At 38.8% G+C, this 60948-nt stretch overlaps 2 protein-coding genes across 2 annotated transcripts in view; one reads left to right on the plus strand and one right to left on the minus strand.

Moving 5' to 3' along the window:
* The window catches only part of ITGA11 (integrin subunit alpha 11), a 183423-nt gene extending 160535 nt beyond the window's left edge, over nt 1-22888 (plus strand). The window contains 11 exon segments of the mRNA XM_074294708.1: nt 610-817; nt 4986-5084; nt 7272-7348; nt 10723-10812; nt 11213-11303; nt 13385-13498; nt 13736-13822; nt 15010-15120; nt 17243-17338; nt 19333-19446; nt 21210-22888. Of these exon segments, the coding sequence (XP_074150809.1) occupies nt 610-817; nt 4986-5084; nt 7272-7348; nt 10723-10812; nt 11213-11303; nt 13385-13498; nt 13736-13822; nt 15010-15120; nt 17243-17338; nt 19333-19446; nt 21210-21281 (1159 nt within the window). The 3' untranslated portion in view covers nt 21282-22888.
* Nucleotides 22889-30422: 7534 nt separating this feature from the next.
* FEM1B (fem-1 homolog B) lies at nt 30423-40446 on the minus strand. Its single transcript, XM_074294709.1, has 2 exons — nt 40184-40446; nt 30423-34742 (listed from the first exon to the last, which is right to left on the minus strand). The coding sequence occupies exons 1-2, from the start codon at nt 40429-40431 to the stop codon at nt 33107-33109; spliced, it is 1884 nt and encodes a 627-aa protein (XP_074150810.1). The 5' UTR covers nt 40432-40446; the 3' UTR covers nt 30423-33106.
* Nucleotides 40447-60948: the final 20502 nt, after the last annotated feature.

Below are 60948 nucleotides of genomic sequence, written 5' to 3' on the forward strand. Positions count from 1 at the left end.
TGAGCAGTGTAGTTTCCTAGCTGGAAGGAGAGACAGAAGACTTGTCCATCTGGGAACTTGTAAGAGAGCCATGGGAACCTTGTGGTTCTCACAATCCTTCAGTTTCTCCTTCCATGTGGGAAAACTGCACTTCCCAGGAGCCCCTCCTGCCAGTATGGGGTGGCAGGTAAATAACAGTGCAAGGTGGTATCTGTGTCCAGCCCATGGTATGGACACTAAATGCCATAGGAACTCAGAAAAGGCTGAGGTTTTATAAAGCTTGAAACTATACTTTGAAGAATGAACTCTATCTCTCCTTTTTCCTCTGCTTCTTCGTTTTCTCTCTCTTCTCTTTAACACTCAAGGAATGACACTCTCCCCGTGGCTCATGGCAGGGCACAGAGCTGTGCTTTCCTCCCACAGGGATGACTAAGAGGGAGGAACCACATATTACCCTTCCATTAGGCACACTTACTGAGTCCAAGTCACCAAGGGAGACTCCCCCTCAGCCCACCACCACCACTGCTCATCCCTTCAGCCTCCCTTCTGTCATTCCTTGGGCTAGAATGATCCCCACCCACCCACACTTGCTCCTGTACCCAGCACTTTGATGCTCTGGTTTTCTTGCAGGGAGTATTGCAAGAGAGTCCTGAAAAAGACCCAGCCGGAGTGTTCTTCCTACACCCTCTCTTTTGATACCTCCATTTTCATCATAGAGAGCAGCCAGCGGCGTGTAGCAGTGGAGGCTACCCTGGAGAACAGGGGAGAGAACGCTTATAACACAGTTCTAAACATTTCATACTCAAGAAACCTGCAGTTTGCAAGCTTGATTCAGAAGGTAAGACTTTGATCTTCCTGGGGGAACTGCAGAGGGCAAGAGTCAAGTGCCCATCCTGGAGCAAGATTAGGACCTACAGGGCCCCACCCTCACCCATAGGTATATAAGAATGTAAATAATAAGTAATAGCAATAATATAATCATATACTAAATACTAATAAATAAAATACAATGTTTATAGACTGCTTAAGTACTGAAAAGTACTTTATATGTCATCTCATTTTGTGATATGTATTATCATATGTATATCTCATTAAGAGACAGCATGGAAGAAAGAGCCAGGAGCCTAAATACCCCTAGAAACCCGCTAGACAGTGTTAAACAGTGTGCCTCACTAACAGTCTTTTCATTCCCCGGGGAAAGGGCCCATAATGGATTAAGGTCTCCCTGCTAACCCTTCAGGCTTATAACTATCACTTTTGGAGAAGAATTGGGGGCTCTCCCCACAAAAAACCCTGTAACTAATGAAGCAGCCATCATTCCCCGGTGTCTCACCAACATGAGGCAGACCGGAGTGCAGGACAGAGCTTGCAGCCCTTCTTTCTGTCCCCTCACCAGACCCCCGTGTGTAGCCCCAGACTTTATGGGATGGGAGCTAGTCTCAGGGGCTGCAGCCAGACTTTCCTCCTGGAGTCCTGGCATTCTAACACATCAGGATTAAGTAAGTCTCTCCCAAGGCAAAGCACGAATCCTGAAATACCACAATGCCAACCTAAGAAGCAGTTGTGATCAGAGAGAAGCACTTAATGACCTGCCCACTGAGGATTCTGGAATTGTTTAAGGCTCTGGTATTAAGAGAGTTTACCTTCCCCTGCCCTCCCCACTCCAGGCTTTCTTGGCTCCTGCTCAAAACAAAGCTTCATGTTTCCCTGAAAGTTTTGTTAGCATAGCACAAAAGACCCTTTAGAACTAAGCAAGGGTAAAGAGAAATGAGAAACATGTTACACCCATCAGCCAGCATACCCAGGCACAGAGCAGCCTGCTTGTAGGGGCTGGGGTTTTCCTTAGCAGCACATTGAAAAGATTACGTCTCGATGTCCGGGCTGGGGCCCAAGGGTGGGAAAGTTGAGGGGACTGAAGTAGGATTTTCCCAGCTGAGTTATTATTCATCCAGGAAAAGGGGACTTCTAGTGAAAAATGAGGCCCTCAGACACAACTTTAATCTTAGTCCATATAACATGTCTTCATACACATGAATATGTATAGCCATCTAAACACAAAATGTACACGGATCCATATATACCTTGCATATAATTGCATATATGTAGGTAAACACACAAATGATATGTAAAATTCTCTGTGTGTGATAAAGCACTGTAGAAATGCAATCTATTATTAGATACAAGCACACACATAGCCTTGGAATACCAAATTATCAGGGCTGCGTATCGGTGAAATATTCTGTTTCTGAACCAGTCTGTGAGTCAGCAGTTTTTTCCCAGATTGTTTCCAAGGCCATTACATTATTCACATCAGTCTTGGGTACCAGGGTAAGGCAGAGAGCGCAGCATCCCCTCCCAGCAGCCAGTCAGTCTCTATCAGAGAGGGGTCCCGAGGCCCAGGAAAAATAACTGGACTTGGAGCCAGTATGGGTTGAACCCCAGAATGTATTCGGGCCAGTTCCTTAGCCTCTCTGGGTCTGTTTTCTAATCTATAAAATGAAGGAGTTGGATTAGATGGCTTTGCAGGTCCCTTCAGTTCAAAGTTCATGGAGCATCCAGGGAAAAGGCACATGGTTGCTGATTTGGCAAGCAAGAACTGAGCATCACAGCAATAAAAGGCATGATGCTGTTGCGTCATGATGCATGTTGGACAAACCCTCAATTTCTGTGACACAACTTGAACATTAGACTGTGCCACAGATGTTTACATACATGTATGTACTTCCACATATGCCAATGAACCTACAGCTTTTTTCTCAAGTCCTCTTTTGATGGCCTGCTGCCAATGATTTTAATCCAATATTTGCATTTCTGGCATTCCTGTTCCAGTTGTCCCTCTGGCTCAGCTGTCTTTTATAACTCCCAGGATGTTGAGGGGAGGGGTTAAATCATAGTTTGCTATTTTTTTTATTTTTCAAGTAACAAGTTTTATTTATTAATTTGTCCCTCATGCACATTGAACCCAAAAAAATTTAATCTTAACCTGAAAAATTAATCCCTCGATACCTCCCTCATAGTGAATAAAAAAAATTTTTGATCTGAAAAACAAATTCTTCAAAACTTATCTACATAATCTGGCAAGATAAGTTATCACATTAAGCTACATTCAAAATTGTATGTCTCTTCTGCATTTTAATGCAAGAGGTGAGAGGCGTGTTTCGCCATCATTCTTTTCAATTCATCTCTGTATGTTGATCAGAAAGCCTTGAAATCTTTTAAAGTTGATTTCTCCATAATGTTATTATCATTGTATAAACTGCTCTAATTTACTCTGCTCCCTTTATTCTGTATCAGATGACTTGTCTTCCTAACTTTATCTAAAATTGTCCATTTCATCATTTCTTCTGGCACAATAATATTCCATCACATTCATTTGCCATAGCTATTCCCTAAAAGGAGGTGATATCCCTTTAATTTCCATTTTTTGGCTAGTGCAAAAAGAGTTGCTTTAAACATTTTTGTACAAAAAGAATAGATTCTTCCCTTTTTATTTGATTTCTTTAGGGTACAGGCCTACTAATGGCATAGCTGACTCAAAAAGTAAGCCTGGTTTGGTAACTTTCTGTTCATAATTCCAAATTGCTTTCCAAAATGGCTGAACATTCACACCCCACCAATAGTGTACTACTAACTGCTTTCCCACAGCTCCTCCATCATTTACCATTTCTGTTATTCAGACAGGTTTGGGGTATTACCTCAAAACTACAACAGCGCCTGCTTTTAACCCTACCTCAATGCTTTATCTTTGCCTCTTCTACTGATATTCCACTTCCTTCCCTTGTACTGTAAACAGCTAGTAAGCACCACCTGACCGAATTTGGACATTACTAAAACAATGACAGCAAAACCCCAGATCTGGCTGCTACTGGCCTTTTGTGACTGACTTCCTGACCAGTGGTGGTGGTGGGAATTCAAGGATCATGAGAGCTCATAGCCTCCTGGGGGATAAAGTCTCTGACCCCAGGAACTTCCAGTCTGGTAGTGTCAAGTCCTTCCCTAAAAAGTGGGAGGACAGAAAGAAATTGGACAGCTGCAGAAACCATAGCCTCCAGGTATATATGCAGAATGGGGGGAAATGTAAAGATAAATTGTATGAAAGTTGTTGGCATCTGGTATCTAAAGTTATAGAAGGAGGGAAGCCTGACACCAGAGAGAATTCTATAGAAGAATCAGGATGGTGGCCAGGAGTTGTCCAGGAGTCCATGGGGTTCGGGGAGGATCTGTGCTGGTAAATATTTAGTAATTGGCTCTCAAAAAGAAAACCTACAAATAATACACTTTTAAAGTTTAACCTGGATTATTATTTTTTCCCATCCCTTGCTTAAGTCTAGACAATCAACATACAATAAAACCCTGATTTGTAGCATTTAGTGACTTCTAAGGAATAAACATTCATGCTGAAATTTTAACAATTTAACAAATGGCTGGTTTGATGGTTCCAGCACACCCCTGATTTAGGATTATAACCAGGTTATAATCATGCTTAACTCAACCATGGCTTCTTTTAGACAGCAGGTTGGGGTGCACTAATCACACACCCCATCCTCTCTCTATCTGGGCCTCCCACATCTGGAGACCCCATCAGAAGGTATATTCTTCCATCCCCTAGAAGCTTCTGGTCTCATGGGAAGATACAGTCCCCAACCTTCAGTTTGCTGAGTAGACCAAGCCTGGCCCACATACAGAAATCTCTGGTTTAATGGGGTAAGGCAGAATATATATCACATGAAAATGATCTAAAAATTAAATTATGCACCAAGAAATACAAATAAATTCCCAAATGCTCAAACATTGTCACAGGTTGAAAGCCCACTTGGGACCAAAAGGACATGACTGCCTTTTTATTGAAGGTATTTGGGCAAAATTCTTCCATTTTCATCTTTAAAGTAATTGCTAAGGAGAAGCCTGAAAATAAGCTGAGATGCTCAACCCACCAGGAGATGACCAAGATCAGGGTTTGATTTTTTTTTCCTCCCCATATTACTCCCTGTCCCATTACACCACAGGATGATTCAGATGGCAGCATTGAATGCATAAATGAAGAGAGAAGGATCAACAAAAAAATCTGCAATGTCAGCTACCCATTTTTCAAAGCAAAAGCCAAGGTAAAAAGCTGGGGGGGGAGGGCATGGAGAGGGGGATGGAAAGGAATAAGGAGGTAGGGGAAAGGTAGACAAAGATAGAAGTGAAGAAGGAATACTTTTAGGTGTTAGAATATTTTCCTATCATTAGATTCACATAAGGACATTTCAAATGGCCAAATTACCAGGCTGCGGTAGGTACCTTCCTTAAAGCCAGTCGGCCAATCAGTCCAAAACACCTACTGGCCCGGTATGCGCCAGGTATTTTAGTCTATGTGAAAGCGGAGATTCTTTGCCTCAGTTGTACCTACCCTTAATCACTGAATGGATGCGCCTCAGTCAAACCCACACCTGTTGAAGTCATTAGCTTAAAAAGGCTATGGTCTCCCACTGCATCCAGGGCTGTCTCCAGCTATATCTGACCATTGGACCCAGGTGGGCTCTGGGGGGTGGGAGTGAGCTTGCATAGCCCTCCCTCACTTAAATCTAACTCACTTGCCTGTCCCCTGCCATCCCCTCCCTGATGACATGGTCCTCTTCCAGAATGAAGGACAAACAACAACAATGGAAATTAAAAAAAAAAAAAAAAGCAGAACAGCCCCTGCCTTTAAGAAGTTCACACTGTAATGGAGGAAGTGGGGAGATAATATAAAAATAACTACATACAAACAAGATATTATATACTAGATAAATTGGATGTGATCAACAGAGAGAAGACTAATCCCATCCTTGGGAAGGCCAGGACATGGATCAAAGGATCTTGTGCTCAGACCACTGCTATTCTGTCCTTTCCACAACAGAACAATTCCCCCCTTAGACACAAGTCTCCTCCTCCAGTGGAAACCCCCATTCCATCCCCAACTTCAATTCCCCCAATAAACTCCATCCTCTTTGTCCAGAGGAAATAAATTCACTTTTTAATCTCTGCTCTTGTTGACATTGTTCTATGAAGGCAGTAAGACTTGGGAACAAATCAGCCAAATTCCCAAAGGCCAATTAATAACCTACATAGTATGAAATCTGTTGTTCTTAAATCATCCACTATGTCTCTCAATCCCCTCCCCAACTGTATGCTTGCTCATGAAAGACCCTTGGGGTGATTCATTAACATTTTCAGGCCTTCATGGGCACCTCCTGGAAAGGCAGCAGGATGGCCCAAGGGTAGAACAGAATATTTCATTAAACCAAATGAAAGAGCTGTGCATGGAGTAAGGAGAGGGAAGAAGGCAGAAAGCAACAGCTTGGACTCATACCACTGCTTAATAAAACAGAGCCAGGAGGGAAATAAATCACAGCTGTCTGAGCTGTGTGCATCTGAGGGTGGAGAAGAGGGATGAAGGAGGTGGCAAGTTCAGAGGGAGAGAAGCCAGAAGAGGCAAGGGCATTTGTCACCCAGATAGGGATGGGAGCCTACAGAGTTTTCAGTGGAACTATTTGGGGAAATGGAGCTGGGAGTCAGGGTCACAGTATCTAAAACGGCTATGGGAGAGGATTAAAAGAAAGATTCTGAAGGTTGCAGCAGCTAGATGGTATAAGAGGTCCAAGGACTGGGTTGGGAGTCAGGAAAATCTGAATTCAAATTCAGCCTCAGACCCTGAATGTGACCTGAGTAAGTCAAGCCTGAAGTTTTCTCCTCTCCAAAATGGAAAGGACTGGACTACGTTATCTCCAAGTCCATTCCACGTCTACATCCTATAATCTGCAGATGACTTCCCTGGAAGGACTTCAGTTTCTTCCTCTATAAAATGAGGAGAGGCACAGTGGATAATCTCTCATGTTTTTCTAGCTCTGAATTCCTAAGATTCTCTGACCATTATCCAATCCCAAACCTCATGAAGGCCACTTCATTCTAAAGCCAACTTTTCTCCCTGTTCTCCTTTGCTCTTAAAAGAAGGAAAAAAAGGGAGAGGAAGTAGTCAAGAGAGCCCCCCTCTCCGTAGGTGTTTTCTTTGGCTCCTTCTTTGTCCATACTGGCAGCCTCTCAAACGCCTATTGACATTTCAGCCCGTTATCTCTCCTTGTCCAGCACATTCCCAGCCGGCTAGGATGCGCAACTTGACAGCACGCCAAGGGTCAGTGCTAGCCCCTCTCTGAGGGAAAGCTGGAGATCCCGGAGGGAGCATGGTAGCCCTGAATGCTAAGCCAAGTGCCTTAGGAATCTCTCTTTTCCAACTGGCTTGCTCAGATTGGTATTTTTCCTCTTTCTCCAAGGGAGCTTTCCGCCTGGATTTCGAGTTCAGCAAGTCAGTTTTTCTTCAGAATATGGAGATCCTCCTGACAGTCGGCAGGTCAGTGGCCATGCTCTGCTTGCCCTAATTTTTTCTGCTAACTCCAGGTCTTTAATACTTCCTGTATTTGCTGCTCTCACTCCATATTCCATGTAGTAGGCAAGAGGTACACTCGTAATACATCAATGCATTGCTCCCAGAGTGTTTGCTTGACTCAAAGAAACTCTTTAGGGGAAGTATGCCATTGTCCTCATTTTCCAGATGAGGATGCTGAGGGTCATAGAAGTCCAGTGATTTTAGATGGCCAAGCAATTAGTAAGTGAAAGAGCTGAAACTTGAACCCAGATCTCTCTTTCTACTCCCCCACACTGCACAGAACAGCCATGTTTTCAGCCGGCCCACAGAGACCTGACCATTGGCTAGGGGAGACGAGATGGACAACAATGTAATCCCCCAAAAATGTAACATGACAATTACAAATTGGGATGCAGCATTCTGGGAAGTGTTTAATAACCGGCTCTCGGTGGATACACTTTAATCTACAGATTAGGTAATCCACAAAATAATAAGTGAAAATCTGATCCGTAGATTTGCTGATTTCCAAGGTATAAATAATCACAATGAAAATTCAATGGTCTATTAAGGACACCCCTACAAAAAGAATATTGAATAACAGATATTATGGGATTGTCCTAAACTAAGCCCAAGAAAAGACTACCTGGACAAGCTGAGTTTTGAACCACAAGGCCTCATGTTCTCCATCAATTAAATCCAAAAAATCCAACAATCAATATAACTGAAGGAAGGAGCTTTTCTGCTGTGTATCATGTCAGTATTTTCTTATTATTACAGCAGGAGCTTGGTAAAAAGCTGATTGATGTCAGTGGGTAAGACAGATGTGTGGGGATGTGTGTGTGTGTTGGGCTAACAGTACTTTACCCAGCTTTTCCCGAGTATAGATCATCTAACCGGAATATATCCACAATGCTAATAGGCTTTAATACAAGTTGGGGGAGGTGGCAAGGGCTGTGCCTATATGCAGCCATACTCATACCCACACACAGGGCTGAGCCAAGGCAAAATCGTGAAACAAAGTTCAGGTGGCCCCTTCTGCCCCCCCTTGCTTCAGTGGCCCCTCTCCATTTTCCCCATCTCTCCCCTCTTTACGATCCCAGAATCATGTTCCTCTCTCTTCCCGTCCTTGTAACAAAACTTGCATTGGAATGGAATTATTTACTTCTAGGTGTCAATGAGTTCCAATAGCTGTGTTCTTTCCTCCAAGGGCATTCTCCCTTGATTCCTGATGTCTCATATCAATTCCTTAGAGTCATCAAATAGGTGGAGGAGCAGTTACTGAGCAGGAGTACCCTGAAATTACACCATGTGAGGGATTACCTATTTCACTTACAGATTAGGTCATTAAGGGAGAGGGAATATGTGGAGGTTACCTAATGACCCTTCCATTCCCTAACAATGAGAATACATGTATATACATATGTGAGTAGGCTTATAGGAACTCTGTGTGTGTGTGTGTGTGTGCGTGCACGCACGCGCTTGTTTTTCTGCCTGACCTTTCCCAGAATAGCTAACTAGTTGCAGAGACCATGAATCTCTCTTAAGTAATAAACTGGCTTTTATTGTAAAAATATTAGCTGATATTTATATAGTGTTCTAAGATTTACCAAGTGCTTTATACATATTATCTCAAATAGCATATCCCTCTTAAGGGAGGAGAGAACTCCCTCTGTGATTAAAAAATAATTAAGAAGTTGTTGTGATCTTCCTAGAGACTTTCCCACCAATCTGTAATTTAATTTGCAAAATAAAAACAAAACACTCCATACAGATTTGGTGTCAAAGGTTGAAGAGCTACATAACAGCATGTTGAGTTCATGTCTGCAGTTAAGACAAATTAATTATTACATGGAATTTCTACTTGAGCCTGAGGCCAAGTTATGACTGATTTATGGAAGATTTAAAGCATTCCTGATCATTGGTGGAGACAAAGGAAGCAAAATAGTTAAGTTTCTCAATGAAGAGAACTGCAATCCTAAAGCAAATTTTGCCTCTGTGTATATGTCTGAGTTATGGACCAAATACAGATGAAAGCCCACAATAAAGAAGAAAATTGGCCAATTCATAATTAAATTAAATGACTGATTCTTCACTTAATTCCCAAGAGAAATTAAACTAAGTTTGAATTCTCACAAATATTTTTAATTTTCCAATTAAAGTTTAGCTAAGTTCTCAGGTACTGACTCCTGAAAGGAAGCTAACAAGTGAGTTACTCTCAAGATAGAAACAAAACAATAATGCTGATTCAAGGAGTTCCTAGTTGTTCCTGCTGTTTGTTCTAAAGCTATGGGATGACTCATCACTGTAATCCTTTTTGGATGCTTCTTCTTGGCACGGAAGTAACCCTGGGTTCTCCAAGCACGGGCCAGTAGAAGGCCAGTGCTGATAAGGCCTATTTGGCTGAAATCGCTTTGAGTACGGATCCACTAATGGAAGAGTTTACCAAAGTTTGGAGACTTGTCACTGGAAAGTTAGCCCTCCAAGCCATAAGGGTTTTGTTTTTGTTTTGGTTTGTTTTGGTTTTTTTTGGGGGGGGTTGTTTTTTTAACTGCAGGAACTCATCTAACTATCTACTGAGATGTGGAAGAGTTTTGAAGAAAGCTCCCATAAAGATACATTATGGATCTTTTGAAGAACTTATGTCTATATGATGATAACAACCCACATTTATATAGTAATTGATGTATTTTTAAGTACTTTTATCTACATATGTTATCTTATTTGATTCCCCAGCACTTAGTAAATACAGTGTTTGACACATAGTAAGTGCTCAGCAAATACGTTTTTCATTCATTCATTCACTGCTACGGCAATTCTTTGAGGTAGACAAAGCAGTAAGTACTTTACCAATGAAATCAAAGAAGTAAAGGAACTTGCCTGAAGTCACAGAGCAAGTTAGTGGCAGGTCTTGGAGCCAGAGCCTTCATTCCTCACCCAGTGATTTTTTTTCATTACACTATGCTGCCTCCATTTGTGTGATAGCACATGTTAAGATGTGGTTGAGGGAGGGGATCTGGGCTTGGAGAAGTGACTTGCAGAACAATTAGAGGAGCAATGACAGACATCTCCACCAAAAGGGTGTCCCCTCAAGTCTGTGGGTATGTATAGCCTGAAAAGTTTGAGAGATTTCGACCCAGATTGTTCCCCTTCTTCCCACTAAGGAAGAGATTACTTAACCTCCCTAATAATCATTCTAAATATTTAGCAGCTCTGGATACCAAGGAATCCTTGTTTTTGTTTGACCTGAATCCCTTCCACTGAAGTGATACCATCCTAGGTGAGCTCAGTGCTCAGACTGGCTCTCCATGTGTGGAGAGAATGGGAATTCTTGACTCTTATTTCCTATCTTCTGATTTCAGTGACAGTGAAGAGCAGGAAAGCACTAAAAACGATAATTCAGCTCTCCTGAATTTCCATCTTAAATATGAAGCTGACATCCTTTTCACCAGGTATGAAATAATCCTCCCTGAGACTCCCTTGGATCCAAAAGGGGAGCATCATGCCAGCAAGCTCACAGTCATGTCACAGCCTAAGAGCCCCAGTTACTCCTAATGGGATAACGGAGTAGAAAAGAATCAAGTTGAAGGACATAGGGAATCTAAAGGAAAGCAGAAGTTTATTGGGAGGGTCAGAAGTTAGAAACCCCAAGGCCATGTATTAAGCAGAGTACCAGAGCAGATTTCTCTATCCATCTCTTTTTCTCTTTATATCTCTATCTCTCTGTCTCTCTCTGTTTCTTTCTGCCTCTCTCATTCTCTGTCTCTCTCTGTCTCCCTCTCCGTGCTCCTTCTCATGGGATGGCCTTCCCTGAACTCTTACAACTAACAATTCTGTCCAACTTCCCTACAGAAGTTCCAGCCTGAGCCGCTATGAAGTCAAGTCCAACAGCTCCTTGGAGGGTTACAACAGCATTGGCCCTCCTTTCCAATGCACATTTACGGTAAGACTACACAGGAACAGGGAGCAAATGAAGGGTGCGTGCTGGGTCCCTATCTCTGCAAGGAATGTCTGGAGTCTGAGCTAATGCTGTCCTGGTATTGTGGTATGACCACTAGCCTGGGATTCATATATCAATGTTCTGGTTTTGTCTCTGCAAATGTGTGACTCTGAGCAGGTTCACATGACATTTCCAACTCCAAAGCCTCAAATCTTCAGGTTATTTAATCTAATTGGAGGAAGAAAAAAACTTCAATGTACACAAAACAATTAAGGCATTGATAAAATTTGTATGACTCTAAATGCAATTGAAGTTCATAAGATCATAGATTGGGACCTTAAAGATTATCTGATCTGGGGGCAGCTAGGTGGCGCAGTGGATAGAGCACCAGCCTTGAATTCAGGAGGACCCGAGTTCAAATTCAATCTAAGACACTTAGCACTTCCTAGCTGTGTGACCCTGGGCAAGTCACTTAACACCAGCCTCAGGGGAAAAAAAAAAGAAAGAAAGAAATAAAAAAGTTATCTGATCTAACAACTCTCATTTTACAGAGAAAGAAATTGACTTATCCAAGGTCACACAGAGACAGAGGCTCAGCTCTGGGCCTAAAAGCTGTGCAATTTCTCCCAGAATTCTAAGAAAAGAAAGGTTAGTGTGAGTTGTCAAAGAGAACTTCTTAGAGGAGGAGAAAATTATATGGGCCTTTAAAATGGGCAGGATTTGGAGGCCAGGCAGGCCTCAGCAAGAGTAAAGAATGATTTGTTAAAATCCAACATCCATTCCTATTAAAAACACTAGAGAGTATAAGAATAATTTTTTCCTTAAAATAGTCTGTAGCATCTATTTAAAACCATCATCAAGCATCATATGTAATGGGGATAAACTGCAACTATTCCCAATAAGATCAGGAGTGAAACAAGGTTGCCCAATATCATCATTACTATTCAATATTGTATTAGAAACGCTAGCCTCGGCAATAAGAGAAGAAAAAGAGATTCAGGGAATTAGAGTAGGTAATGAGGAAACCAAATTGTCACTCTTTGCAGATAATATGATGCTATACTTAGAGAACCCTAGAGAATCAACTAAAAAACTATTAGAAATAATCCATAACTTTAGCAAAGTTGCAGGATACAAAATAATCCACATAAATCATCAGCATTTTTATACATCCTAACAAAATCCAACAGTAAGAGATACAAAAAGAAATTCCATTTAAAATAACTGTCAATAATATAAAATATTTGGAAATCTATCTGGCAAGGGAAAGTTTTATGAGCAAAACTACAAAACACTTTCCACACAAATAAAGTCAGATCTAAACAAGTGGAAAAATATTAAGTACTCTTGGATAAGTCAAACGAATATAATAAAAATGACAAGGGAATTAATGAAAAAAAATCAGATGAAGGTAGCCTAGTTGTACCAGATCTAAAACTATATTAAAAAGCAGCAGTCACCAAAATCATTTGGTACTGGCTAAGAAATAGACTAGTTGATCAGTGAATTAGGTTAGGTTCACAGAACAAAATAATGACTATAGTAATCTAGTGTTTGACAAACCCAAAGAGCCCAGATTTTGGGATAAGAGGCAGCATAGCACAGCAGCTAGACTATTCAGAATCAGGAAAAGCTAGGTTTGAGTCTTAGTTCCAATACATACTGGCTGTGTGACCCTAAGGAAGTAATTTAATTTCTTAGTGCCCTGGGAAACTCTTTCAGACTTTAAGTGAAGTAGATCTGAATTAGCAAATAAAGTTTCTTATCAGAACCTCCCTAAAACAATGAAATTATAGAAAATGCACAAATGGGCTACTATAACATAACTATCATATGTTGTCCAATAATATTGTAATTAGCATTTTATTTCCTCAATAGAAAAGGAAACAACACAATAGAAATCAAAGACCACATCTCCTAAATTAAATTAAAGACCAGTATCTAGACATCATGGACCTGTAATGCTTCCTCTCTTGTTCTACTCCCCATCCACCTGTTCTGATTATTACTGTTCCTTTAGGGCTCCCCATAATCCCCTTCCCCAGTGCTTACTAGGCTAACACTTTTTCCCTCTTTCTTCATAGATCCTAAATTTAGGATTTTTCCCAGTAGATGGGATCACAATTAAAATCACAGTCCCCATTGCCACAAGAGGAGGGAACCGCCTACTGATGCTGAGTGACTTCTTTGTGAATCAGGTAATGATCTGCCAGGAGTCTTGTCTGATAGTCTAAGGTGAGCATAAAACCTTTTCCTGAGCAAGCAAGAACCCTGCTCATACAGAAATGTCCCTATTGCTCTTTTTCCCACTGTCTGTAGTGCCATGATGGGTTTCCTCCTAGGTTATTCCTGGATAAAATTCTCCCCTCATGGAGACTGTCTGATGAACTTGGTTGTAAAATTGTATGTGTGTCTGTTTTTATATGTCTGTGTAGGAGAATACAACATGCAACATCTGGGGAAACAACACTGACTACCGACAAGCTCCCACTGAGGAGGACCTGAGTCATTCATCGCAGCTGGTAGACACCCTCCCATGGAAAGAAGGATAGAATGTAGTAGACTTAAGATCTCTGTTTCCTGGGCATAAAAGCTGTTTTTCTTAGTCAATAAGTATCAATTAAATGCCTAATAGGTCTTCATCCTTAAGCTATATCCTATGAGAAGTATACATAATAAATAGAGAAGGAAAATGGTGGAGCAGTGAAATCAGGGAAAGATCTATAAAGGTGGTCAGATTTAGGGTGGTCTCTAATGGAAAGAAACAAAAGAAGAAAAAAAGACAGATATTCTGGTACTCCAGAAAGGGTTAAAAACCGTGTGTGTATGTATGTGTGTCTACATACATATGTAGACACACACATATACATATCCACATGTACAAAGGGACTTCTGATCTTTGTAATATCCATAAGGTAGATAAGGAATATATATTGGTTTATTTTCTAGGTAGGGAAACTGAGGCACAAAAAGAGAATTTAATTCAACACACATGTATCTATTAAATTCCTACTATGTATAGAGGTACTGCAAACTAAGACTATCACTGAAATTATAAAATAGATCTCCCAATACAAATACTTTGTTCTTTCTTTAAGAAAGCAAGGACACATTGGGTAAGGAACCTGTCTTGAATAATGAACCTAGAATTGTTTTCAATTATTTAGCATCTCTGTGCCTTGCTTTCCTTCTCTGTAAAATGAAAATAATAATAGGATCTACCTCAAAACATTTCTGTGAGGATGAAATAATACATGTAAAGTATTTTTCAAACCTTAAAGTGCTCTGTAAATATTATCTATTATTCCAATATGCCAAAAACTACCAGTCTTGTCTATTTGGAATGCAAAAATAGACTTCTCCTCGTCTTTTGGGGCTCATCAAATTTTTACCAAAAAAGCATCAACCTATATGCAGGGCCAGCCTAATTTATGGGAATGAGAGGCCACAAACTCTAGATTAATCTCCACTGACTGACCTACTGATTCAGATCTCAGTCTCAGATAGATGCTTCTAGCTTGACTCTAGAGTTCTCAGATGTAGGAAGAGTCCTTAATTTTAATAACTGAGCTAGTCATTTCTCTTTCTGCTTTTAGGTCCAGCCTAGGTGAAAGTGATTTTACCTAGACCTTGCACAGAGTAGGCTCTTAATAAACATTTGTGGAATTCAATTAAACTCACTCTTCCTTGGGTCTAATTTTTTTTTCAGAACCATAGCAATTCAGATGTGGTTTCAATCAACTGCAATGTGAAGCTGGCCAGCAACCAGGAAATGAGTTTCCACCTATTGGGGAATCTATGGCTAAAATCTCTCAAAGCAGTAAGTAGTCAAATCCCTCCATGACTTACTCCCTATCCTTGTGTTCTCTTAATCCAGCTAAAGAATAGAGAATCCACAAGAGGATTCAAATCCCTCTCCATTTCCCAGAAATAGAGCCTCTTTTTAGGTTCTCCATGGTTATCTAATTTGTAGGTTATTCCTGCTATTTCATCACAAACCAATTCTTCCTTCCTCCCACTCAATGACATTTAATTGAACAATCAATATGTACTCAACACTATATTGTGAGATATGCAAACAACCTAATCTGTGTAATATACCTGACTAAAAAAGCCAAAAAGATATAAATATAATAAAATTAAATATCAGTACAAAAGCCAGCACAAAGTAATGTTAAGTGCCAAGTCAAAGGAAAGTCAAAGGAAGGAAGGCTCATTATAAACTGCATGGTATATAGTATATAAACTAGTACACAAAGCTTCATGAAACAGGTGAGATTGGCGGAATAGAATTAGGCAGCTAGATAGCTATGCTGTCTAGATAATTACAGAATGTCTTCCAAACTAATAGAAATAATTTCTATCTTATCCATTATTTTGGACTATCTACCAAGTAATGAGGATCACTCAAGTCTTGCTGCCCTTACGTATGCTCTCCCCATCCTTGGATCCCAATAATCTTCTCTTCAATCCCTGACCATCTTCATTCAGTGGATAAACTTCTGGCCATTGTAGTCTACCTAATACCACCAAGTTCTCCTAAGCTGAAAAATAAATGCCCAGATGTGTTGAATTCAGAATAACAGCTAGACACCTCAGGATCAAAAAGTTTTAGGCAGGAGCAGGGGAGCTGGAGAGCTCCTACTGAATGATAGGAGGCCAAAGAGAAAGTTGGGAAAATGTGGAATGATAACAAGGACTGTGGATTTAATTATTGGCCTGGAGCATAACATCCTGAGAACATAAATCTTAGAATGTTAAAAGAAGGGAAGATCTTTAGACAACATTTACTATTGGTGGAAAAACTAAGGTATGAAAAAATGCACTCACAGAGTCTCACCAGATCAATCTGTGCCCTGGAAAGAACACTGGACTAGGAGGCACGGCACTTGGATACTTCCCAAGTGAACTTGTACAAATAGTGACTATTATGTCACTCTATCAGGGCCTTAGTTTTTTCATTTGTATGTAATAGTCATTACATAGCAGTATCTATTGAGCAACACGAAAAATAAAAGGTCTGATCTTGAAGGTCCCTTCTCAGGCTCCATCTATGATCACTGATCATAGATGATTCTCTCCCTCAGGGTCACTAAAAAAAATTAAGTTCCTGTTGCTGCTTTACGTTCAGTATTTGGATCAAATCAGCAAATAATAAGCACCCACTCTGTGCCAAACACTGTCCTGAATACTGTAGTAAGCCTCGTGACAGAAAGGTGTTCCTAGGTCACCACTGGGGAAGGCAGCCATGGCTGGGAACCACTGGAGACTCATCAGATGAAAGGGGAGGAAAGGGACAAGAAAAAAACAGAACCCAAAGAACAATAAGCACAATTCCAACAATATAAATTTTTTTTGAATCACTAGGCTCTGAAATCCCACATATATGTCCAGCCAGTTCTCACCACCCCAGTTCAGAAAACATTTTTATGAGGAAGCAGGGAAATGGTCTTTTCAATCATCCTCATGTGTTTAGTGATCTTCTCTCTTTCTCCCAAGAGAATGGGATGTGAGGAGAGAGAGAATAAGGCTTTCTGGATACTTGGTCTTTCACATTAACAACCAAAATTAACCAGGACTTAATCTTCTACTGAACACAACAGGAGATACAAAGATGTATAAAACCAAAACTCAGGTAAAACTAGAAAGCATCAAAGTACACAGCCCTTCTCATCAGTCAACTACCAAAGCAAATACCATGTGTAACTGGTCCCCAGACATTCTAGTATTTTCTAACAACATACCTCATGTGAGGATTTACTGAAAAGTGTCTTGTTTCAAAACATGTATGTTTGTTTTGTAGGCGAGGAACAGGGAAGTAGCCAGTATATTGGCGGGGGGGGAGGGGGGATCCTTATCTGGCCTCCTGGGACTCAGAGGTGGGTCGGGGATGGGAGCCTCTCTGTCCAATGCCAGACAACAACATCCCTGTCTCTGGGCAGCTCAAGTTCAAGTCTTTGAAAATCAAAGTCAATGCAGCACTACAGCGTCATTTCCAGAGCCCCTTCATCTTCCGGGAAGAGGATCCCAGCCGGCAGGTGAGTGGGGAGAGAGAAGGGGAGGGAGGGACTCACTGAGAGGGATCCACAAGATCTAGAAGCTCCAACCTAAGAGGTGACCGTGGTGCACTCCCTCCCCCCTTCCAGAGCCAGGCCAGCCTACATCATTCCAGAAGGCAGGGCACAAGGGCCAAGAGACCAGGAGGTCAGGAGTAGTCTCCTCTTCCCCATCTCCATCCCCGCTCCTCCCTGAAAGGCCAGCAAGGCTATGTCATCTCTTGAAAGCAAACTGAATAACACACTGCAGATTTTGCAAACCTTAAAGCAATCTATAAATGATTTTGCTATTTCTCTTCTTTATTTCTTTGGGTCTGTCTGTAGGATCAGTTTTCTATTAGTTGGTGAAATAAGAAACTCCATTCAGAATGTGCAGTAAAAAATCAGTAAGAGTGGCCTCTTAGCTCATTTCCCTTTCCCGCACCCTATGAAATGAAAAGTTAAATCCATATAAATACATACTACGTGCTCCTAAAAAGTTATCTACGGGCTAATTGTTTGTTATGGAATGTTTTGGGGAAGTTGCTGTTTTAAAGGGATATCTGATGCTCTAAATCATTTGGGGGGGGGGGTTAAATCATTTTGCTTTGTGGGAGGTCTAAAGGTCTGGCCAAGCACTTGTAAAAGGGGTTTTTACTGTGATGATTATGATGATGATGCAGCAAAGGGCTATCCCATCTGCTGACCCCCACCCTCAAGCCTCTGGTACCCAAGCCCTTAAAAAAAGAGACAGAAACCAAGACAACCTGGCCACCTGAGGACCATGCGGTTCTGCTGCCCTCTCCTGGCTATGCTTAGGAATCGAGGCTCTGAAATCCCACATATATGTCCAGCCAGTTCTCACCACCCCAGTTCAGAAAACATTTTTATGAGGAAGCAGGGAAATGGTCTTTTCAATCATCCTCATGTGTTTAGTGATCTTCTCTCTTTCTCCCAAGAGAATGGGATGTGAGGAGAGAGAGAATAAGGCTTTCTGGATACTTGGTCTTTCACATTAGCAACCAAAATTAACCAGGACTTAATCTTCTACTAAACACAACAGGAGATACAAAGATGTATAAAACAAAGTCCCTCCCTCTAATCCCACTCTAGTTGGTATGGCAAATATATGCCCTTTAAGATATAAATATAGAATAATACATGAAAAAAATTAAGTATATGAATGGTATACATAGCACTAAAATGGCATACATAGAACTAGAAGGGATCTCAGGAGGCGTGTAATCTAATTCACTCAATTCATACATGAGGAAACTAAGGGCCTAAGACATAAAATTACTGGCTCAAAGCAATCCTAGCTCTGCTAATAAGCAGCAGACTCCAATCCAGTGTTCTGTCTATTGTACGTCTGTCACAAGGGCCATGAGATCAGAGGTGGTAGATATCAGAGAAATGGTAGTCATCTGCCTCTGAAAATGATGAGGATGACGGCAGATGATTTAATGGAGAAGATAGGATTTAAATGGATTTTGAGGGATAGGTAGAATTCAGAACTCAACAAAAGTGTACAAACCTCCAAATTTGTCCTTTCTGCTCTCTGCCTCCCCTTTTCAGGTCCCATCCTACTTTGGGCCTCAGAGTTTCAAAATCTGAGGATGTGAAAGCTATTTTAGGGGAAAGGCTGCTTTCTCAGTGACCCTTCCCTCATTCACAGATACTTCCCATATGACAAGCCTAGGAAAGAGTCCTGGGGAAAGCCAGAAGTAGATATTGCCAGCCTTCTTTCTGGAAGATACTGATCCATGAAGGCTTGAGGGACATGGTTCCCTATTGCTTGGGCCTGAAATAGAGGAAGAGAATTGGACTCTAGTCATGCTAGTCTTTTCAACATTTTCTGTTAAATAAGGTCCTCTTCTTCCTCCATCTCATCCTCCATCAGACTGAAAGCTCCACAAGAGCAGAAGCCATGTCTCCACCTAAAGCAACTGTTTTGCCAATGTTAAATTAATGGTATTTCTTGGCTGTTGTCCCTTCAGGTCATATTTGAAATCTCTAAGCAAGAGGATTCCCAGATCCCAATCTGGATCATCATCGGAAGCACATTGGGAGGCCTCTTACTCCTTGCCCTGCTGGTCCTAGCACTCTGGAAGGTGAGGGCAACACCTGAAAGTAGCACAGGCTAATGATAAAAGATGGGGAACTGGGAAGCCTGGGCATTTGATCCTCATCAGCTCTCTGGGATCTAAACAAACTCCTGACCTCTTGAGTACTTCCTCCCCAAGGAAGTGAGGGAGACCTTCCATCTTTTCTCTATAAGCCCCCTACCTGCTGCTTTTAGCCCATTATGTAGGATCTTGAGTTAAAGAACATCTCTGCTTCCAAGTATGATAGAACTGTAGAGCATCAGAACTGAAAGAAACCTTAGTGAGATCATCTAGTTCAACCCCTCATTCTCTAGAAGAGAAAACAGATATGTAAAGGGACAGGCCCAAAAAAACTCAAATTGGGAATAAGAGCAGGGAATGTCGTCCACATTTCTTACATTTTAATTGCATATGAATCTTTAACATTCAATTCAACAAATACTAAGAGCATTAAAGTCAACCTTGGGATTCTCTCCTTTAATGAATCTTTCATGAAAATTCTAAGTAGATGAAGCTTTCCTTTAGTGCCCCTTCATTTTCTACTTCACACACACATACAGAGGCACTAAATGCTCTTGACCTGTTCCCAGGATGCACAAGGTGGTCTTAGTCCACTCACAAGCCACTTCCTTCCTGTGGATGTTCTTCCTATCCTTCCCCCGCATCAAAACTTAGCAGATCTCTGTGCCTGAGAGGTGGGACCAAAGTCACTTGGAAAACTAATTCATACCAAATTGCTATTGGCTTAATGTATTTCTCCTTCCCAAGGAAAATCTGAATATTAACTGTTCCTTCAATGCTTTAAACCAGACCAATGTGGGAGAAATGAAATGATGAACATTTTAGGTTTTACAAGGCCAATGAATGAAACAGTGGCTTGGGAGACAGGGGGCCTTTTTTTAGGCCCTGAAATTATACATTGTGGACATCTGCTTTATTCTGTCAGTATTTAGGTTTGGCCTTGCTTCCAACCACTGATCCTTTCCATTCTTCAACACCATACATGGGCACACATATACACAGCCCTCTCTGCCATACCACCACCAGTACTCCAAAGTACTCTTGTTCTCCAAAGTTTACTTGCTTCCTAAATGAAGTTTTTTCATCAATAATAATCCTTATAATTAGATTTTTACAATACCATTGTCAGACTAGATAAGGTATTATAACCTTCATTTTACAGATGAGGAAACTGACTTGGAGAGATTAAGTGACTTGACCAAAGTCACATAATTAGCAAGTGATGGGTCCATGACTAGAAGTCTAGTGCTTTCTCTACTACAAGTGATTACTCAAAATTTCTGAAAGATCCAGAGCTGTGACAGGAGGTGGAGGGAGAGGGAAGAAGAGAGGAGACACTAAAAGTCTAGTGCTTTGTCTACTACTTTTTACAAGTGTTTATTGAGTTTCTGAAGGATCCGGAGCTGTGACTGGAGGTAGGAGGAGAAAGAAGAGAGGAGAGATTGAAATACATAGATATTAATTCTTTTCAAACAGCTTACAAAGTCATTTAAGAGATAGCAAATATAAACCAAGATATAATTAAGCACCAGCTTATGCATTCAATTAAAAGAGAATCTGAGAGGGACTAACATGAGCAGGAGGCTTCTTGGAAGATATTTAAATGGGGCTTTGAAAGATAGCAAAAAAAAAAAAAAAAGTGGGAGGGGGGTTAGAGTGATGAGTAAGCCAGGATATGGAAGGAAAGTAGACCATATCTTGTCTATGGTTAATAAAGGGTGAGTTTTGTTCCTTTTCGATACCCACAGCTTGGATTCTTTAAAAGTTCCAGTCGAGAGAGGAAAACAGAACAGGAACCCAATGCCAAAGTGCTGGAATGAGGCTCCATGAGGGTGTGATTCGATGGGGATGGGACAGGGTGCACTTTGTCTGGCCCACATCATGTCTGCAACCTGTGGAGTGCCCATCTGACCATCTCTGGACCATGAGGAGAAGAGAAGAGGCATCCCTTTTCAAATGATGTCATCTCAAAGCATAAATTCCCAGGATGGTTGCAGTCCTGCTTTCCCCAGAAAGGTACTTCAAACTGGTTTTTAAACAGCGCTGATCTGAGCCCAGGCAGCAGAGTGCACACACACACACATACTTTGCTCCTGCCTGGCTTATCCAAAGACCCAGCTTTGTCTTCTCAGTGTCTCCATCTAGAGATGCTTTGGGGAAGCATACCTTTCCCAAGGTACCAGGATGCAAGCAAGTCATCATCAGATGAAACCTGGGGAAGAAGACTCTAATGGCCCATGGCTCACACTCTATCCCCAACACTAGGCTTTGCGTGAAACCTGAGCAGTGTTGTAGGAGGTATTAAGGTTTGGTGTTTTCATCTCCTATCCACCTGAAATTCTGCTGATGGCTCATCAATCATCCCACCTATCCTGCCAGCTCCTGATTTTCCCCCACATCTCTCCAAGCTGGATTGGACAAAGGCAGGGGAAGACCTCATGAGGTTCCTTCCATCTCTGCCAGATTAACACAGAGCCAAGGGAAAACATACCCCAGGGAGCAATTTATCCCAAGGAATAAGGTATTGCTTTCTACCCCTAGCAGTTATGGGATATGGAGAATCGGACAGATGGATTTATGTTACTAGCCTCAGCAATCAAGGAGGCAGGCTGAACATTCACACACACACACACACACACACACACACACACACACACACACACTCACTTCCCTCCTTCTTACTCCCAGCTACTGTTAAAGTTGCTTTAGTTTCTCAGTACCTCAGAGGGAAGAGTTTGGATGATGCAAAATATGGTGCTATGAAATCCACATTTCTGAATTTCCTACTGACAGCCTACAAGAAGAAATTATTGGAGTTGGTTAACAGGCAGGAAACCCAAACTCTGCTCCATGAACCTGACAGTATTCATTCATCGGCAACGCATCCATTCACTTAGCAGCCATGCTGTAGCTTCCACCAACCCTTCTCTACCAAACCCCTTGAAAGATTCCACTCACGGTCCTGCCAATCCCAAACAAAAACCCAGTGGTCTAAGAGAGAAGAGTTTTAGCAGATATTTTGACTCATCGTCTTCTGAATGCACTGAATAAAATTCTTATCAAATTAAGCACCTTAATGTAGAGAGTTCAGTGTCCAGCTACATATTCAGGAAACATCTACATTTGAGACATTATGAAAAAACCAGTTTGACGCATCTTCTACAAACTGTGTGACTTCATAAGTGTGTGCACAAGGGAAACCGACAGGTGTGTACTGGCTGAGTCTGCCACAACACCACTGAGCCAGAAGCACCAAGGCCAACACGTCCAGGCCTTCTTTGTGCAAAATTATTTATGCCTTTTGAACTTATTTTTGATGGGAACAGGAGGATGTGTAGGAACTATGAGCATCTGTCCTCCTGTTACATAGTACAATCTTTACTGTCTTAAATATTTTTGAGAATTAAAAATATGTTTAAGATACCAATAGTTTTGCTCTAATATCTGTGGTCAGGGTGCTTTCCAACAGGATGATTCTGATTCCATGTGTCATTTTCCCCCATAGGAGGAAAGACATAAAAAGGGCTATCAATTTCCGTATTACCTTTAGCAAAGCCACAGAATCTCAGAACTGGATGGTTGCTCAAAGGTCATCTGTCTAGTCCAGTCCCTCCTTTCACAGATACTATGACAAAATTCAGAGGCATTTCACATATATACAATAGTGCCAGAAATCCTTCTTATGACGGTGCAAATATAAGTATTTGTAGCTCTAAAAACTTGCTCAGTGATCAACATGAATAGCCAGGATATAAGGAGATCACTTCCTAAAACTAAAGAAAATTCCCTTCAAGTTAGTACATAATAGCAAAATAACTTTCAACATAAATAAATAATATAGCTGTTGCCATGGGGGACAAAAAAAAGTAGTCTGACCAATTTTGTAAGTAATTTAAACTAGTTAATCTGGCAGGTCTTTATATAGTTTATGAAAAGAAGAGTTCAGGTGTTTCAAACATAAAAGTCAATTCCTATAACTCCAAGACCAGTTTGAACATTTTTTGTTGGACAACAATCCTATGACCTAAATATTGCTCAGAACAAACAAACTAAGAGCTCAGGCTGGGAAGAACATTTTATTACATAATAGGCTTTTTGTCTGGGGTGGTATTTATCCTAAAGGACTTGACGTGACACTCTTAACTTACTTTAAGGATGCAAAACTATTCCCCCAAGTGAGCTGGTACACCACCTTATGAGTGACTTATGACTAGCCCAGAACTCTCTAAGTGGGCTGTTCTAATTGCTGCTAGATCTCATGAAAAAGGATTCCCTTTGCAGTTATGTAAAACAGAGATGGGGCATCTAGGTGGCGCAGTGGATAGAGCACCAGCCCTGAAGTCAGGAGGACCTTTGTTCAAATTTGGTCTCAGACACTAACACTTCCTAATTGTGTGACCCTGGCCAAGTCACTTAACCCCAATTTTCTCAGGGGGGAAAAAAAAGAGTTAACATGCATAGTATAGATACGCTTGGGATTGGCTCTCTTGTGAAAGTCAAAAAGCAATCAAATATCATTTTTAGATTTAAACCAACTGCAGCATCCAAGTTCTATTACCATTATTGAATTCATCCTCTTTAAGTTTAGCTCTTGTTCTCCCCACCAAAACAGGGCTATCACAATGTTTCCAATCTTCATTTGGTTTCCACCAATTTTAACTTCAATAATTTTGGTCATATTAAAGTTTTTTCTGTGTGGGCCTCATTTTATATAATAGGTGACCTCTTTGAAAGTTGAATATAAATTTAATTCTAGTTTACACAGAGTAACATCTATTCCTTGTGGTATTTTTTTTTGGTAAAGGGAATAATCTGCACACATATTCCCCAATTTCTAAACAATATGAATTATTTTAAATTCATTCTCCTGTGCCACAGAGAAGGTTGTTTGTATGATATCCTGCTCAAGATGTATTCTGAGAACTCCCATGGGCAACTAGAGTTCACCCCCACAAACAAGAATGCTTGATTTGATTCATTATGCAATCTAATCTGTGTTGATTTGTTTGTTAAAAGGAGGGGGGTTTATGTGACTATGCTACTCCAATAGTAATCAACTGTAGTCACACTGAAGCATTATAACTGAGAAGTAATTTTTCAGACAGGTAGCAACCACCCTATTCCACCAGTCCTATAACTGCTTAGATCCTCGGTAAGTCATTTTCAGAAGGGAGTCTGTTAATTTAATAAATACAGATGAAGAAGAATGAATAATGGTTTAAACTATTATGGTTACTTTCAGTAGACATAATTTAATTAAACAGAGTTCATCATTGCTTTTTCCAAGCCTTCCAAAGTTCAGGATCATTAATTCAAAAGACAAAAAGTTTGACTTTTCTTCAATATTCTGAAGTAGGAAGAGAGCACACAATGGGAGATACAGAGAGAAGAATCACAATCGTATGGATAATACATATTTACCTCTCATTATCATCACAGGATAAATCAGCAAACCATTCTTCCATTCTTTAGTATCTTGTAATAGAGCTAGTTGTGACATAGCTGACATAGTTGACATGTAATCTTGTCTTCTCTTAATATGTGCTCTAGTTTGGACTCATTTTTATAACATTTTTCTCTAATTTCCAGGTTATTTTTCAAGGGAGAAAAAAAGCAGTATCACAAATATTACCTACATAATATTATCTTCTAATGGGTAGTAAGTTGTTCTCTTTTCTTTAATTAGTATCCCCCTTGGAGATAAACTGTGACCAACCTGGGACTTGAAAAATGCCCTCATGCATGTGTAACTATTTGGTCTAGTTTAGTTTGCTGAGTGAAGGGAAGGTGTTTTTTGGGCAAGGGGAGAAGGGAGGGAGAAATACAGAAGTTGTGAACATAGGTAAGTTTCCCAAAATATATTAATTCAATTTTCTATGTGAATGTAAAGTATTCTTGGTGTTATAAGTATCTTTTTCAATAGATTTAATTTGATGCCTTATGATAGTATATTGGTAACCTAGGATGCTTGAGAGTAGGAAAGTCATACTTTAAGTCAAGAAGGCCTGTGTTCAATTCCTGATTCTGTTACTTGCCATCTGACGCCAGATAAGTTATTTCACCCCTGTAGGTCTCACTTCCTTATCCTTAAAATGAAGAAGTTAAACTAGATGGTTCCTGATAGCCTTTCAGATCTAAATCTTTGATTCTGCAAAAGCTCTGGCCAATCTTAGAAAACTAAGTATGAACCCAGTGATGTAGTATATAAATTTTGTCTGAGGAATAATGTAGTTCATTTCAGAAAGGCTCATCACTAAAAATTGGCCATTAGGTGATAGTTATTTGGAGGGGGAAAAAAATTCTTAAGTGCTAAATGTGAGGACTTGTCCCTTGAGGCATGTTAACTCTTATTGTTCTCCAATTTCTGAATTCATTCATCAACTCATAAAGACTAAGGCATTGTGATCTATGCTGGTAGAATACCCAAATTGATGAAAATCACAGACATTTTAGAGTACACAAATGTTTTATTTTTATGGAAGAGATCTTTTAAGAACAAATCTGTAGAAAATGATGCATATTTAAAATTAAAGCTTTAAGTAATTAAAAATATTTTGTTTGAAAAAAAGCCAACTGACAAAGTGGGTGAAATGATTACTTTCCTCAAATATCTGAAGGCCTGTCATGTGGAATAAAAATTAAATTTGTTCTATTTGACCCCAAAGGGAAAAATCTAGATCAATGAGTGGAAGCTGCAGTCAAATTTAAGCTGTCATGAAAAACTTCCTAATAGTCAAAGCTCTTGGAATAAGTAGAATGAGCTGCCTCAGAAAATAGAGATATGTTCAAAGAAAGGCTAGACGACCACTGTTTAATATGCCAGTGGAGATTCTTTTCAGCTATGGGCTTGATTAGTCAGCTTCTGAGGTCCCTTACAACTATGAAATTCTGAAATACTTTCTGGAAACAAGGGAAATTTAATCCCAAAAATCAGAGCTACAAAAAGTCACTTGCTCAACTCCCCAAATTCATTCCCAATTTACATGAGTATAACCTCTTCTTCCCACATCAGAAGGGACAGCTGTAGTTCACATAAAACACTATTATATGTAGATGTGTGGCAGGATGTTGTCCCAATTCATGTCTAAAAACTTTGGGGTTCAATCCTCCTTTATCTTTAATCAATCAATAAATGCTACATTTCAAGTATTTAAATGCCATGAAAACTACTCAGAGAGAGAGGCTTTCTTTATCTAATTGCTCAATACAAACCATCATCTGTTATGCTAGGTACTATGTGGCCAGGCTTCTCCTTAACCATACAAGGTATGCCTTTGTGCTGAGTGAATATAGCCACTAAATTGAATAATCCCTTATTTCTAACTAAAAAACAGGCTAGCCCATAATTTTAATCTCTGCTTTTTAGTTCAGGCAGTTCTCTATTCTAGATTGATACTATCTAAAAATTCCCCAAAAATCATTCTCAGATTACCACTTATATCAACAATGTACTGCGCTTAGATATTAGAGACAGTTTAACTGTGGTAATAGCATATACTCCATTAACTTTATAGATAGAAACTGAGAAAACTTTCCCACTAAGCAAATATGTTTAGAAGCCCCGCATTTAGTATGCAATCTTTTCTTTTCAAAAATTTCTAATTTATATAAATTAGATTACACCTAGTCATCATATTCAATAAAAAGCAAGACTGACATTGTAACTGGAAAATTGGTGTTAGAAAACCTATTTACAATAACAGTCTTAAAACTACTCACAAATGTAAGCCATCTTGTCTAAACAAGTTTGCATTTTCACAATCTCTCAAGAATTCCTAAACACTAACCAAAGCAATAGTGACTACAGAACTAATGTTACTTGGATATTTTCCAGATCAGCCAAAATTCAACCTTGTGAATTTTCATATAAGAAAAGGTTGTCTCAATTAAATGGAAATTTTCTTATTGCTAACTTGGCTTTGATAAAGGAATATTATAGTATTTTCACCTTGTTTACTTTTTTTTTACTTTGTTATTTGATTTTTTTGTTCAGCATGATGGATATGGAAATGTTTAGAACTTCGAAAGGAGGGGAGGGAGGGAGGGAGGGAGAAAAAGGAAGCAAGGAAGCAAGGAAGCAAGGAAGGAAGGAAGGAAGGAAGGAAGGAAGGAAGGAAGGAAGGAAGGAAGGAAGGAAGGAAGGAAGGAAGGAAGGAAGGAAGGAAGGAAGGAAGGAAGGAAGGAAGGGAAAGGAAAGGAAAAGGAAAGGAAGAGGGGGGGGAAAGGGAATATGTAGACTAAATCTTCTAAATAGTTTTTCCCTGAAAATCTGACTACAAGCTCAAATTATACAATCTTACTCATAATCTATCTCACATACCAAAAACCTCTAAGTTATGGAGGGAAATCTTTTCTCTATTAGTAGAGTAATATGCTACATTAACAAAATAGCCATCATTTAATAAATCAGATAATAATACTTTGAAAGATTTATCAAGATGTTTCCTGTGGCTATTGTAACCAAATTGGCAGCCCTAACTGGAGGATAAACTCTGAATTATCTCTGATATGAGAGGTCCTTCATTGCTATAAAGTTCACCTTGTTTGAATCACATGGTGTCACATAAGATAACCCCCGTTACAGCATTCTGAAAAAATAATGACCAGCTTCAAAAAGTTTTTATCTTTACTAAGTATACTTTTTTTTTCTTTACAGAATACTTTTGTTTTTCCTAATTACTTGAGATTTTCAACCCATCTTGTTTCCATGAAAATGATTAATAGAAGAGTTCCTGGGTGTCATAAAACTCAAATAAAAAATACTATCCAGTATACAAATTATCAACAGGGTTCTAGAACAATTGACAGGTTTACTCTCTTTATTAAAATTGGGTAAACAATTTGACAAAAGTGCACAACAGAATGACATCATTGGTAAGTTATAAATCACAGTGAAATTACTGGAGTACAGCAATGCAGATCATCTTAAAAAGGTATCAAGGGTGAGGCAATTTTGAAGCCAGAGGACAAAAGACTTTCCAAAAGAGATTAGATTCAGCCTGTAGTTTCCCTGTCTCTCCCACTTCCAAGTTTTGCAGCAAAAAAAAAAGGTACACAATATAGGAAAGAACAGTTTTCATTTCCCCTTCTCTCCTAACATTCCAACTCTTAAAAGGCCTTTAAGCCATAAACAACGGACAATAATGACAAATTTAAAATAAGAAATTTTTCATTTTATAGTTTGCAAGCTTAATTTTGTCTCCACTAATAATGCATTCTTAAGCTGACTCAGCTGATTTAGCTCCTACCTCTACAACATATTGGACCCTGTATTCCCAGCATGAAACCCAAATTGAAAAGGTGCTAATCATTTAGCAGTATCATAACCTGGCACAAAGATGTCAGGATACACTTCACAATTTATAAAATCGTTGTACCTTCCTTAAACAATAATGCAAAACTAAAATTCAACTATCCTAACATGAATACAGTACAATGTTTATTTTACAATTTACAAACTAATATATCTTCTTCCTACCAGTCTCAGTGTAATACCTACTGTAGATCCCACAACAGGGAAAGTTTACAAGGCTGGAAGAGTAGCTCTACCTTCATGTAAAAAAAAGGGAGCAGCCTATTAATCTACCCAACTGTGAACAATTTTGCTAAAAAGCCTACAACATAAATGGCATTGAAACCTGGCATACCTTCTTAGGAGTTATCATTAAACTATGAGCAATTTTCTGCTTTTAAAAAACCTTTCTTTTTAAGCTCCACAGCTTTTCAGAGTAGAGCTGAAGACAAAGCCCTAAAATACTGCAGAATACCTTTGTACTGAACAAACTGCAAAACGATCCATTTAGTGTTATAGTACCTTGACTAAAAAGGAAGTTATCTGCCATTCAATGACATGCTGACTGTATTCAGTAGTAATTTTTAGAAGCATAAAAACAAGCTGTCATAAAAATAAGCCCTTTATATTTGTTTTACCTGTCTTTATTTACTTGCTAATTCATCCACAAACTGTTTTCCTGCCTGCAAAATGGAGGTCTAAAACAATTATGTGGATAATGTAGGTCTTTTCCCAAAAAACTTCCTGCTTGAAAAGTACAAAAAAAATGGAAGTAGCCTGAATTATCCAAATAATTCTAGTCCCAATTCTAGTGAAGAACTGAGTGCTCTGTTTACTTTAGATTTCACTTTGAAAAATATTAAGTTATATAGGTTCTGCCCCAAAATATCTTAAAAATCCAATCCAGCTACTCAAAGTTAATGTGTAATGAGAACATTCTTTTAAAATTTACCAGTTGTCATTAAACTTCCAGTGTTTGGAAACATACCTCTTACCATGTACAAAGGGAGAAAAAAATCAAAACTTGATGATAGTAATTTTTTAAAGTTCCCATTCAACATAGCAGCTGGAATCAGGTGATATGCTTAAGGCTATTTGTTGGGAAGACAATACCAATTCTTATTGTGAAATCCAAATTGTGCACTGAAGAACCCATGTTTTCAGCTTTTAAGAATAGACCTTTTCTTCACATCTTCCCCGTACTTCTTGTCAGTTGGCATTGAATTGCTGCTGTCCATTCCTCAGATTAAATAGCCATTTAAGTAAAAAATTCTATTACCAGATATGTTAAAATAAGGCAAAATCCCAACAAGTTTCTTGTGGTTTCTGAAAGTACTTCTAGGCCGTTAGTATGTGCAAACATATATGGCAATTGCTGAGCAGCACAAAGCAATTCTGAGATCTGTAATAGTATTTTTAAAATATTGACAAAACAGGACATCCCCACACCAAAGGATGAACACAAACCAGTGCAAGTGACTGAAATATAAACAACATACAGTATGAAGAAAGCTAAGGTACTAATAAATACCAGCTTTATTTTCTGTTTGGTGTTTTTTTCTTTTTTTTTTCTGTAAGTTGAGAGAGTTTGGGAAGAGTTAAGCCAAACATACTTTATATCAGCTATATAAAAAAAACAAAACAAGAAAAGCAAAAACAGGCTTATAGATCACTTGTTCCAAGAATGTTTTATACAGATATTTTACAATACATATCTTAATTTATTTTACAAGTTGGAATTACATCCTGAGCAATATAGTGCAATGAAGTTCTACTGTAAATAACAGTACAGAAGTTACCAATTAACATTGGAGCAATTCATATTTTATTCAAATGTTATCAAATACCTTTCTCCTATTTTGCCAGCATTGTAATCAATACAGCCTTACTCATTCTCAGCATTCAGTCCTCCCGTTTTTAAATAATTGGGGGTTATTTAAACCTACAGAAGCCTGTATATTCATAAGTGATCATTTCTATCATTTATAGGGACATCACAAATTAGCAAAGTATAACACAGTTGTGGTCCAGGGAAAAAGGAGCAGAATTAAATTCTAGAACAAACATAGTGAAAGAAGTACAATATATTTGCTATTTTTAATTTTGGTGTCTTAAGAACATATCAACTTTAATAATATCACCAGATAAATGCCAAGAAGATCCCATTTACTCCTTGGAGCTGTAAAATAAGAAGGCCCTTGAGTGTAATATAAAGAGCTTGATCCTAACAATAAGGAAGGTATAGACTAATCCTCTTTCAGAACTGTAACCTTTTTCAGAGCACCAAGAAACAAGGGACAGTGCTACTTACTCACTGGTAGGATCAAGGCCTGTAATTTTAAAATTAAAATTATTAAAATATCTCATTTAAACCAAATCAGACTAAAAACTTTTCACATAAAACTTTAGTTTAACCAAAATAAAAATCAATTATTGTTACTCAATTCATAATCCATATAATTCTAAATGAAGCAGAAAGACACACAAATATAAAATTGCCATAACTGTAAAATTATCTTGCACATTTTCCCCCCCAAACATCCTTGAAAAGTTAAAAAAAAAAAAATTAATATCCCTCCCATGCCTCCCCTAACCAAAAAAAACAAGCATTTTATTTTGTGGTGTTGCACTATTTAAGGCCCCAGGTGGTTGAGTTTGGCTTGGTCATTCTGTTCTACACTGCTTAAATTGGAACCTTTATTATTACCCCACACGAAGCAACATACACATATAAAACACAAATTAAAACATTAGTTGTTAGTTGTTGGTTTTTGTTTTTTTTTTTCATTTGAGGGTCTAGAATTGTGACAAACCAAAAAATTTTTCATTAAACAAAAGTTACACGCCCACACTTATAGTAGCTGAGTAGTTCATTTGGCACCAAACAGGAAATGGAGTTATTACAAACTAAATTCACATTTCAGATGTGTAACTTCCCTCTGAATTTCTGGTCTACTTTTTTTTTTTAATCACAAAATATTCTTTTAATCTGACAGTTTTAAAAATTGCAGTTAAAAACAATCAACAAAACATTCCAAATAGCCTGTCAGAACAAATATAACATTCAATTGTTGAAAAACCTATAGCTCTCAGACAGAAGTACCTTTTCAAAGTAACATTATACAAATCACTTTTCATCATAAAAAAATTTCATTTCACACCACACTTGTGATTATTCTACCTTTATCAGAGACTAATAAAAGAAAAAATGTTTTTAAAAGTATCCAGGTTCCCTTTCACCTGTCATAAGCATCTTCTTAGGGAGGCACTAGCTATTCCCCCTGGAAAAGTGGTTTTTATATTCAAAAGGAAGACACCACAGGAGGGTAAAGTGAGTAGTGAAGGTAGGTGGCATGAAACAGGACTTACAATCATGTTGTGACAATCTGTTTCATTATAAAGGCTAACATTCATAATTCACACGTTACTGGAAATTCTAGTTCAAATGTTGCCTGTTTCAAGTTGTACAAATTATACAAAAATATCAACAAAGAATTTTAGAACTCAACCTACTGGAAAAAGAGTTTAAGAATAAAAGCCTGCTTATTTTCTAGAAGACCCTCTCCAACATTCTCTAAAAAGATTCAAATTGGTTTTTGTTACTATTCCTTCTCACATTCAACATAGCAAACTGCAACAATTTCAATGGATTGAATTATAATTTGCAACCATTATTAGATTAGCATATTTATCCACAATAATTTAATCCTGTATTTTTCCAAATCCTCTTTTATGTTTTAATGTGTTGTTTCTATTTCATTAAAAAAAAAAAAAAAAAAAAAAAAAAAAAAGAAAGAAAGAAAGATCACTGGAAGAGTGGGAAAAAAAAGCCTGCCAATTGTTTGTGTGAACTTTCAACCACAATGGGCAACTTCATTGAATCACTGGATTACTTTTATCATGTTATTTTCTATTTCTCTTCCTTTTCTCTAAAAGAAAACTTTAAATCCTCAAAACTGCTGCATAGATCACATGTTGAGATAGGCTTTTAAACAGAAATACCTTTGTACATAGCTGTTTAAAACATTATCAACTGCAAATCATAAATGTACCTTAGTACGATTAAACAAAATATTTTATATTTGTTCCTTTAAAAAAGAGGCAGGGAGAGGTAACCTGACCAATATCCAAAGACACTATATTATGGTTATACCAAGGTTTTCCTTGGGATTTTATTTGTAATTGACTCCTGTCTGAGCAAGAGAGACCAAATATAGAACTAAGGATAGGACCAAGGGAAAGAAAGGGTAGTGGATAGAGAAGTAGAATTTATAAACACGTAATTCTATTGTCTGTGATTAAAGTCCTTTACTTTTTTAGCACCACATTTAAAGATTTTACATATCCAGTCACCTAATGAAATTCAACAAACTCTTCAAGAGTTCTGGGGATCTGGTTTTGGTAGTTAATGTTATAAATCCGAACTGCTCGGGCAGCCAGGCACTTAAGGCTCAGCTTCATTTGAGTTTTAAGTAATATTTCAGACACCCCCGTTGTACTTTTGTCTAGCGGAGTCTTCTTCTGTTTGTTTGTCATGTCGGTGTGAGCGCCAGCTTCCACTAGGCTAATGATGATAGAATGCAAGGTCAAAAAATCACTGATGGGCCTGTTGTACTGAACGATAATATGAAGGGGACTATTTCCTTCACTGTCAACAGCATTCACCTCAGCACCGCAGTCTAAAAGCAGTTTAGTGACTAGTGCATTGGGAAAGCTGCAGACATCATTTGTGTGGAAGTCATCTACCGGGGTATTAGAGTTGACAGCAAGATGCAATAAGCTTGACCCTTCTCGAGTTCTGGGATCAAGGTGAATCAAGTTGTAAATCTGCTTGTTAATTCTTGACTGATCTTCCTCACTGCACTGTGTTTTTGTGGAGATGCACACCAAATATAAAAAGGTAAAAATATTGCATTCATAGTTGTCCAGGGCGGTGTGGATATCAGCATCTTGAGTACTTTTCATCCTAGACATCCCTTGTTCTATTTCTAAAACACTACATCTCAAAACACTTTCTATGTCCTTGGCCTTTACCGGTTCATTCAGATGAATCATCTGTGAGAAAACTTGAGCGAACCTTAAAAGATCTTTATGAGTATTTCTGTTACCTTTTTGCCTCAAATGCAAAGCATGAAGCCACAACTTGATACACTGTTCAAATTCCATGTTATCAGCATAAACAGCCCCCCGGTAAATGATAGGATGAGAAACATCAATATTGTCTGAGCCTAAAATCCGTTCACGAACTATCAGGCCTTCCATGTGAAGAGCATCTCTATCTTGCCTAATGGACTCTAGTTCCTGAGGATTTCTGCATTCAGTTCTATTTCCATAAGCATCAATGGGTGGAAGAACCTCTTTTTCAATAATGTTTTCACGATCTTGATATCTCTCCAACATCGCTAAATATAAATAGTGGTATGTCTTCATTATGTCATAGTTCTCTCGGTCATTTGCAAATGAGGCACCCAAAAGTTCCAAAGCTTCAATTCTACTTTTTCGGTCACAATCAGCATGAGAAAGTAATAATTCAACAACATCTGCCTTACAGCTTTCAGCAGCTACTTTTAATGGAGTCATTCCGTGGCCATTCACCACCATTGCAGCTTTCCACCTCACCAACTCTCGTACAATCTCCAAGTGCCCAGCTTCTGCTGCAAAGTGTAATGCCGTAGCCCCACAATGTGCTTTGGCATTGGGATCTGCATGTTGTTCTAAAAGATACTTGACCACATCCGTGTGTCCTTTATAAGCTGCAATCATAAGGCAAGTGTTGTCATATTTGTTGGCAATGCTGATATTGGCATTATTTTCTACCAGATATTTAACGATGTCCAATCTGCCATCAAAGCATGCAGCCCGCAAGGGTGTCGAGTTGGTTACTGTAGTATGGTTCACGTTGGCTCCATGACTGACTAGAAGTTTGACAACTTCAAAATGTCCAGCTCCTGCTGCACACCAGAGAGCGGTGGCTCCATCAATGACATAACTATAAATGCAAAAGGCAAACAATTAGAAATTCAATACCTTAGAGTACAACACAAATTCCTAATTTAAAGAATATACTTTTTGTAAAAATTCTACAAAAAAGCATATATAAAGCCAAAAGGGTAGGTAGATTTAGACAGAATCCTAAAGCTATCCAGTCTAATCCCCTTATTTTACAGCTGAGAAAACTAAGGTTCAGGGAGGTTCAATAACTTGCCGTGGTCATATTTGTAGAATATGATAGAAGAACTGCAACGTGAATAAAGGTCTTCTTACTCCAAATCCAACTGCTCTTTCCTCCATACCAAAAAGACAAATGTATTAGGCCAGTATTCAATTTATTTATAAATAAACCAAAACCCTGAAAAGGTGCTTGAAAGAGTGACAAATTTCCCCATGACAAAATTGAAATTAATTCTGGAAAGCCTGTAGTAAATTTTAAATTATTACTTGAGAGTAGCAATTACCTAACACAATTTTCTTTGGAGCTGACATGTAGGAAGCAAGATAGGAATGGGTGCCAATCTTCCTCTTTTCCAGTCCTTGCTAGATCTCCCTTTCCAAAGATCAATATTAATACCACCTAATTCCCTAACACAATCTGCTCCACCATTAACATTTGTGCAGAAAGATGTGGATCAGTATAACCTCTATTTACTTTAAAGAGTTTGGAATATGCAAATTCTCCCTATTCTAGCTTCTCTCAAAAGTCAAACTAATTTTGGAAAAAATATTAATGGCTGGAAAACAAGCAGCATTCCGTGAAAACAAAGGAGTCCGTTTCAGCCCCCACCCCCAGCCCCCACCCCCACCCCCCATAACTCAATTCATAACAAGTCCACTTAACCTCTAGATAAGGAGTTTAAAAGCCTAAACAAACTATCTTCTATCTAGCTACTAGACCTCTTGCTTATTTCTAGATCATTTTTTCTCGTTATATAGCCAATTCCCTAGATCTGAGAGTTAATCATTTTTAAACTTAATCGGTAAGATTCTATATGAAAATTTAAAATTCTGCCAGAAACACTACTGTAAATAGACCAATTAGAATATTTTATAAAGAAAATAATAAAAATAACATTTAAAGGTAAAATTTACTGTTATATCAAGATATATATAGATATCTACATATTAAAACTATATACTTAATAAGCCTCATTATAAAATATCTCACTGTATCATAAATTTTGTAATACCACTGGTCCAATTGTGTTCCTTAAGCATGCATGAATGGTTTAAAAATAAATAAATAAATAAATAGTGCAACTCCACTACTATGGATATTACTACTAACACAAAACAGCAGCAAAACAAAATCTATTATAATTTTACTATAAATAGAATACCAATTTTGTAATAAAAAATATTTTCTTAATTTTATAAAGGATAAAGCAAACTTTTTTCAAAAGCAAAAAACTTTTGAATTTTCTTTGATTTAAGGAAAACAAGTTACTTTAAAGAAAAAGTATTTTTAATTATTTGAAGGAAACTTAAGCATATAGTCACTCAACATGTAACTGAATCGTACTGAATAACATTCTGCATTAAAAAAATACATTCCTATAATATTTCCCCAAATTTCACAATACCTTTCCTTGAAAAAAATCTTACTTTAAAATATCAGATTTTCTAGAAGCACTGTTATCTGGTTTTCCTGGAGCAATTTTTTTTTAAGTTAAATTTATTATATGCCAGCTACATTAACTTTAAACTATTAGAAACATGGAGATGTTATATTTTTCAAATTCACTTTCACATTATATAAAAGGTAAAAGTTTAGAATGATGAAAACAAACTAATTTAATTTTTTCTTGTTCATTATAATTTCAATTGCTTGCTTCTTTAGCTGCATTAACTCAAGATGTTTTATTTGTATCACAAAAGATATAATATTTAAATTATACATCTTTGGTTAAGTTACAAAAGGAAATCTAAAGAAAAAAATGAGGGAGGGTAAATGAATATAAAATTCATTACATAAGTATCTCATATTTATAAATGTTAAAGCCTAGGGGAACTTAGAAATATCTAAATCTGAAGCATAATAGAGAATAGGCAGATTAGAGAATGCTATCTGTGGTTCATACAAAAGATGTTTATATGCTAATTAGCTTTAAATGCAAAAGTGTACATTGCTTCAAATACAAGTATTTTTAACAACAGAAAATTCATATTGCAATGTGGCCTTATTGAAAAACAATCAGCTTTCTAAAATTAAACCAAAATTATAGTGCAAATTCTCAGTTATGCATTTTATTTTAGATTCAAGATTTTATAAGCTAGTATTCAACAAAAAGGATTTGCTAAGGAAAATGAAACTTCAAGTCAGAAAATAATCTGCCTACAAATTTAGTTTGTTTCTCAATTTTTTCATGACATCACAAGAATTTGGGATGGAAAAACCTTATTATTTAGTAGGTGATCAGTATTTAATGTTAATCAAGACTTTAACAATCATTTATTAAATAATTTATTAGATCCAAGTTTTCAGAAGTATACCCTGCTCACTGACTCCTTCAACCTAATTTTAGAGAGCTTAAATGATGGAGTTCTCATCACTTCCCCCCATAAAAGCTCATTTCAATTACTAGTGCTAATGATACCAAAGCACCCAAAAGAAAGCCTTCAGAACTTCCTCTCTCTGCCCCTCCCCTTTCTCACAAAGCTCCCTACCACATGCTTTTTTTAAAAGTACAAGCCAACAACAGTCCCTCAGAACTGACTGCCATCATAATATTCCAGGGGTCACATGACATATCACCCTCCCTTTGTTCTGTTCATTTTCTATAACATTCTTATTTAACAACTTCCCTTTCCTAGGAATTTTTCTTCTCACTTCCTACTAAAGAAACCTTTCCTGATAACTATATTTCAGCCCTACTCCTCTATCTATTAGCATATAAGCGAGAAAAAATCCCAAAGGTTACAGCTCAGAGAACTACGACAATCACCATTTACACTATCTATGCATGGATATTAATCAAAAAACTCAGCCTGGCCATCTTCTTAAGAGTGCCACCGGGATATAAGATGAAGTTTTTGCTGAGTACCTTTCAAAAGCCATCCACAGAGAGGGTAGGTAAGTGAGCCTCATGTTCTTTACATGGTGCTCATATTAACATTTTTGTAAATAGTCTTAAAAGAAAGCAAAACGAAACTTTGAAATCTGCAAATGGAGTCTAACCTTTTCTAAATAGCAAAATGTCAAGATGACTATAAAACTGCAGAAAGAGCTTAGAGTTGTATAAGTAGGTTTAAAAAAAAAAAAAAGTCCATGAGTTCCGATTATCAGAACTATACTTAAAAATGTAGTAGACTAAGCTCCATAAAGACAGAGATCATGTCTATTATTCTGTATCACAAACAACATCTAATAACAGTGCTCCCTATATATTTCAATTCAACTCAACAAATGTTTATTTATCCCCCACAGTAGGCATTGGGAAAATACTTCAAAACTTCAATGAATCTGTGATCACAATGGCATCTTTACTCCTCTCTACAGATCAAACCACAGTCCAGACAAAAACTCTTATCTTGTTCAAGTCTTATCTTCCCACAAATTGTCCAAAGCTAGTCCTCCCTTTGCACTTGGGGATACAATAATGTGTATATGTGTGTGTGTGTGTGTGTGTGTGTGTGTGTGTGTGTGTGTGTTATGCACTTGTCCACAGGGAACTTATATTCCAATAGGAGAAGGGAAGAAGAAAGCAGACAACATGATCAAAGTGAAAATGAGGTAAATTGAGGGATAACATAAACAGCTGGATTAAGGTAAGACTTCCTGGAAGATGATTAATAACTTAAATAAAATCATGTTTTCTGAGATCTGAGTTACATCTCAAAAAGGGGTATTAAATTGTATTTTTCTTGAGGGCAAGTATCTTGTCTTCCTTAGCATCTCCATTTCCTCCACACTAAAAAAGAGGTCTAAGTATAAAAAGCACAAAATGTTTTTTGACTGATTAAAAAAAAAATACAAAATGGCTCCGTAAAACTAATAAAAATAATTTTATAGGTTTAAATATGGCTATGTACACTTTAAAAGGCTTTTAAATTCACAAATGATGGCTCCATAGCACGCACGCACACACACATACATATATATATATATAAAAATAACCCTAACCTTTGGAGACTTGGGATAACTGAATTAGAGCTGGCAGGGATATCAAAGGCTATTTAGTCTAAAACATTTATTTTACAAATGAGGAAACTGAAGAAGCAACACTCTAAAAAATATGCACCAATACAAATAATTAATGAGATGGGTGGCTATGGGTCTGACTCAATTCAATATTTCCTCCCCTTTTTAAAACACTGGTAATTTTTTTTTTTTTTTTTTTTAAGAACAGCTCTTAGAACTTGAAATGGACAAGTAATGAAGCAACCTTCTCCATATTATTTCCATTGGTCCATTTTAAAATTCATCCTTCAGGTCAGATCATATCCAGACTATGTCCTTAATAGGCTGTCACTGGGAGGAGGAGTACTGGCTAGCTGGCAGTAGCTGAGAAGATGCCAGACAGAGTTGGTCCAGGGACCACACACCTCATTATCAGCCTCTTCCCCAGATGGAGGGAGGCAGAAGGGACCTGGAGAGTTTTATCAAGTCCATCACCCTCAGAAAAAAACCTGAGGTCAGGAGAAATTAAGTGACTTGCCCAGGATTACTCAGCTAACAAGATTTGAACGGAGGGGTGTCCAGTATTCTTCCCACATCACCAAGCTTGGTTAGCCATGACATAGAAGGCATATGACCAGTCACCATCAAAAACATTTAGTGAAAGTGACAAGGTGGTATATGAAATGACATGTGTTTTTTGTGTTAACGATAAACAAAGACGTTAAACCCCACTGAAATGATTGTTATTAAATGTTTCAACCACAACTTTCTGAAATATTTTCCTTTCATCTAAAACCTGTAAGAAAAGTTTTCTTCCTAAAACTGAGGAAAAACTGAGGAAAAACTATCAAAAACTCATAGAATTTGGGGAGAGGAATATAAATTTTGGTAGAATTTTTGACAAACTGTTTTTAGGTAATTAAAGTAAAAGGTAGAAAAATGTTTGAGTACTTGGGATAAATTAACAAAAATAGTAACTAACCAAAAAAAGTAAAAATATCTTCTACCACAATGTGTCATGTACCTCCTCACTAGGGGTGTGCTAACGTTTACCTTGAATAGCTAAACTTTGGAACTTTCCAGCTTCCCTGGTGACCAATTCAGGGCCTTCCCCAGCACGGAGATGGAGGAACACGTAACTTGATGACCCCATCGTCCCCTCCTAGCCCAGGGCCAGCCCCGCCGGGGCAAACAACACGCCTCGAACGGGGCCCCAAGCCCGTGCTTGGGAAACTGCATGGGAGCCGGCCGTGCCGGCTGGGAGGCGTGAGAGGGGGGAGGGTGACGCGGGGGCTCGGGGAGGGCAGGGTACGTACCCGTCGAAGCGGACGGTGCCAGTCTGCTGGGTCTGCACTCGGTAGTGCTCCAGCAGCAGGCGCACCACCTTGGCATGCCCGTTGCGCGCCGCGATGATGAGCGGCGTGGAGCGCTGCCCTCCCTGGTGGCTGACATAGCCCAGCAGGTAGCGGATGTCGCTCTCGGACCGGTTCAGGAGCAGGGCGGCCAGGGTCAGCACCCTCCCCTCGCTGGCCGCCTTGTACACATAGCCGGCCAGGCCCTCCATGGTAGCCCCCGCCGCCGCCGCCGCCGCCGCCGCCGCCTCCTCCGTCTCCTCCACCGCCGCCGCCGCCTGCCCCTCGAGGCCGCCTCCGCCAGCGCCTCAGACCCGGCTCCGCACCGCCCATTCAACAGGGGGCCGCCGCCGCCGCTCGGGGGCAGCAGCGGAGGCCGGAGGAGGAGAGGGAGCGGCCGAGGGCACGGGGAGCAGCGGACGGCCGAAGCGGGGAGGGGAGGGCAGGGGGACGTCCCAGGACCCGCTCCCCGACGGGGCGGACAGCGTCAGGGCCGCCCCCTGGCCCCGAGGCGCCGGGCGCCCGCTGAAGGGGTCTCCATGGCGGCGGCCGCCCCGGGCCTCGGGCCAGACCCCTCCCTTCTCCCCCCCTCCTACGGTCGAACGGACTCGCGCCGAATCTACGGGTCGCCGGGCGGACCCGCGGATCTGGGGGGCGGGGGAGAGCGCAAGAGTCCGGAGGAGGGCTCGAAGAGGGTCCGGCCCGAGGCCTCCGGCTTTGGCTCCTGCCGCTGCTCCTCCTCCTCCCTCCCTACTCTTCTCCTCTCCCCACTCCGAGTCTCCAGCAGGAGGCGGCCCTGCGCGCAGCCCTGCACCAGTCTACAGGGACCGGCCGCGGTGGGGACTGCGGAGCGCCCGGGACGGAGACTGAAGGGTCTGCTCGCGGGACGGAACGGTGGCGCCGCGGCAGCCCCCAGAACTCTGGGACAGGAGGAAGGGAAGCCTTAGGAGGAGAGGAGGGCGGGGAAGGGGCGGAGGCCAAGGGGGACGGTTAATCTCGGTACCAGCCCCCAATGCTGTCCGATGTGGAAACCGCATGCTGCAGAAGAAAGGTTCCGGGATGCAGAGTCCGGCCAGCCCCAGCCCGGGCTTCCTGGCCGCAGTCCCGGCCATCCATACCCGGCTCCCCAGCCCCTGCCCGCGCGCCAGTCGGGCCAGCCACCAGGGCGGCCTCCAGGGGCGGCACGCGCCCCCTCCCCATCCTCGCCGCTCCGAGGAGGACGGGAGGTGAACACTCCTCGCGAGCCTACCTCTGCACGTCCCGCCCAGGAGCCCCCGGGCGGCGCGGAACGAGGCCGGCTAGGAGGTGGCCCGAGGGGAGCCCCGAAGAAGCGGCGCGCAGAGGGACGCGGGCACCGGCCTGGGAGGAGGCCCCCAGGCGCTGTCCAGCTTCCCTCCGTCGGCGGCGCGGCGGGGAGGCTCCCCACCCACCTGGAGCACGAGACTGCAGACGGCTGAAAGGCTCCCCGAAGCCCAGCCCTGACGTTACCAGGAGGAAAGTGGCTGAGAGCAAGGGTCCGAGCCTCCTCCTGGAGACAGGGTGGAGGAGACCCCAGAAGGAGTTTAACAGTCTCAGTGAGCTTAGAGAAGGGCGACTTGTCCAAGGTCCCACAAACCTAGATTAGAACCCAGGTCTTGGGATCAAAACCCAATGCAGTTTCCATGGTACCACGGGCTGGCACATAGCCAACCCAGGTGCTTTTTCATTCATTCATAGCAGCCAAGGCATTGCGGCACCCTCGTCCCTTCTCGCCCCCCAAGAGCAATGTTCTCTGGTCACCAACGCGCCTATGTCGTGGCTCTGCAGCTCCCCTGTGCCACGAGAAGGGAGGGCATTTTTCTGCTATAAAAACAGGCGGTGGTCAACGTCTCCTCATTTAAAAATGTAAGAGTGCTGCTGCTGAAGAGACCTAGCGGACAGGAGGGAAACGGGGCACCGTGAGGGCTTGGGCTCAGCTAGAAGCAGGTTTTTGACGAGAGAAATGTATCCATTCTAAAAGCGCAGTAGCATCTGTCGGACAGACCTCGCCGGGTTGTTTCTATAATCACAATCCGAGCTTAGAACCTAAGTTTATCTCAGACACCAGTTTTGGGGCAAGAGTCTACAACACTAAACCTCCTCTTAGAGCTTAAACTCAAAGTCTCAGGCTTCTTCTGGAAAGCGAGCAATGGTGCAGGTTACAAGACGCATCCGTGTGGGTCCCTAAAAGGAACGTGATTCAGCAGGAGCCCTACTCTGCTCTTCCGAGTGTTGGTGTATTATGCAGGTGCAGAGAGCCGAGGCTGTGCCAGGCACACAACAAAATGGGTCTTCTCAGCTCAGCCCAATCCCCTTTCATGTCGTGAGGCTTCAAGTCAGCTCTGTCATTTGTATCTGGTCCCTGGATGGTTTGGAGTAAACTCAAACTAACTGGAGATTTGATCATTTTATTTTAATCTTGGGGAAGCCGTTGTTTTTCCAGGCATTTGTATTCCCTAAATTCAGGTAGATATGGGAGCAGGGAACAAGGCAAGAGGCAGCTCGACTTTTACTGGATGGAGAAATACTTCTGATGTTGCCTAAGTCTCATTCCTTCCTTCATGCCCTTCAAATTTCAGAGCCGACCTGATGTACTGAAACTAAGTGTTAGCAACTGAACCCAAGTCCTGCAAATGTAAAATGCATACCAGAACTTGGGTAAATTGATTGCAGTGTATAGATTAGTGGCCCTCAGCTATGACAGCCCAACTATTATAGAAAGAAATGTTGCTTCCCAAATTAATAAGCTGACCACAGGAGGCAGAAGCTGAAGATGCCTAGGAGGGGCATTCATTATTCATGAGTTGTGGGGCTTGGTTTGCTCCATTTTAGAGAAAAATAGATTATCCAAAGCAAAGGACAATATTAGTGCTTCTGAACTACAGATTAATTACTACTGTATTATGCAAATGATATACAAGTTCATTCTTTTGCAAAGCAACAAATCTGGGTTTTTTTGGGAACTAAAACTGTTTGCTCCATTCCCAAATCATCTTTTACTACTGATCATCCCTATCCTTTTGTGGTCTTCCACCATACTATAAGGTTTTAGATATAACTATATGTACATAATATTTATGTAAAAACTTTTAATGTTTTTTCCAAATTTCCCCACTTAGGAAGTTCATAATGTGTGTGTGTGTGTATATATATATATATACACACATACATACACACACACACACACACACACACATATATATATACATATATACATATGTATATATAAATGTATGTATATCTTTTTTTAGCAGTAGTCTGAAGCAAAAGGGTTCAGGAATGAGGATTCAGAAGTTCAGAAGAGACCCAGAAACAAAAGCAATCTAGAACTGAGGTGGCTGACTAGACTCAGGCGTCTGTTACCAGGGATATGGAGGGGAGCATAAGGACAGATATGATGATGATAGAAACTTACCTGCGCTGTATTTTATTCCCATTGGACCAGTCTTTAGTGCTTTTAGATGGCAATTAGCTAATCTCATCAACTAACCTATGCTAATAAGAGGGGTTTAATGGACATTCTCCCATCCCCCCTCTCAAGCATCTCCCTCCTTGGTTACCTTTCTACATTTTAATAGCCTTCTGGAAACAGTCCCTAGTATCCCCCCACATCCTTTATTGTGTAACACAAAGGAGTGAATTTCCCTTGTGGGTATTTCTGGTCAGGTACCGGGGGAGCATGATCCCAGAGAAGGCCAGAGATTAAATTATTTGGGTCAGGAAGGGGAGTGTGACATTCCTTAAAACATACAATGTAAATGTCATCCGGGCCAGCACAAAATTTAATTTTACATGCTACTTCTGGAGACAAGATACCCATAAATTGCAGGCCACTCCTCACCTCTCCTCTACCTCTGAATTTACAAATCTCTAAAGCATTTATTATTTGTACTAATGAAGTGGGCAATATTTGACTCAGAGCTTTGCAACATGGTAGAGAAAGATAGGCCCTACCCTTCAGGAAATGCATGATTCATTGTAAGCAACAAGACCAGACAAACCCGAAAAAGAAGAAAAGGGTTGGGTGGTAGAGGCCGAGGAAGAAGAACAAATGAGTAGTTTACCTATGACTGATACATATTCTACATTCCTGAAAACCAGGAAATGAGGGGCTAAGGTGTAACTGGGAAGTAGCTTTAATTTGGGAATGCCCTTTTTTTTTATTTTGCTACCCTGGACTAACCTATTTTAGCTCTAAGTGAATATATTAATTTAAATGGGTCTCAACAGTGTTTGCATTCAAATTTAAATTCTGATAGAATGTAAGCAGCCAAGTGGCATAGTGCCAGGCCTGAAGTCTGAAAGACTCATCTTCCTGAGTTTAAATCTGGCCTCCGACACTAGTTAAGTGACCGTTGGCAAGTCACTTTATCCTGTTTACTTCAGTTTCTTCATCTATTGTTAGGATTACAAGGTGAGAACTCAGGTTGTCTGGACAATTACAAGGTGAGAAATCAGGTTGACTTGACAGTTCTCTGGCTTAGACCTTTGGTTTGGGCCTTTAAAGAGAGTTTACACCTTAGGAATTCTAAGAGGAGCATGTTCATTGGTTGAAGTATTTTCTCTCACAAGCCCTTGCATTCTCAAATGCCCATTCTCTGGGAGGATAAAAGAAGACACCATTGAGCAAGAGAGAAGTCTCTACTCTAGGTCAGAGTTGGCGGCCGAGAGATTGAGTTGAGACAGCTGATCTCCCAGAGAGCGATCAGCAGTCTCTGCAGACAACAGAACTTTACAATCTATAAATTAATTGAAGAAACAACAAACTACTCCAGTATCTCTGCCAAGAAAACCCCAAATACTGGTTATCTATCCCTTTCATTCTGATATAGTAAAGCTTTGATTAATCAGAATGTTTAGGGAATCAAGGAGTCAGGAAAATGGGATTTTATGGCTATTTAAAAATTAAACACCTTTTGGATTTCGATTCTTACTTGAGAAAATCTATCTAGAACGTTTGTTATTCAGTTTCCTATCTGAACAAGTCAAGAAACTAGTTGGTTTGCTAACTGAGAATCCCTGAGGATCTTAAGTTATCTTTTTTTTTTCTGTTGTACAGAATATCAGATCAAGGTTTCTTAACCTGGAATCCAAGAACCCTTCTATGGATATCATGGGATAGATGAACTTGGATGGGGAAAACAAATGGCATCTTTATTTTCACTTACCTTTGATTTCCTTTATATTTGGTTTTATTTATTTTATGCATTTGAAAACTATTGTAAGAAGAGCAATAATTTCATATTGCCAGAGAGGTCCATGTGTATACAAAAGGTTAAGAACCTCCTAGATGAAGATTTCTAAAATGTAGGACAATTATTGCTTTATATCCAGTGACCCCAAGCCATATGCCAGAGAAACCATTCTCACAAATAATAAAATTTTTATTATAACCTCTTTTTTTTAGATTAAATAAAAGAACAGGTACAATTCTTACTATAACACTTTACATAATAAATATTAGTTGAATAAATGAAAACCAATACATTTCCACTATTTGAAATTATAATAGAAGTTTTAACAGATATCAGTGACTTGTGGGAAGGTAATGAATAAAAAATATGACCCAGCAGGTACAATCTTGTTTCTTAATTAACAAAAGTTGTCCTCCTCCCTGATCACTCCCAGCTCCTTGGGATCTCTTTCATGACCCTAATTAATTGTCTGTGCCCCCTTCTTTGGCTCATATAGCACATGCAGCCTTGCATTGTCAGTTATCTTTTCATATGCAAATTTCACCAAAGGCCAACCCTGTATCAACTAATATAGTGTCTCATACATTCTTGGTGCTTGATAAATATTAAACAAACAAGAAAGTACTCACCCACAAACTCACTTTGGAGGTTGGTTTATGTTGTTTTTGTTTGCTTGTTTTAAGACCTGGTTTCTCCATCCTGACTAGGCTAGAATTGCAGGGTCTATTCACAGGCCTTGATTCCCCTAACGATAGGCTCAAGCCCTTTAACCTTGTTTACACCCTCCTAGGGCCTGAAGCCCACTGCCTCTGTCCCCAATTCCAAAGCTTATCAAACTTAATATGGAACTAGCTCAGAACTTCCAGCCTCAGTCTCTTTGTGAACTGTCTCACTTTTGGAAAATTAATATTGTAAGTTGCTGAAATAAAGTAAAATAATTCATTTCAACAAGGATAGCCCAATGGAAAGAAGACAGGACGTGGGGTCTAACAACCAGCTTCAAATTCTACCTCTCTCGTCTACTACCTCTGTCATATTCAAAAAATTACTTCTCCTTCAGTTTTCTCAAGGGTAAAATGTGAGAGATTATAGATTAGATGATCTTTAATATCCTTTCCAACCTGAAAATCCTTTGAGTGTCAGTATTTACTGAGCACTTACTATGCCTTCATCATTGTTCAAGAAGCTACGAAGGCCACAAAAATATAACGCATGGCCCCTTCCTGAAAAAAGCTAGTAGTTTTATTGAAGGTTCAAACAATATATTCAATTCAAGTCAAAAAACATTATCTCCCCATAACTGACAAGCAAGGTGCTAGTCATTGTAAAATTAAATAATATTGTTAGAAATTGCTACATTATATGCTTTTCTGTTTCAGTAAAGAGATCTCTGTGTGTGTGAGTGGTCAGTGAAATGGTCAACTTCTTTATGGAAGAAGTAAAATTTCTGAAGGACAGCAATAGCATTTGGGGATGAGAAAAAGGAATAGCAAGGCTAAGGTCAGAAGTCAAGGTTTCAGTCATGGAACCAGAAGGTAACCTAAAAGATACAAGTATTCAATCATAACTACTCCATGGAATAACCAAACCTACTAGGAGAGTCCTGTGAGTTCACCCAAGAGATTATAACACTGCTACTGCTATCTGGGATACAAATTTGAGAGCAGTTAAAGGCACAAAGATAAGCACATAGTCCTTCAAGCCCAGAAGGACAATTCCAGAAAAGTGCTGACAAGGGAAGTCCAGAAGATTCTAGATAAAAGGTCCTCAGAAAAATGTACTCCTCCCTAAGACTGCTGCTAATCAACTGAGCCTCAGCCTGGCTTACCCACTAACCCAGGAGAGATACCTATTTGTGACCAAACCCCACCCTACACCAGCTCTGCCTACATTCACATCTAGTCTGTAGTTCTTATGAGTTTTGGCAAGTCATTAACCTCTGTCTGCCTGGAGTCAGGAAGACCGAACTTCAAAACCAGCTTCATTTATTTATCACCAGCTAAGCAAGTCCCTTAACCTTTAGAGCAGCTAGATGGCATATTGAACAGGATGTTGGGCCAGAAGAAAGGAAGACTCATCTTTCTGAGTTGAAATCTGGACTCAGACCCTTGGAGAAAGAAATGGCAAACCAGCCAATATCTTTGCCAAGAAAATCCCAAACAGGCTCATGAAGAGTCAGACACTACTGAAGAACAGCAAGAAGTCTGTAATTCAAGTCTGCCTGGGATTTTAAGATTCTCTACCAGACCTCACAATTGACTCACACTATGTGTTGCTCTTTCTACCCTTCAATTCTGCCCAGTAAGTTTCCTTTTCACCTTAAATGAGAGGATCACAGAAATGTTGATTAGCAGGGACTTTGGTCTAACTCCTTCATTTTAAAGGCAAAAGCAAAGAAACTCATTCCCAGGGGAAGGAAAAAAAAATCAGCTAAGAGAATTTCATGGTTCATGGACTTGGAAGTAGAACACAAGTGTGTGATCCTAGCAAAATCAAGGGTATGTTTCTCTTTATGTACAGCTGAGGTGGGAAGGAGGAGATGGGATTAAGAAACTAGGAGAACAATATGTTTGAGAGAGTATCATGTAGGTTAAAGTCTACTAATATGGAAGTTAGGTGGTACTATGGATAGAGCACTGAACCAAGAGTCAGAAAGATTAGAGTTCAAATTTTACCTCAGTTACTAGCTGTGTGACTCTGGCTTAATACCTACCAGAATAAAACTGGAGATGGAAATGGCAAATCACTCCATTAACTTTGCGAAGAAAATATTTCCATGGATAATTGGTCCATGGATCATGGAGTTGATCACAATTGAACAATATATATGACAGCAGGAGTAGGAGAAGAGAGAAAACCTGTGAGCCATATACTGAACTCCACTGAAGTAAGGAAAATATTCTGGAGATCAGTAGAAAATTGCTATCACAATCCTGATTAAACAGTAAATACGGAAAGTGTTTTTCCTTTGTTCTCTTATTTTTCCTTCTTACATTCTCTCCCCTGAAAATCTCTTTTCCCTCCCTCCACCCCCCACCCCCCACTCTCCCCACCATTTTCCCTCCCCATCCTCCCCCCACCACACACACACACACACACACACACACACACACACACACAATTAGGATAGTTAAGTGTCCCAGGCTCCTCCAGACTTTAAGGCTGGTGTTCTATCCATTGCCCACCATTTATTCTTACAATTTAAAGAACTTCTCCATAAATTATTTTCGAATTTCAATCTCCATCCCACACATGGTTCTAAATCTACATCTCCAAATGTCTCTAGAACATCCCCATCTGGATGTCTCACTGGCACCTATAATTCAGCATGTCCACTACCAAGCTTTTCTTCTCTCCTAAATTCGTTCCTCCTTTTGATTTCACATCTGTAGTATCACTGTTTACTCATGCTCCCATATTCAAAATGTTGGAGTTATCTTTGTTTCTTCTCTCTCCTTCCCTAGTCATATCTAATTCTCTACTAATCCATTTCAACTCCGTAAGATTTCTCACTTTTAATTCCTCTCTATTCCCAGTATCTCCACCCTAATGTAGGTGTCAAGGTATGCCATTTCTAATTTTAGGAAGTTGAAAGTCTAGGAGGCATGAACATTGAAATGTAAAGCAGGAAGCCTTTTAGAAATAAAGGAAATATTCCATACCTAGAAAAGGGTCTGAGACTTGGATATTAAAATTGCATAAGCCAGGGAAACAAATAATTTGCCTTAAGGGTAAATAATAATTTTGTTTTGTTTTTTTTATCCACTCACCTGCATAATAAGACCCAACTAGGTCCAGGTAGGGACTCTAGACTGAATAACTTAAGGTAAGGTCCTTTCCTGAGGAAAGCCATCTGTAAACCTGGAAGGTCTGTCTATAAAGAGAAACTAGCCTTCCCTCCAGGAGTGGCAAACCCCTCTCTAAAGGAGTCAGAAAGAAGAGTATTTTCCAAATTTAGGCTAAGTATCATTGCCCTTGTAATGTGTACAATTAACTCCACCTGGAAAGAAAGCTGTGTAATGTTTTGCCAAGCCAGAGGCTGAATATGATAAAGACTGCAGCTTCCCATCAAAAAAAAAAAAAAAATGAGGTCAGGGTATGCAGTAGATCATTGCATCCAGCAATGAAAAGACAGCCATTTTTCCATTTTTTCCAGTAGATGGGTTGGTTTTCCTAATTGTTTTTCTCTTCTTTTTTTTCCTTTTTTAGTCTTCAAAAGTTTTTGTTATATGATAGTTCTCTGGGAAGGACAGGAGGATTAAAAAGAAAAAAATTCATTGATATGAAAACCAATTGCCAGAAACAATTTATTGGAAAAAGTAAAAGTCTAGTAGTGATTGACAGTGATGAGGTAGCTGAGATTGACAGCCATAGCCTAGCTGCCAAGTGACTTGCTCAACTCAGCAGCAGCCAATACTCCTGAGGGTCCAGCATTGCACTCAAGTGACCTCTTTGACCCAGCCCAAGAAAAGACTAATCTATTCAGGTAAAATTATGCATACTGTAAGAAGTCAGTACAACCTAGTTGAAAGCAAGCTATCTGTCACTGAAACCATGTTTAATGGATTTGAGAAAAACCCAGAAAGATTTATATGAAATGATGCTGAGTGAAGAGTGCAGATTCAGAACACTGTACACAATAATGTCAATGTTGTATGATGATCAACTATGATAGACTTAGCTCTTCTCAGCAATACAATGATCTGAGAAATTCCAATAGACTTGGGATTAAAAAATGCCATCCACATCCAGAGAAAAAATTATGGAGTATGAATGCAGATTGAAGCATACTATTTTCACAATTTTTTTTGTTTTTTCTTTCTTATGGTTTTTCTCTTTTGTTGATATTTTTCTTTCACAACATGACTAATATGTAAATATGTTTTAAATGATTATACATGAATAAACTATATCAAATTGCTTACTATCTTAGGGAGGGGGATGGAAAGAAGAAAGGAAGAAAAATTCAGAATTCAAAATCTTACAAAAATAAATGAAAACTATCTTTATATGTAATTGGGGAAAAAATATATACCATTAAGTGATAAAAAGAAAAAGGAGAAAAAAACTCAGCAGACCATGAGTATCCACTAGAGAAAGAAAAGACATCAAAGTCTTATTTCATATGATAAGATCCAACAAGTCATGAAGGTAGGGAGTTGTCTAGAATAAATTCACAGACTCAAACCATTGTCAAGGGGCAATTATGACAATTAGCAAGCAGGCAAAGTTCCTAATAAACTCCCAATTAATAAGGAGAGAGGTAGGACCTTTTATGGAAAAGGGCTCTGAAACAAGATAAAATAATTATGCTAATTGTGTACTTCAGTAAATCAGCTGGTGATCATAGTGGTCCTGTTGATACAAGATACTCTTGGAAGTTGACATCTATAGCTTAACCTCCAGAATGTATAAGGTAACAGTGGACATCAGGACAGGATAGTTTTGTCTGTACAAAGATAACTCTCCAAGGTCAGCTTGCTGACTGGAGCTCCCTCAAAATACTGGTTTGCTGCCAGAGACGCACTATTTTGCTAGAATCCATTTACCTCATCACATAGTTATGAATTGCCTTTATCACATATATTCCCTACACATAAATTTCAGTACCACTGCACTTAGTATATAATGCCCTACACCTGCACCTCACTTAACAGTTTATTTAGAAGTTGTACTTTTATATGCACATTTCCCTCCCTACAGATTCTGCATGTATTTGAGGGAGAATGAACATAAGGTTCTGGAGGAAAGTACTCTGTAATTCTTGCTATATCATTTGATTAAATGTCTTCACTTAAAAAACAAAAAACAACTACTGAGTGATTATTAAGAGGAATCACACCAGTGAGAGCTCCTGAGCCCTATGTTAAAACATAGGCACCCCCAGAATAACCACCAGAACAAGAAGAAGCAGCTATTCTTCTTAGAACCAATTCCAGTGCTAGTGCCAGTTCCATATTAGAGAAATGAGATTGTAAAGGGTGTTAAAAAAAAAAAAAAGCCTTAATTATCAATTGCCTAAACTACTGTATAATTTTCTAAGGACATGAATCATCAGCCTTGCAGCGGGGTTGTCTCTCTCAGCTACCAGCTGTCCCTCCTGTTCTTTTCAAAGACCTCTGGAGAAACAGCTTAGTTTAAGATGGTGGGCAGAAAAGCAAATAGAGGGTGAAAATGTACATCAGAATTATCATCATCATCATTATCATCATAGCTAGCATTGCTATAGCATTTTATGATTTACAAAATGCTTTATAAAAATTATCTCATTTTATCCTTACAACAACACTGGAAGGTAGATGCTATTATTAACTTTATTTTATAGGTGGGGAAATTGAGGCAAACAAAAGTTAAACTTGCCCAGGATCACACAACCAGTAAGTGTCGGAGCCTATGTTTGAATTTAGTCTATCTCCAGGTTCAACATTCTATCCACTTTGCCACTAGCTGCCACAAAGTAGTTAACATTTATATAGTGCTTTCAGGTTTGCAAAGTCTCTTTACAAATGTTGTTTTACTATCATAACAACTTTTTAAAAAGCCACCAAGAGAAGAATACTCCTAAAAGAATTTGGAAGTGGGTTGCTGACCAACACTGTCTAGGCCTTGGGAAAGGGAGGTTATAAATAGGAGAGATCCATCTGTACTTGTAGCAAATTAGTAAAAAGCAGTTCCCACAACTGCCTTAAGAGATATTTTGTAGGGAAGGGGACATTGATGAAAAGAATAATTAAATTAGGCATTCTGGGACATTCTGATCCTGCACATGAAAGAATTCAGAAATGGCTTCAAATACTAAGCATTCCTGGTAATCCAAATCCCTTAAAACACCTATTTTAAGTGCTTTTAAATACTATGTGCTAGGTAATAATATGCTATGATGAGGATACAATTAATAAAAAGAAATACGGTTCCTGCCCTCAAGGAGTTTATAATGTAATAGGAAATAAAACACACAAAAGGAAGTAGGAAAGGGAGTAAGGAACACCAGCACACCCTTGAACAGCAAGCAAGGGATACCAGGAGACATTTGTCACTTCGGGAAGGAGGTCTTGGCTCTGGAACTTGGTTTTGTTTTTGAATATTTTGATAACTGATTTCCTTTACAATCCTATGTATTTTATTTTATGCATTTAAAAGCATTATTCTGAGTATAGGTCCATAAGCTTCCCCAGACCTCTCTAACACATAAAGATGTTAAGAATCCCTTGGCTAAGATAAGGCTTGCCATTTTTCATGAAGTATATCCTTTGTAGGATCCAAATAAAAAGAGTTTCCTGGGGGTGATAAGGCTCTACAAAATCTCTAGAATATAATAAATGACATTTTGCTCATCATGCCAAGGCCCAGATTCTCCTCATTGAAATTCTTAATTATTTAAGAGAAACTTGACTATCCACATTGGAAAACCAAAATGGATAAAAAGGTTATTGCCCTGATTATGAGGATATGCCCTCTGGCAGCCAGTTTAACTTCCATTGAAAGAAGGAAGAAGAATTCATCAATTATAGTAAATAGAGCATCTCACACAGCCAAGAAGCCTGAGGTTCATATCTTACACCTGACCTAGACTGGCTTTGTGATCCCTATACATGGCATTTAAGTCCTCAGTAATTCAGGCAAAGCTTTAATATTATAAGTTTCAGTTTAGTTACTGATCTGTATCAGTGCTTTTTACAGTATTTCGGTACTGTAATCAGTATGAGTTTTCTCATAAAGATTTCCCCACAACATGAAATTATGAATCTGAAATGAGTCAGATTAAGCCAAGTGACAAGATGGATCACATTTGTGCCTCCTCCAAGGCACAAAATACAAGGTTATCTTGTATTTTACTTATATGTGTCTTCTTTATATCTACATATGTGCATGTTGGGTCCCTTATTAGAATGTAAGCTCCTTAAAGACAGGAACTATTTAATTTTTACCTTTGTAAACAGAGCACTTAGTCCTGTGCCTGGTACACAGAAAGTCCTTAATAAATACTTGTTGATTTATTGATTCACTGATCAGACAATTATGCAATGCTTTCAATGATATGTGATGCAAAAATCTCTCTCTTTAACCCCAATTGTCTGCCAGTGATTCTATCTGCCCAGAACTTAAGGTACACTATGATTTCAGAAAAATAAGAAAAAAATCAGATAGAACATTAGAGCATTAGGCTCTAATTAGAGCTTAGAGCATTAAGGGATATTAGAATGATTTATGGTTGATATAAGCAGACTGTACAAGATAACCAATGATGGTTTGAACATAAGCAATGGCATAACAGATGTTAAAAGTAGACATGTAAACCTAGAAAAAGAACTGTAATGCTGGAGAAACTGAGGCAAGATAGAGATTAGAGAGTTTTTAATATTTTATTTGGGAGGAAGAGATTGTGCTGGGGCCATGTTGCCCCCAGGGCTGATGTCTCAAAGCATCCAGCAGCTAATGTGTTTCCCATGAAGTATATATATATATGCCATTTTTCATGAAGTATATCCTTTGTAGGATCCAAATAAAAAGAGTTCCCTGGGGGTGATAAGGCTCTACAAAAGCTCTAGAATATAATAAATGACATTTTGCTCATCATGCCAAGGCCCAGATTCTCCTCATCGAAATTCTTAATTATTTAAGAGAAACTTGACTATCCACATTGGAAAACCAAAATGGATAAAAAGGTTATTGCCCTGATTATGAGGATGTGCCCTCTGGCAGCCAGTTTAACTTCCATTGAAAGAAGGGTAGACTGAGGCAGGGGTGGAGTCAGAGCACTGAGAGCAGGAACAAACTATCAGTCAGGATTCTGACAGGGAGGGAAGTGAAGACCATAAATTCTTGATTAGGAGGAGTTAGGAGTCAGGAAGTCTGAACTCCCCCTTATCTTGAGTTTACACATTTACAATTTATAATCTTAGAGTAACTAGCCCTAAGTTATATCAGTCCTAATGATCAGGAGGGGAGTTGCGACCAGGAGGATTGAGGCAGACCAATTCAAGGAACTGAGGCAGGACAATTCAGGGAAACTGAGGCAGGACAATAAAAGGAAATTGTGGCATAACAGAACTGAACTAGTCATGTAGAAAAAAATTGGAAAAAATTGGTAAGCAACCCAAGCACTATAATGGTGTCCTCAAGATATTGAAAAGAATCTGGTTTCAGACACTTAACACTTCCTAGCTGTGTGACCCTGGGCAAGTCACTTAATCCCAGCCTCAGGGGAAAAAAAAAAAAGATATTGAAAAGAAATAGAGGAAAGCCTTCAATGCATTGCTTGGATAGTCTATGAAGAAATTATGGAAAACTGGATGAAAATTGTACAAGATGGAAAACCAATGAAGGGTTGCTATTTACACAGGTGAAAGATGTTCCTATGGACAAAATCACAAGTTCTCTCTCTATATAAGTAAACAATTACAGACACATATTTTGTGTGTCCCTTCTTTTTGACATATTGTTTATAACTAGTCGTGACTATGACTATATGTGTAATTATAAGTCCTTGGTCAAAAATAAAACTCCCTATGTTGTTTCTGTAGGGAAATATAATTCATTCTACAGGGATCTGCTTCAAAGGACTGAATTCTGTATTATACTTTGGCATGAAATGTAGGGACTATCTTGTTCTTTAATTGGGTATGTTCATAAATGTTTAATAACTGACTCTAGCAGAAAAAAAAAAAGAGCAAGTGTGACACACTTTTAAGTATAACATTATTGACATTTCCTCTATCACTTTCTTATGTCTAAACAATAAAACAAATCAAACATTGATTTGTAGGGTTTGCCAATTTCTAAAGTATGAATAGTTATGCTGAAAATTTAATTCAGCTCTCTATTAAGCTAAAATGAGTTGATTCCAGCATCCCTTTTGGGATATGGCCCAACTATATTAAAATCTATTTGACTACAAAGAAAACTTCCTAGAAAAGGTCGGATTTGATCCAGACTTTAAAAAAATAGGGAAAATTTGAGGTGGGATGCTGAGAAGTGATAATAGATAAAAACAAGAAGGTAGCAAATGGAAGGTGGAGGATGAAGAAAGGAAGGAAAGTCCAACAGAGGTAATAATATAAGAAACAGGATAAGAAGCAAAACAGAAGTCATTGAATAGTCTAATATACTGGAATACAGAAATAAACATTGAGAGGTTTGATGACACCTGATTGCAGAAGACTTTGAAAGACAGAAAAATGAATCTGAACGTTATTATTTAGCAAGGAGCAACCAAAGAATTGAAGCAGATATGACCAGGATGTCCCACAAATCTTAGTGCAGTTTTAATCTATTCAAGTTTAAAACTAAGACTTTGGGGACATCCTGTGTAAAGGAGAGAAATCTAGCTGTTGTAAGGAGAATGAATCAGCTTAAAGTAAACATGGAAGGAACATTGAAGAATCTTGCAGGGTTGGAAGAGAATTACACAGGCAAATTGGGCAGGAATTTGTCATAAGAGAGAAAGAAAGGTCAGAGTTGATACTAACTAATAATTTCTTGCAAGATAATATCTAGGCTCTGTTTCTGTGTCCAATAATTTTAGAATTATCCTCCTGGATCTATTTTCCAGGTCAGTTGTTTTTCCAATGAGATATTTCACATTTTTTTCTTTTTTTTTTTCATTCTTCTGCTTTGATTTTGTTAATCATAGTCATCAGCTTTCATTTGCTCATTTCTAATTTTTAAAGAATTCTTTTCCTCAGTGAGCTTTTGTACTTCCTTTTCCATTTGGCCAATTTTGCTCTTTAAGGCATTTTTCTCCTACTTAGCTTTTTGTATTTCCTTTTGCATTATTCTCATTTCTCTTCCAAATTTTTCTTCTCTCTTACTTGATTTTCAAAATCTCTTTTGAGTTCTTTCCAAGGCTTAAGACCAATTTTTATTTTTCTTGGAGGTTTTGGATGGAGGAGCTTTGACTTTATTATCTTCTTCTGAATTTGATTTTCCTCATCACCATAGTAATTTTCTATGGTCAGAATCTATTACTTGACTTTGTTTAACAATTTGTTAAAATGGTGTTATATTTCCAAGCTAGGGGATTTTGTGTAGCTATTTTCTGAGATCCTTCTAGAGACCTCTAAGTTTTCCATTCTTCCAAGGTGGTATGATCAAGGAGATATGTGTTTACTACTCTCTTGGCCTTTATTTTGATCTGTGAGTGACCAAATTCCCTGAACTATAAGACAATTAGGGAAACTGAGGCAGGACAATAAAAAGAAATTGTGGCACAACAGAACTGAACTAGTCATGTAGCAAAAATGCAAGAAAATTGATAAGCAACCCAAGCACTAAAATGGGGTCCTTAACATATTAGTCAGTTCCATTAAGTTCTAACGTACTAGTGCATCTCCTTATCCTAGGACTGTGAGCCAGGACTTCAACTCAGATCTGAGTATGGGCAAAGCAACAGATTCCTCTCTCAGTGCTAACAAAGAGACCTACCTCTGTAATCACCTTCTGACCAGCTGTTCAATCCCCTTACTATCTATGAATTAAGACCACTGGAAGTTGCTGCTGCCATTATTGCTGATTCAATGATTTGCTGGGGCTGACAAGAACTGTACTCCACTCTCACTAAGATGCAACAGATCTTTCTTGCTGAACTTATAAATTGTCTTCAGCTGGAAGCTTGTTTCACTCCATTTTTTGTAGGTTCTGAAATTCTAAAACGTGTTTAGTGTCATTATTTAAAGGTATTTGGAGAGGTTTGGGGGAGAGCTGGAGCAAGTCCCTGCTTTTATTCTAACATCTTGGCTTCACCTTTGCTAATATGACTTTAAACAAAATCATCCAACCAGGTCTTATCTGTAGATAATGTTTAGAACTTCCATTAGCCCCTTGATCTACAGCAGATACAATACAATGGTAAGGGTGATATAAAGACAGACAACTAAAGCCTTAAGTAGTGGAAACTTGACCACAAGATAATACATACATTATGTATAGGACTTATTGGTCTGATTCTCGCATTGGTATTCATGCATGGTTCCAGTCTTGGAAAGAAGGAAGAAGTGGAAGGGATTAAGATGGGGTAAAGGGAGTGGGGGATGACCTATTTCATAATCACCTTTTTTATCTCATAGAAATGAAGAACCTCTAACCCCTAGGATAGATCTGGCTTGTAGATTGGTTTCATTCCAAATACCAAGAGAATAACCCTCCACATAGCTTGGTAATAATTATCTTATTGAGGACAGGGCTTCTGAAAGTTTAAGAATAACTAGAAACTGTAGAGTCAAAATTATTGTCTATTCAGTTTTTCATCTAAACTGCAGTGATCATATTGAGATGGGATCAGACCTATAATTTCATTAGTACCAGAAAATCTCCATGATGAAACTACAGTTGGAACCTTCTCTATAACTTAGTGTTGGTACTATCTGGTGCATATATTAACTTGCCCAAGGTTATATAGTCCACAGATTCTTAAACTTTTTCTACTCATAACTCACAACAATATTTTTTTTAAGAAATTGGATATATAGATTTGTAAATTATTTATGTAGTAATATAATTTATGTATAATTAATTTGTATAAATCAAACATTTACTGATAACAATTTTGCCAATCCCTACATGAAGTTACATGGTCCTCATATGGGGTCTCAACCTATATTTAAACACATTTTGAAATAGCCAGTGTGTATTAGAGACAGGGCTTGAGCTCAAGATTCACTGACTTTCTCTAGATAATCACAACAACAATAATAAAATAATGTTTATGTGGCACCTTAAAGTTTACAAAACACTTTATGTATTTTATTTCATTCGGTCCTCATGTCCTATGAAGTATAAGATATCAATAACACTCATTTTTACAGATTAAAAAACCAAGGCAGCTTAAGGTCACACAGACTAAGGGATTCTTTAAACTCATATCTTCCTAATATCAACTTCAGTAGTTTATGCATTATGCCATTGAATTTCTATTATGCTATCCTGTTACCATCATCACCATCATACCTGTCATACTTCTTATTTTTATGTTGCTTGAAGGTTTACTAATTACCTTCCTCACAACAATCCTGTGAAGTTAATGTTACTATCCCTATTTGATATGATAATAGAATTTGGAACCAGAAGAGCCCCAGGCATTATCTAGTATAAAACCCTCATTATAGTGATGAAGATGTCAAATCACAGGAAGAGTAAGATCTATTCATGGGCTCACAGGTAGGAATGAGCAGAACTTTAATTTGAATCCAAGTCTTCTGATTCCCAAATGAGGAAACAGACTCAGAGTTTAAGTGACTTGATCAAAATTGTTGTTGTTCAGTCATTTCATAGACTCTCTGTGATCCTATCTGGAGTTTTCTTGGCAAAGATACTAGAGAAGCTTGCCATTCTTTCTCCAGCTCTTTAGACAGATAAAGAAACTGAGGCAAACAGGATGAAGGGACTTCCAGATTTCACTTCCAGCAATCTATCTACTTTGCCACCTAGCTGCCCCTTGCTTAGAATTACAAAGGCAATAAATTACAGATCCAGGTTACAAACTCAGAACCTCTGCCTGCAGATGAGGAAACTGAAGTTCAAAGAGATACTGTGTGACCATTCCCAAAATCACACAGATAGTAAATGTCACAACCAGACCCTCTGAATTCAAATAAGGAAATGGAGACCCAAAAAGTTTTAAATATTCTGTCCATCACACAGCTAGCAATTATCCTATCTGAGAAAGTTCAGGCACATTCTATTCTATAATGCCACTCCATCTAAGTGATAACAAGTAAAGTTCATAGTCAAAGTGAAAAACCGAGCACGATGGAAACCAGGATAATTGGGAATAGAAGCCAGGCAATTATCATGCCATACTTTAGAAAATCAGTCGAAGGAATGGAAGGTAATTAGTCCAGGGAAAAAAAAAAAAACAGTGGTGGCAGGGAACATCAGACATATATCTTTAAATATCTGAAAGACTATCATAAAGAGATGTTAATGGATACAAGCTGCCAAGGAGCAGATTTCAATAAAGAATTCTTAAAAATTAGAGTTGTTCTAAAGTAGAATGGGCTGCTCTGAGATATCTAATGTTCCTGATCAATGGAAATGTCCAATTGAAAACTAATGCCAATGTATTGGAAAAAGCAATTCTTTTCATTGAAGTTGAACTAGATAACTTCAAAGGTTGCTTTCAATGATGGAATTTTATAAACTATTTGCTAACCATTAGGGAGCTATTTGAGAAGAAGATGAGGCAGCAAAAAGAATAAGAAGTATGAGGATAAAATAGAGAAAATACACAATTATCAAATTGTAAGCACAAATTGGATCAGCTGACTCCAAAATCAAAAGAAATTAAGAGAATAGATTAGAAGAATCCAATATGTTATCTACAAGAAACACATTTGAAACATAAAGATGTACAGAGTGTTAAAATAAGGATCTGGAACAGAATCTAAAATACTTTAAGTGAATTCAAAAAAAGGAAGGATAGCAATCATGATCTCAAACAAGCTAACAGTAAAAAAGCTTTGTTTAATATAAAGTTAAATGACAAATAATATTATATTCAAATGTATATGAATGAATTTCAATGAAGACAATGAATTAACACCAGTATTTAATATATATGTACTGAATGACATGGCATCTAAATTCTCAAAAGTTAAATTATTCACAAGAAAAAGAAAAACTATAATGGAAGAACATAATGTAACCCTTTTAAAGCTAGACAAATCTAAATAGATAGGTACATAGATAGACAGATAGATAGATAGATAGATAGATAGATAGATAGATAGATAAACAGATATAAATATAAATAGGAAAGAAACTAAATATTTGAATGAAATCTTAGAAAAGTTAGTGATGATAGTTATTCAATGGAAGCAGAAAAAATGTGCATATGTGACAGAAATTCATGGCACATTTACAAAAAATTGACTATATATTGGGTATAAGAATTTCATAAAATGCAAAAGAGCCATTCTTACTAAAAAAAAATATTCAACAGAAAACTTTTAAGGAAAGAATTACAATTAACTGGAGGCTAAAGAACTTACTCCTAAAGACCTGATGGATCAAAAAACAAATCATGGAAAAATAGATAATTTCAACCAAGGAAATGGTACAATGAGACATACCACTATGCCTATTATATCAGAAAATATACAAGTAAATAAGATCTTTTGGGGGAGCAAGATGAGATCTCAATCAAGACAGGTCCTTATCTTACTTAAGGGGAAAGTCTCTGAAGTTCTAAGAAGTGAACTGGAAATCAGGGACATATTGAGAAGTCAGTCATGTCTCCATATCATGTCAACAGCTGCCAAAATTTTTCTATCCATCTCTTGTAAAGTCTCTCTCTCTTCCAATAAGTTCCAATGCCCTCTTCACCCTTTTTGTTGGTATTCATGTTCATGTAGATTCTCTTCATCTCTATTAAGTAATGTCTTGTATGAATCAACACAACAAACAACATAGACTTAGATGAAAATCCAATTATATAGATACTTAGACCAACAATAATGGAATAGGGTAAAAAAAAAAATTATCAGAAGATAATCTTTACCACTGGAGGAAGTACTAATG

The sequence above is a fragment of the Sminthopsis crassicaudata genome, chromosome 2, assembly GCF_048593235.1.
Source record: "Sminthopsis crassicaudata isolate SCR6 chromosome 2, ASM4859323v1, whole genome shotgun sequence".
Taxonomy (NCBI): Eukaryota; Metazoa; Chordata; class Mammalia; order Dasyuromorphia; family Dasyuridae; genus Sminthopsis; species Sminthopsis crassicaudata.

What these genes read in the sequence shown, in the direction of transcription:
- FEM1B (XM_074294709.1), bottom strand. Translation starts at nt 40,431, where the DNA reads ATGGAGGGCCTGGCCGGCTATGTGTACAAGGCGGCCAGCGAGGGGAGG. An exon ending in GGCACCGTCCGCTTCGACGG is followed by an intron (nt 34,743 to 40,183) that starts GTACGTACCCTG and finishes TTGCATTTATAG; the next exon opens with TTATGTCATTGATGGAGCCA.